At 31.2% G+C, this 60,948-nt stretch overlaps 1 protein-coding gene across 1 annotated transcript; it reads left to right on the plus strand.

The window, feature by feature from the left end:
• Positions 1-7,865: 7,865 nt before the first annotated feature.
• On the plus strand, positions 7,866-55,272 carry LOC132733699 (transient receptor potential cation channel subfamily A member 1-like). The gene is made up of 30 exons (XM_060720366.1): positions 7,866-8,332; positions 15,448-15,604; positions 16,097-16,272; positions 20,808-20,915; positions 21,409-21,517; positions 21,939-21,956; positions 23,009-23,112; positions 23,471-23,518; positions 25,830-25,954; positions 26,811-26,859; positions 27,067-27,261; positions 28,425-28,508; positions 28,774-28,856; positions 29,431-29,592; positions 30,042-30,153; positions 30,458-30,627; positions 31,101-31,185; positions 32,897-32,956; positions 33,898-33,975; positions 34,778-34,848; positions 35,296-35,485; positions 35,770-35,886; positions 41,930-42,096; positions 44,535-44,595; positions 45,424-45,492; positions 46,087-46,260; positions 51,007-51,075; positions 53,370-53,483; positions 54,442-54,560; positions 54,892-55,272. The coding sequence occupies exons 1-30, from the start codon at positions 7,904-7,906 to the stop codon at positions 55,043-55,045; spliced, it is 3,657 nt and encodes a 1,218-aa protein (XP_060576349.1). The 5' UTR covers positions 7,866-7,903; the 3' UTR covers positions 55,046-55,272.
• Positions 55,273-60,948: the final 5,676 nt, after the last annotated feature.

Consider the following 60,948-nt stretch of genomic DNA (forward strand, 5'->3'; position numbering starts at 1 on the left):
ACAAAAGAAAACCCCATAATGTAGCTCTGGTAAGAATGTCCGTCCGTCCGTTCTCTTTTGTGTCGCACATAACTCAAAAAGTATTTGACCTAGAGTCATGAAACTTTACAGGAATGTTGATCAGCATGTGTAGTTGTGCACCTGGGTATTTTTGTCTGGATATTTTTAGTATTTTTAGAGTTATTGCCCTTGACTTAGTATAATTTTGCAATTTTCAACTTGTGTGGCATGTAACTCAAAAAGGATTTGACATAGAGTCATTAAACCTTATGGGAAGGTTGCTCAGCATATTTAGTTTTGCACCTGGGGTTTTGCTTGTGGATTTATTCAGTATTTGTAGAGTTATTTCCCTTGAGTTAGTAAAAACAGTTTCATTATGTTGTTATTTGTTCCTTGAGTGCTTGAGTTAGAAATAATGATCAACATCACTAAATTACATGAAAAATGATTCACATCACTGTGAAGCTATGAACCTGGGACTTTGCATGTGGATTTTTTTCAGTTTTGTTAGAGTTATTGCCCTTGACTTACAGTAGTATTAATTTACAATTTTCAACTTGTTCATGCATAGCTCAAAAAGTATTTCACTTGTTTACAAGAATGTTGGTCAGCATGTGTACTTCTGCACCTTGGGGTTTGCTTGTGGATTTATTCAGTATTTGTAAAGTTCTTGCCCTTTACTTAGTAAAAGATTTTTAGTTTTCAAAAAATATTTGACCTAGAGTCATAACATTGACAGAACAGTGGCGTGGTGGGGGCACCCATGTCCTATGGACACATTTCTAGTTTATTAATATTTTTCCTCTATTAGTACTATTTTGTGTAACAATCTTTTGTCAATATTAAATGTGTAAGGAAATCATATAATCAAGTGTAATTCCTGTTATGGCAAGAAAGTTTCAAGTTAAAATAAATAGGCTCCCAAGAAATGTACAGAGATCGGGAGTAACTTATGTTTGTAATCAGGGTACACATTGAATTGTATAGGCTTACCAGAGAGGGGGAAAGTGATTTTGTTTATATACTGTGACTTTGTCCTATATTTTAACCATCATGCTATAATGATGATGTCTGCCTCTACTTTATAATCTCAAATAAAGGTGCTGCTAAAATCTATATAGAATATTATCATAATATTGACATGATGTTTCAATAGTTTAATGGTTCTATTGTTGCTGAGAGCTGTTTAAATAATCATTAAAAGAATTTCTAATTTGTCAAACATATTAAGTACAAAGCATGTTGCCTAAGAATGGGTCCGACACTAAACAGTACGTGAAATATTAAATTTGTCCGCATGATTTTCTAATGTTTAATCTGTCATTCCTAATTGGTGTAAATGTAGAATGTTTTAGTCATTGATAACTGGTGATAGAATGGGTTTGATGTCAATAGACAATAACATTTACTGCTGCCATCATATACTGAATAGGAATAAGTTTTGTTTTATAGGTTTGTTATTTTATTTCTTTAAATTTAAATTCTGTGCAACTTTATTTTCTACATCTTTTAAAACAAATATTATCATAACAATGTATATAAGAAACAGTAATTGTAGAGGATAATTATAATTTCCAGACTGAAACTTTAATTAATTAGATTTCTTTATTGTAATGGGCCAACATTGTTCAGAAATGTTACTATTTTCATTTCTCTAACAAATTTAATTTAAGTGTCCTGATAATATACATTGTACTTGTCTACTATACAGATAAATAATCTTTAACTTATTTTGCTTTATACAGTTATAGTGATTTCATAATTTGTAATTTTGTATGGAAGTCAAAATTTATTTACATTATTCTTCTGTTATTAATTCTCATTAGGCTCTATACATACCTATAGTGATAAGCACCTAATATGCTTTAAACCCATTACAAAAACATTATTAGACACATGTTTGTACTTTCCTAATCAACAAAAAAAAATATTTCAAAGGCATCATGTGCCTTTAACATTCCGATTCGAAAATCATTGTATTAAAAATTGACAGTTTTATTTTAAATCAAAAGCAGGCCATATAACGGGTTCACAGTTTAGCATGGAACATTAGTTGTGTTGTTTTAGTTTTTTTCGACATACTTTGCCTGAAATTATTAGTGATCAAAAACTTGATATAGCATCCTTAACAAACTATTTGTTAATTGTTAATAAATTCATTTCTTTGAAAATACAGTGTCTCCATTCATATTGAATACTAATATATAGACACAAAGAGAATAACAAAACCGGTAAAGCAACTTCTCCTTTCATTATCATATGTTAAATGTGTGATAAAATTAAATTAATTGCATGGGTCATTTTACTAGTTTTTGAAAAGTTCTAGGTACATAAATAATCATAGTAAAAAAAAAAAAACAACACATGTCACAAACACTTCCAGTGCATTCAAATACTTTTGGTCCTTTAATGCCATGATGGGTCATTATTGCTGCACACCTTTGTTCACTACTATCCTCAGGTCTTGTGATGGAAATATTTAATAGTTTTGTTACTCCCAAAATATATCTCCCATATAGAACTAATAAGTTAAATATTTGAGATTTTTTATTTATTTTGTTTGTTTGTTGTTGGTTATTTATTCATGCTGCCTGTTCGTTCTTTCTAATGCATTGTTTCTCATTTATAATGTACCAGATATATGAAATATTGATGAGAAAATTATTGTTTAAATGACATAAGAAGAAGAAGAAACTTTTATTTAATTTATACATTTACATGTATCTCGTTATACATCAACTAGTAATACATATAAAACATTTTGTCACGGTTGGTATTCAAATGAAAGAGAATAATTAATGTTTCAGTTTATACAATATGGAGAATAAGCTCTAATACGTATGAATAAGATATTGAATAACAGCAATTTTTCACTAATAAAGTGTCTAACAGTGAATATAATGGTGTTTTGACAGAACAAAGGATTCTTATAATTATCGGTTAAAAAGTTATGAAATCATAACTTACCAGAGATAGAATTTGTTCCCAAGTAAAAATATTTTCCAAATAAAATTCTTATTTCATAATCCTTAAACACAAAATATTAATCAAGTTTTAACTGTGATAAATTTTTAGACTGACTTTGGCTGCTGATAAGCCTTGCACTGATGAGTAAGCTCGCTGGTCAAGCTATGCGATCTCTGTGGGTCCACAAAAGGGGCTATGTGGTTGATAAAATGAACATTTTTATAGTCTTAAAAGTCTAGGATATGCATTCAATAAATCATTTCTTTTCATATTGGCTAAATTAATAAATTTGCTAAGATTGTTTGGAACTGATTTATTGTTTGACCTAAGCATTTCTATGAATTTGTACATACCCAGTACTGAGTCAATGATAAAAATAACATTTAATTAATTGAATTCTTAAATCATGGTAAACACTGTATATAAGAATAAAATGATACTCGTCTTCAATCTCAGAACATTGACACAATTGGCATAATCTTTCCTGTCTATCTATTCTATTCCTACCATATCTACCTGTTTGAATTCTAAAATTATGCGAAGAAATTCTTGAATGCGTAATACTACTCCTTAAATATTTAGATTTGATAGTATTTGAATAATTTTCAAAGTTTAAATCTGTTTTTAGATGAATATAAAGAGTGTTTAAAACATTATTATTGTTTAAATCTGCTTGCCATTTTTGTTTAAAGCAATCCAAAACACTTTATTTAAAATGTACCAAAAATGCATTGATATTATATTTTATGCCATTAGGTTTCAAAAATACATCTGCAAAACCATAATTTTCTAATTATATTTAAACATGGTATGTCCAATTTTTGACACCATTTAAACATTGTTTTAATGAGTTATTATATATTGTATTTAAAATAATATTATTTGTATTTGAAATTTTCAGCCAATGTTTTATCATTTGAACATATCTGTTAAAAAAATAAAGGGTATCTTCCTAATTCTCCGTATACAGCGCTATTGCTGGAACTTTTCTTAACGCCTAAGATATATTTGCAAAATTTGAGATGTACACTTTCTATATCTTTTGACTTAGAAAATCCCCATACAGGACATGCATAATTCAGAATAGAGCCAGCATAAGCATCAAATAATTGTAAAGAAATATGAATTATGGTGATAATTCTACCTTATTGATATAAATACTTTGTAGAAGTCATTACATGCTTTTAAGGCTTTTCCAATAATATATTGATTATGCAAAACAAATGAGCCCGTATAATTTAAAACTACTTCTTAATAGTTGAAATCATTAACTATCTCTAATTGTTCATTATTTTAAAAAAGTTTTTTTGTCTGTCTCCTGTCTCATGGGGCCCCTTTTTCTAAATATAACAACTTTTGTTTTTGAAGTATTAACTTGTAAACCCCAGTATGTAAAATATTCATATTATAAGTTAAGATTGGATTGTAAATCTTCTATAGAATGTCCTACTAACGCCATATCATCAGCAAAGAGTAGAATAATGATACAAAGTTCAACAATTGACAAACCACAATTTATTCTGTTCTAAGTCCTCTAAAAAAAGTGCAAACATAACCGGAGAATTATTTAGGCCTTGACGAAGACCAATTGAAATTTCAAAAAAATGTTTGCAATACTTAATACATAATTTAACAACAGTATATTACATAGCCTGGAACATTTTTAAATTTTTTCCCTAGATTCAGACGATTTATTATTATTATATGCCAGAAAAAATTTCGGGCAAATTATGTTATACCCCCTTGGGTCCGTCCATGCTTCTGTCTGTCCGTCCATCCGTTAGCAATTTGGTTTCCGGAGCATAACTTAAGTTCCATTTGGCCCACAATATTCAAACTTCATAGGATGATTGTCCATATTGGGTAAAAGACCCCTATTGATTTTGGGGTTGCAAGGTCAAAGGTCAAGGTCACTATCACCTTAAAACTGAAAACAGTTTCCGAAGCATAACTTAAGTTCCGTTTTGCCCACAGTGTTCAAGCATCATAGGATGATTGTCCATATAAGATAGAAGACCCCAATTGATTTTGGGGTCAGAAGGTCAAAGGTCAAGGTCATTATTACTTTAAAACTGAAAACAGTTTCCGGAGCATAACTTAAGTTCCATGTGGCCCACAATATTCAAACTTCATAGGATGATTGTCCATATTGGGAAGAAAACCCCTTTTTGATTTTGGGGTCACAAGGTCAAAGGTCAAGGTCACTATCACCTTAAAACTGAAAACAGTTTCCAGAACATAACTGAAGTTCCATTTGGCCCGCAGTGTTCAAACTTCATAAAATGATTGTCCATATTGGGTAGAAGACCCCTTTTTGATTTTGGGGTCACAAGGTCAAAGTTCAAGGTCAATATTACTTTAAAACTGAAAACAGTTTCCGGAGCATAACTTAAGTTCCATTTGTCCTACAATATTCAAACTTCATAGGATGATTGTCCATATTGGGTAGAAGACCCCTATTGATTTTGGGGTCACATGGTCAAAGGTCAAGGTCACTAACATTTAAAACTGAAAACAGTTTCTGGAGCATAACTTCAGTTCCATGTGGCCCACAATATTCAAACTTCATAGGATGATTGTCCATATTAGGTAGAAAACCCATAATGATTTTGGGGTCACAAGGTCAAAGGTCAAGGTCAATATTACTTTAAAACTGAAAACAGTTTCTGGAGCATAACTTCAGTTCCATGTGGCCCACAATATTCAAACTTCATATAATGATTGTCCATATTGGGTAGAAAACCCATATTGATTTTGGGGTCACAAGGTCAAAGGTCAAGGTCACTATTATTTCAAAACTGAAAACAGTTTCCAGGACATAACTTAATTTCTAGTTGGCCCATTGTGTTCAAACTTTATAGGAGGATTGCTATTTGAAGGAGGTAATACTTTATTTAATTTATGTATTAATGTCTTACAAATGCTTCATCCTTACTAAAAAAAAAAACACTTTCGGGCATATAATGCTGCGCCTAGCGGTGTTCTTGTTAAATATAGCTTATGCATCTTTATAGATATGTTTTGCCTGCCAGCGCACTCAGAATCAAACCATTTGACACGTTTGACAATTATTGAAAATGTAATTGAAATTATTTAAGATTAAACTGACCTTCTGTTAATTAGATTGACCCCTTTAACTATTATATTTACTCATTAATTATTGAACACATTACAACTGAGAATAATTATATAGAACTGATATGCTACTCCCATGTGAATTGATTCACTAGAAATTTTCATTATTGTACTAAGAGGCAAATTAAGGACAGATAACTGGGATCAGGTAAATGTTTAAAGTATTTAAACATTGATATAGATCAATGAAGGGAGTCAGTCTCTGCATCATTAACATCATTATATTGCCGTGCTTGAATTATAAACCACACAAAACGTTGTCTGTCGTCACAAAGCTTCTGGAAATAGTCGAGTACTATAAAGATGTTTAATGAATTTACAATGATATGGCTATATAAGGTATGTTATTTTCTGGTTTTTATTTTTACCTGGAAAAGTTAAATAAAGAGATAATCTAGATTTTTAAACAATGACATGAATATGAAATTTTTCTTATGCAATTTCTGTTCTGTTAAAGAATTGTAAGTACATTATTTTTTTTTTTTTAAGTACATTAATAGAATTTATAATGGACAGATGGTAATTGGCTATCATATACTGATCTATGAATAAATAGAAAATATTATTATCTGTATATAATAGATGTAGATCAATTTTAGAAATTCTCTTGTGAACAGATATTTAACTCTTTTATATAAACAATTATTGCACCAAACCTTAAAAACAGAAAATTTAGATTTATGCTAATGGAAGTTGATTGATTATTAATATTGTAGTAAACAGAACAAAATAGACCAGTTCTTTTAAGAAATATTATTTTTAACATAGGGCCATGGCCCAGGCCCTATAATATACAACAAAAGAATATAGAGCCATGGCCTTCTGTACAACAAAAAGATTATGGGGCCACAGCCCCCTGTACAACAAAAAATATTGGGCTTTGGCCCTCTATAAAAATATGTGACAATGACTCTCTATGCAGAAAAAAAAATGTGGTCACTGCCCTTTGTGCAACAATAGATTTCCCTCTAGACAAGAAACAGAATATGTGAACACTGCCTCTTAACAACAACAAAATAATTATGAGACTTATGTGAACAATCCAGCTAAACACAATTGATTTAATTTGACTTCTTACTTTTAAATATACATGTATTCACTAAACACATGAAGGTCAGAAAGATTATGATAATTTGACAGGTTTATTATATAATAATAAATGAAATATTAAAAAATATGATGAAATAAAATGCGCATTTTCATTTTCTGTTAAAATTTATTTTTCACTGCGAGAAACATATTTTCCATATTTTCACAGGTGTCTTGCTGGACTACTTTCTGCTTAAAATTCAGTCAATACACAAAAATAAAGTAGAAGTCTAAATAATGTAAGGTCAAAAAAAAGAGAAACAGTATATAATAAACAGAAAATTCAAGTTTTTTTTCTAAAAATACAGGATTTGTTTTTATCTTGTGATATGAAAATTATCATATTTTACTTGTGGCTCCCGCCACTTGTGAATTTTTTTTTTTCATACCACTCAATTAAATAATTCCTGTATTTATAGAAAAAACTTGAAAATCCTCTATTTATTAATTTCAACATGCTTGTTTATAATTGAGATATTCTGAGTTCATGTTAAAGAGGATAATTTTAACAAATGAAAGTACTGAAAGAAAGCTGCTAAAATCATACAGACTGGTCAATCTTCAAACTACTGGTCAAACTACCTCATAGAAAGTTAAAAGACATCGAGTACTGTGGCCTGTATCATACTTGTAAATCTATTTACCTCAAATATAAAAACCCAGTATATACACAATGTATTTTTTTTCTATTTACAGATTGTAGTCGTATGGGATGTCCTTTTATAACAAAGTTTCACCAGTCAATGAACACAGTATCATGGACGATAATGAACATTATGTGACACAGTCAACATCAAACCAAAGTGTTGTACATGATTCTTTAAGAACACAGTCTGTTCCAAGCAATGATAGTGTTGAATTGTTAGATACACAATATGTAAAGATTGCAGATACTACTGGCAGAGAACAAAGTGGTAAAGACAATTTTGATTATGAGCATGAACATTATGGTGGCAGAAAATTGTCAGTACATTTTAATGGTGTTAAAAGTCAAACTAGCTGTGTTGATAGTGTATCAGTAACTTTTACAAAGGGGATTTCTAGGAACCACAATGATGATACAAGTAGTCCATCTATGTTATATCGTGATATCAGTAGTCCATCTATGTTATATCGTGATATCAGTGTGGACCTCTGGCTTGTAAGTTTTATATTGTATTTATAATGTTCGTATTTTTATCAGGTTTTCCAACTGAAAAATCTGGTTATATATTGAACTAGTAAATGTTTATGGGTGATTTAATGAACATGAAAATTGTAGGAGATCAATCTAATATATCTTGCCAAATTGTCTTAATCTTTGTAATATTGACAAAAAATTATTTGTTATTTGAGTTGCTATTCAGTCTTTGGTATGTATATTTAAATGTTATATGCAAACTAAATAATGTAATATGTAATGATCTACAATTAAGATTATATTATGTACATCATCATTATAGAGAAATAATCTCTGGGGACGTCTGGTTGATTGTAACAATAAACTAAAGTCTATCTAACTGCAGTGATAATGCATGTAAATTAGTTGAATTATAGAGTCTGTATACAGCCTATAGGGAAAGTATGAAATAGACTATAATATATGCTGCAGTTTTAACATAATGTAATGATTCTATGAAGAAAGTGATAATGACCAAACATTTTTAATACCTACAGGTCATTTATTTATTTATTTGTAGCTCCAGTATAATGAAACATGATACATTTAAAGGGTATAATTATTTTCAAGACATGAATGATGATCTCTACTCCAGACTTACATTTAAAGACACTCAAGGGCAATTATTAATTCAAAACAATTTATATTCAGACAAGAATGACAATGCAAAACATTGACTTTTTGAGAATCAGTACATGTACCACATAGCAGCAGATGGGTAAAGATATTGGTACTTGTTATTCATGTTACATGATTTTATAATGAGTTGATATATGAAGGTCATGAGATGTTGCCTGACAAGTCTATTGTTTTCTTGGAAAGAAGTAACATATCTGTCATATCTTATCAACTTGTTTACATAGAGGAACACTGTCTCACATAAGACTGCTTCTTTTATGAGAAGTTACCATAAAAAGTATAGTGAATGCTCTTGTTATTCAATTTAACCTACATGTTTGTCTTTAAGATGGGATGATGTGCCAGCAAGACACAGTCCTATGCTGGGATGCTGTATTAGCATTATGCTGTCAAATTAACCTATGTCTAAATTGTAAAATGCTGTCAAATAAACCCATGTCCAAATTGCAAAATGCTGTCAGATTGACCTATGTCTAAATTGCAAAAAATGCTGTCAAATTAACTTATGTCTAAATTGCAAAATGCTGCCAGATTAACCTATGTCTAAATTGTAAAATGGTACCAGATAAACCCATGTCCAAATTGCAAAATGCTGTCAGATTGACCTATGTCTAAATTGCAAAAATGCTGTAAGATTAACCTATGTCTAAATTGTAAAATGCTGTCAAATTAACCTATGTCTAAATTGCAAAACACTATCAGATTAACCTATGTCTAAATTGTAAAATACTGTCAGATAAACCCATGTCTAAATTGCAAAAATACTGTCAGATTAACCTATGTCTAAATTGCAAAAATGCTGTCTAAATTGTAATGCTCAATATACACTATGCTGTCAAGTGAACCTATGTTTAGATTTGGATGTTGTCTTAGCTCTAGCACTTTTTTAAGAATAGTAGGGCTGTCCTTAACCCCCACAGCCTTGGCATAACACTATGGTTAAAGTTGTATGCCTAAATTCTTGTACCAACCTCTAAAGTTTGTATCTTCACATGCCATTATTGTAGGTCACTTTCAGAGGCCCATATATCTGGTGGGGAATCTGGCACAGTTATGGTCTCTTGAGTTAAATTGGTTAAATGTTTTGTATGAACATTGATATTTGAAGCAATTGGAAATATCTACTTTAAACTTCAAAGATGTCATCAGGATTATTATTTGAAGGTCACTTTCCAAGACCCAATTAACACATGCAAGGACATTAACTAAAAATGACTTTTTGTAAACTTGGAAATAACTTAGTCACTATCCAAAACTATTTTGTGTATTTTGAATAAAATATTCTCCTTTGTTAATTCCTGCATTATAACTGCTCTTGTTTTACAAATATTTGAGTTTGCAGTCCTAAAGAGTCAGATGTACTTTCTGTTGATGACAATTCTAATGGCTTCTCCATCAAACAATATTATTTCCGAGAAGCCCAACACTCTTTTATTATGGAATATTTCATCTTTATCAATCATCATAATATTGGTAATTCAAACTGAGCATCAAACTTTGTTAAAAACACCACATCTTATAAAAAATATGACATCTTATACAAATTGTCAACCTGGCATCACATAAATGTATCATATCATTAATATTATGCCAGTTATGACAGTTTGTCTTTCAAAGAATAGCAGTTGTTTGATCATATAGCAGTTATCACCATCAGTCTCATAGGTGAAATATTGTTACAATTTGGGTGCTATATATCAGAGGCGTTATTCGTTCTTTTTATAAAAAAAGTTGCAACAAATATTTGTTTGGTTTACGGCAAGGATTAAAGCACAGAACAAGTCACTGTAGCAACAACATGTATGATTTCACCATATTCATGCTTCATATCAGTTGAAAAACAAACATTGAACAATCCATATTTTCTCCAATAGTTTAAATGAATGTGAAGTTGTATAAATACATGTTTGTAATGATTATCAATCAACTATCTTAGGATAAAATATTGACCAAATTGTTTTTGTTTTACTGCCGTGAAACCATTAGCACTGTGTTTGATAGACTCTAGAATCTAATCAGTTATTTCTCCAGTTGCTTTGTGTGACAACATTGAGCTACAATAAGTAGTTTATTGTTGGTGCATAGTGATTTCTTATTTCTTTAAATATTACAAATAAACACCAATTTTAACATATTCACAAATGTTTTATATCAGATTCGTAGTTATCATACAAGTTATGTTAACATTTTTGTTATACAGACATAGCTTAAGAAATTAATATTAAACAAGTTAATTCAGTGATGGAAGTTGTCATTTTGTGTACATAGTATCTGTCATAAAGATTAATAAACAGCATATGTCCCTGAACAGTTTTAATGAAACTGCTACTGAAACATTTTACAGGGTGAACTTTTTTATGTTTCATTTTTATTTACTTTTTATCTCACCAGAAACGAAGGTTCAGGGTGAGCTATTAGTATCAAAGGATGATGCTCTGGTGTCCGTCATCTGTCGTCATGTGTCAACATTCATCTTCTTCTCTGAAACCGCTGGACAGATTTACTTCAAATTTGGTCTGTAGCATTCTTGTGACAGTCACTGTTAATTTGCTCATATTATTTCAATTGTCCCTTTTAGGGGTCAACAGAGCTTAAAATAGATAAAAAAAACTTAAAAAATCCTCTGCGACGGTACTAATTGATGGATGATCACCAAACTTTATCAAGTTAGCTCATATTAATTTTAGTGGCCTCTAGAGCAAAAATTAGAAAAACCTTTAAAGGTCATCTCCTACTGAAATAATTGATGGATGATCACCAACCTTTGTCTGTAGCATTCTTAGGTAGTCTTAGGTAATCAAATTTGCTCATATTTGAAGTTTAGCTGGTTTTGCCTTTCCGCAAGTTCTTTTGAAAAATTATTTTTAACACTGAAAACAGTTTTTTTTCTGGTGAGCAATTCAGGGCCATCATGGCCCTCTTGTTTTGTTTAAAACTTGATGTCTTTAAGCCTTCAGTTTTACATGAAACATATCCAAGACTGTTTATTTTTGACCAGATACTAATATGGTGATTTTAATCATGAGAAATTTATGTTTGTTTTCATTCTCAAAGAAGCAGGATTGTTAAACATAGATATACTTGCAGACACCATGATATATACAGCTTAATATGATTTTAGAGATATGCTTCTTTAGATAATATCATGTAATGCAACAATACAAACCATAGCTTCAAAGACATACACTTCATGCTTTTACATGTTGGCAATTGCATAACTAGATAATAGTGAATAGGTAAAGATTTCAACATAAGATTAGATATAAAACACATATGTTGTGTTATAACAATTACAACACAATACTCCCAGACAAATATACATGTATATGTTTATATTACATGTTGTATAAATTTATAATTCCCAACAATTTTCCTCTGTCAGATGTATGTTTGTAAAAGGACTTTTCATCAGTTTTGTTTGGGTATATTTTATATATTTGTTTATCAGTGTCACAACATGGTTTATTCCACATTTGTATCTATGAAGAAGGCAAGTAGTTTAATTTGACCATTACATCTTGGTGATGGTATACCATTGGATAGCTTTAATGGATCTGAAAATAAAAGGGCATTTTACAGAAGAAATAAGGTTTCTTCTTACTCGGATAAACAACAGCATCATAGAAATCTTCTATTCTGTGATACGAAGCACTTAACTTTAGTTGTTAATTTTGTCTACATGTGATTTTTATGCATTTATTTAATCAAGTGTTTAATGCTGAATAAACTCGGTAATTATTGGTATAGACAGAATGTTTTGGCCAGTGGCATGAAACACATCACTTCATGTCTAGTTATTAATTCATTTAATTATCTAATTGATTATGATGTTACTTGATGTATGTATGTAAGGCAGTCAGGTAAATATTTGTGACTAACCCTCACTGGGAATTGAAGAGAAGTGTAGCTTTGGGGATTTACAAAGTTGCGTGACAATACAAATGGATTTATCTATTACTGACCACTTAAATCAATGCAAATTTTAAACAATTTGATGGTAATTGACTGCAAATTGAATTGTTTTCATCCATGATGATAAATATATAAAAGGAAACATGTCTTTGATTTTAACATGTTTTTTATAATTAACTAGAGAAGGCTTTAGTAGAAAAAAACACTTCATGCAAAATAGGCGCATAATAAGACAAGCGTAAATATTCAATAAGTTAAAGAAGGAAAATGATTGGAAAGGTAAGATACATTTATGTGTAATTAATTTTATTTTGAAAAATTCTAAATGTGCAGATTACCATTTTTATATTTTTCTATACAATTTTAATATGTGGCATCATAAGTCATATTCAACCATAAAATTATTCATTTTAGCAATAATTCAGTTTAGAAAAAGAAAGTGGACACATTTCATTTCAAAGAAACAAGTATTTCAATGTTCGCGAATTTTAAAACTTAAGATAATTTTTTTAAAGAGAGGAAAAGATAAATATATAATTATACAATTGTATAAATGTATTAAATATATACTTTTGCCATCATTAAAATTGGACTTTTTAATTGTCAGCAATAATCTTGATAATTTTATTATTTACTAAAAAAAGTTGCCCGTACATATAGATCCATTGGGGTACTTTTTAGGGAGATAATTATTCCATATAAAAACTAAAAACTTTTGTAGCAAAAATAAGAATTGTAAACTAATAGAAGTCTGAGTTAGAAAATAATGAAAATAGTGAACATTTTTATTCTGTTTAACCCATACAATAACAGCCAAATTTTTAAAGAGTAAAATGAATTCCTAAATTAACACAAATTAAGAATTTTGAAGAGGAAAATTAGTATCATTTTAGCTACAAGATTATTTGTGTAGAAATAAAAGGAAAAAGAAAAAAATTAATGCATGTTACAAGGGGATGTACAGTTGTACCATATAACAGTCACCCCCTCACCCCTCATATCATTCACCCTTCTAGAACTCAATTATGAATTCACTTTACTTTGCAATGCTTTATATATATAAATGCTACAGATTAAGTATCACTTCAAACAGCAAAGTTAACAAAAATGATTGACTAAATAATATCTTGTGAATAGCTGTATTTTACATTAAAAAGATTTTTATTAAACTTTATTAATTAACTAGCTATTCCAAGTTTTTACAAAAGTTATAACTTAAAACCCTGTTGGAGAGAATTTTTGTGAGAATTTTCTAATTTAACATATTTTTTTTTAAATGAGTAATTTTAAAAAGAATAATTTTTTGGAGATGACAATGTTGACAGTTTAATGCCATAAAAGTTTTCTTACATGAAAAATACAAGTATGTTATAAGATACATTTGTAAAATGCTCAGGTTTATGCTGAATTCAAGTTTTGTTTTCTAAATGAAACATCTTGGTTATTTGATGTCCTATCTCCCCCAGTATGTAAATCAGTCACAGATACATATATGATAAATCAGTCACAGATACATATATGATAAATCAGTCACAGATACATATATGATAAATCAGTCACAGATACATATATGATAAATCAGTCACAGATACATATATGATAAATCAGTCACAGATACATATATGATAAATCAGTCACAGATACATATATGATAAATCAGTCACAGATACATATATGATAAATCAGTCACAGATACATATATGATAAATCAGTCACAGATACATATATGATAAATCAGTCACAGATACATATATGATAAATCAGTCACAGATACATATATGATAAATCAGTCACAGATACATATATGATAAATCAGTCACAGATACATATATGATAAATCAGTCACAGATACATATATGATAAATCAGTCACAGATACATATATGATTTACTATGAAATATTAGCGTGGTGACAGATTGTATGACGGATATTCCCTGGGTAATGGTGTTGTCTATTCCTGTTACTGTATCTTTTTTTCCAGGATTATCAAAGTAATCTTTATATAGACGCTACAAATGTTTGAGAAAAATGTCTTTATTTGGTACTTTATGTAAGGTTCTTTCAAAAGCTCAGCTTGATTTAAATATCATTTACTTTCAGTTTTTAGTAATAATTGTAGAAATTGTGCATGATTTTACACTAACACTTGTTAAAAAATACACTGACTTTTGTAAAACAACAACTCTTAAAAGTTGTATGAAATAAAAAGATTTGAACAGCATTGATAAATGACCCTATAGTATAAGTCCAGTCAGATTTGAGTTAGAATCTTGGAGATGTCTCAAACTAAACTGCTTGGAATGGTATTAGTTTAAGTAATCTTTTAGTGTTTACCAATGCTTTGATGCCATAAATAAATGATTTTCTTTTCCCTAGTCTCAGCATATATTTTGACCATAGATAATAGCTGGCAAATCATATGCTGAATGATACTTGACAGTTAAAGACAAATCTTAGTGGTTCTTGTAATTTAATTGTCAATTAAAATGTTTCATATCAAATGTTTCATCATTAACAATGTTATTAAAAAGTAATACCTATTCCAGATTATACGAGATGATCTAGTAGCTGACCTTGAGTACCAGCTCAAGTTGACCCCTGAACGTATCAGTGTCAAAGACAATGCTGGTAATACACCAGTACATGTTGCTGCCAAGTACAACAGAGTTAGGTCCCTTGCAGTCCTGCTCGAGTTTAAAGCCCGTGAGTTACTATGGTTTGTTATCTATAATATTATGAGAGTCAAAGGTAACTGATATAATGATGGAACTATGCGACCTGTATTTAGCCATTCTAGCCTGTACATCCATACAGTCTGACCTGACTGCAAACTTTAGTAATTTAATAACAAATTATTTTAAGCTTCAAAAATTTAACAACATAGTTTTAGAAGTTTATATGAAAGGCTAATGTAAATGTCTTTATACAAGGAGTTTTAACAACAGTATACCGTGTTCTGAAGATTTTAATTATATTGGCTGGTAAATGTAATATACTAACTACTGGAACAAGTTAATGGTTGAATCTTAAAATTTTAGATGAAACCTTTTATCTATGCTACTGTTGAGTATTGAATTTGCGTAATGAAAAAAAGTGTATTCTGCTTTATTCTTTGATGATTTAATATGAATATTTGAAATCTTTAAAACTTTGTATACAATGTTTGTAATTATGATAAAATTTGATTTGTGTTAGATCCAAATGCAGCAGGTCCCTATGATATGTACCCACTACACCTAGCAGCGAAATATAATTCAATAGAAGCTGCAAAATACCTGCTCGATCATGGAGCCAATATCATGTGTCGAGACTGTAAACAAAAAACACCTTTACATCACGCCGCCAGGAAAGGTCATCTCGGCATGGTTGAGGTAATTATACTGAAATTTTAATTTCTTCATAAAGTTCATTTTAATTCATTCATTAGCTTTAAGCAGTTAGAAATCCTATTGGATTACCACATGAAATACATTAACTGATAAATACTGTCAAATAGGGATTCTGTAGAAAATGGTTAAACATTAATATCTGCAAAGTACATTACAAATTTGCAAAATATTATTTAATATGAAGCACACTTTTATCAAAGATAGTTTTGCCATTTATGTTTTTCACCCACCAGTTATAGAATAAGTTTATTGTGTTCTATTTGTGTAGATGTTGTTATTTACTGAGGGATGTCTTGTATTTGTATAGATGTTGTTATTTACTGAGGGATGTGTTTATATTTGTAAAGATGTTGTTATTTACTGAGGGATATGTTTATATTTGTATAGATGTTGTTATTTACTGAGGGATATGTTTATATTTGTATAGATATTGTTATTAGTCCCCTACCGGTTTACCGGAGGGGACTTTAGGTTTACCCTCCGTCCGTCTGTCCGTCCATCCGTCCGTCTGTCAGTCCGTCAGTCCGTCCGTCCACAAAACTGGATCCCGCGATAACTTGAAAAGTACTGAAAATATTTTTATGAAACTTGGTATATGGATAGATGGCAGTATGGAGATTATGCACATCTTTTTCTGTTCTTCCTATGTTGAAAATTCTGGTTACTATGGCAACAAATAGGCTGAAAATATGGCAAATTTTACACATAAACTTGGATCCAGTGATAACGCAAAAAGTACTGGAAATATTTTTATGAAACTTGACATATGGGTAGATGGCAGTCTTGAGATAATGCACGTCTTTTTCTTTTCTTCCTATGTTGAAAATTCTGATTGCTATGGCAACAAATATGCTGAAAATATGGCAAATTTTACACATAAACTGGATCCAGTGATAATGCAAAAAGTGCTGGAAATATTTTTATGAAACTTGACATATGGGTAGATGGCAGTCTTGAGATTATGCACGTCTTTTTCTTTTCTTCCTATGTTGAAAATTCTGGTTGCTTTGGCAACACATAGACTGAAAATTTGGCAAATTTTACACATAAACTGAATCCAGTGGTTACTCAAAAAGTACTGGAAATATTTTTATGAAACTTGACATATGGGTAGATAGCAGTCTTGAGATTATGCATGTCTTATCTGTTCTTCCTATTTTGATAAAATATCAGTTGCCTTGGCAACAAATAGGCTTAAAACATGGCAGATATAACAATATTTGTGATTAGTCAAAAAGAGCTGAAAATTTTTATGAAATTGCATCTTTAATTCAAGAGTTATCTCCTCTTTAAGAATTTTGCTTTTAAAATGTTATATTTTGGTAACAGGGATGTTTCAAATATTAACTTTAGAGTGACCTCAGTCCGTCTGTCTGTCTGTTCCAAAAAACTGTTTCCTGTGATCACTTTTAAAGAACTTTTCCAACAAATTTACTTAAAATAGAGAAAAATTGAAACATTAGTGAATGGCCAATGGCCCTTCAGAATGCTGATGGGGTTCTAACAGGTAGGGGACTTATGGATTGCTTGCAATACTATGATAATTGCTTGTTTACTATGGGATGTGTTTATATTTGTATAGATGTTGTTATTTACTGAGGGATATGTTTATATTTGTATAGATGTTGTTATTTACTGAGGGATATGTTTATATTTGTATAGATGTTGTTATTTACTGAGGGATATGTTTATATTTGTATAGATGTTGTTATTTACTGAGGGATATGTTTATATTTGTATAGATGTTGTTATTTACTGAGGGATGTGTTTATATTTGTATAGATGTTGTTATTTACTGAGGGATATGTTTGTATTTGTATAGATGTTGTTATTTACTGAGGGATATGTTTATATTTGTATAGATATTGTTATTTACTGAGGGATATGTTTATATTTGTATAGATGTTGTTATTTACTGAGGGATATGTTTATATTTGTATAGATGTTGTTATTTACTGAGGGATATGTTTATATTTGTATAGATGTTGTTATTTACTGAGGGATATGTTTATATGTGTATAGATGTTGTTATTTACTGAGGGATGTGTTTATATTTGTATAGATATTGTTATTTACTATGGGATGTGTTTATATTTGTATAGATGTTGTTATTTACTGAGGGATATGTTTATATTTGTATAGATGTTGTTATTTACTGAGGGATGTGTTTATATTTGTATAGATGTTGTTATTTACTGAGGGATATGTTTATATTTGTATAGATGTTGTTATTTACTGAGGGATGTGTTTATATTTGTATAGATGTTGTTATTTACTGAGGGATATGTTTATATTTGTATAGATGTTGTTATTTACTGAGGGATATGTTTATATTTGTATAGATGTTGTTATTTACTGAGGGATATGTTTATATTTGTATAGATGTTGTTTTTAGCTCACCTGTCACAAAGTGACAGGGTGAGCTTTTTTGATCGCTTTTCGTCCGGCGTCCGTCCGTTGTCCGTCCGTCCGTCGTCCGTCCGTCCGTAAACTTTTACTGTAAATGACATCTCCTCATAAGGAAGCCAATTTCATCCAAACTTCACAGGAATGTTCCTTTGGTGGTCACCTTTAAACATTTTTCAAAGAATTTAATTCCATGCAGAACTCTGGTTGCCATGGCAACTGAAAGAAAAAACTTTAAATATCTTCTTTTAAAAAACCATAAGAGCTAGAGCTTAGATATTTGGCATGAAACATCTTCTAGTGAGTGTCTACCAAGTTTGTTCAAATAAAAGCCCTGGGGTCAAAATTGGCCCCGCCCCGGGGGATCATTGATTTTCCCTATATGCATATAGTAAAAACTTAAAAAATCTTCTTTTAAAGAACCCAAAGAGCTAGAGCTAAGATATTTAGCATGAAACATGTTCTAATGGGTGTCTACCAAGTTTGTTCAAATAAAAGCCCTGGGGTCAAAATTGGCCCCACCCCTGGGGATCATTGATTTTCCCTATATGCATATAGTAAAAACTTAAAATATCTTCTTTTAAAGAACTCAAAGAGCTATGGCTAAGATATTGAGCATCAAACATGTTCTAATAGGTGTCTACCAAGTTTGTTCAAATAAAAGCCCTGGGGTCAAAATTGGCCCCGCCCCAGGGGGTCATTGATTTTCCCTATATGCATATAGTAAAAACTTAAAAAATCTTCTTTTAAAGAACCAAAAGAGTTAGAGCTAAGATATTTAGCATGAAACATGTTCTAATAAGTGTCTACCAAGTTTGTTCAAATAAAAGCCCTGGGGTCAAAATTGGCCCCGCCCCGGGGGGTCATTGATTTTCCCTATATGCATATAGTAAAAACTTAAAAAATCTTCTTTTAAAGAACTCAAAGAGCTATAGCTAAGATATTTAGCATCAAACATGTTCTAATAGGTGTCTACCAAGTTTGTTCAAATAAAAGCCCTGGGGTCAAAATTGGCACCGCCCCGGGGGTCATTGATTTTCCTTATATGTGTATAGCAAAAACTTAAAAAATCTTCTTTGAAAAAAAAAACAAATAGCTAGAGTTAAGATATTAAGCATGAAACATCTTTTAGTGAGTGTCTACAAAGTTTGTTCAAATAAAAGACCTGGGGTCAAAATTGGCCCCGCCCCAGGGGGTCATTGATTTTCTTTATATGCATATAGCAAAAACTTAAAATCTTCTTTGAAAAAACCCAAATAGCTAGAGTTTAGATATTAAGCACGAAACATCTTCTAGTAAGTGTCTACAAAGTTTGTGCAAATAAAAGCCCTGGGGTCAAAACTGGCCCGGCCCCAGGGGTTTCATTGTTTTTAACTATATGTGTATAGTAAAATCTTAGAAAAAATCTTCATTTAAAAAGCCCAATGAGCTAGAGCTTAGATGTTTAGCATGAAACATCTTCTTATGGGTGTCTACCAAGTTTGTGCAAATAAAAGCCCTTGGGTTAAATTGGCCCTGCAACGTTGGGGGGGGGGGGGGGTTGGGGGGGCCTATATACAGGTGAGCGACCTCAGGGCCATCATGGCCCTCTTGTTTACTGAGGGATATGTTTGTATTTGTATAGATGTTGTTATTTACTGAGGGATTATGTTTGTATTTGTATAGATGTTGTTATTTACTGAGGGATATGTTTATATTTGTATTTGTATAGATGTTGTTATTTACTGAAGGATATGTTTATATTTGTATAGATGTTGTTATTTACTGAGGGATATGTTTATATTTGTATAGATGTTGTTATTTACTGAGGGATATGTTTATATTTGTATAGATGTTGTTATTTACTGAGGGACATGTTTATATTTGTATAGATATTGTTATTTACTGAGGGATATGTTTATATTTGTATAGATGTTGTTATTTACTGAGGGATGTGTTTATATTTGTATAGATGTTGTTATTTACTGAGGGATGTGTTTATATTTGTATAGATGTTGTTATTTACTGAGGGATGTCTTCTAGTTTGTGTAACATGTTGTTATTTACTGAGGGATGTCTTGTATATGTTTATATGTTTGTTATTAACTGAGGGATGTCTTCTATTTGTATAGATGTTGTTATTTACCGAGGGATGTACCATAGACTGTAGAGATGAGGACAGACTTACACCACTACATGAAGCTTGCCAACTTAAACAGTCACATGTTGCTAAATATCTGGTGAGTGTCTAACTTTGTTGCTCTTCTTACCATGAAATAAGCTTGTGTGTCTATATAAAATAAATAAAAAGATTTTAAATTCTTAGATGTAATGTCAGGATCATTCATACATGAAGTCCTCTACATTTGTGAAGTTAGAAAAAAAAATCATAATTATATAGTGAAACATACAAAAATACAAGAAAAAGTAGAACTGGTTATACTCGGGGCAAATAGGAACTTCGAAATTGTATTTAAAAATATCTTTTTTGGTGTTTTTTTTTTTTCACAACAAGTTGATTACATAACAATCTAAGCATCTTGACCATTGAAATGAACAACTTTTGAAATTGATTGTTCAATTCAAATATCTTAATGATTGAACAAATTATTTGCGTTGCAGAGGAGCTGGCCTATAGCTCTATATGTTAATATTGCAATTGTGGATTTTGAAAATCATCTTTATTGCCACTGTTTTATTATCAACACATATTAATGTTGTTACATTATATAGATTGATCATGGAGCTGACACAGATGCACGAGATATCTCAGACAGTACACCATTACTATTTGCTGCTGCTGAAGGACTTACTGATATCATACATGTCATTTTAGATAAAGGTATGACCTTTGATATCATGTTAGATAAAGGTACTCCTTTTGATATCATTTTAAATGAAGGTATTCCTTTTGATATTGTTTTATTAAATAAAGGTACTCCTTTTGATATCATTTTTAGACAAAGGGACTTGTTTTTATATCATTTTAGATAAAGGTACTTATTTTGATATCATTTTAGATAAAAGCACTGATTTTTATATCATTTTAGATTTAAAAAAGATACTCCTTATGATATCAAACTCTATTATGATATCATTTTAGAAAAGAATTTTCTTTGTTTAAGGAACAATATCATTGTAGCATAAATGTAACTTATTGATATCATTGCAGAGAATCAAAATTTTTTGACATCATTTATGCTGTTTTTTAATGATTTTAGATAAAGGAACTCTTTCTGATACTTGATAGGAACTATTTTCAGATATTTTTTCAGACAAAGGTATTCTCTATTCAATGTTTTATTACTGCCCTGGTATGTTTTCTGTCTTGCTTATTTGTGTGTGTTTTTTTCCAAGCCTAGAATAAACTGTCAAAAAAATTTGATTGACAATATGTAGCATTCATATTTCATAAGATATTTAAATACTATTTCACTTAGAAAATGATAGTAAGGCTGTTCCAAATAAAGGCTCTTGTTCACAATGGCTACACACAAGTTTGATTATTTTTGTTTTGAATTTAATTTTAAAGCTCTTGTGTCAATTTTAACAATATATAGAGATGCATTTTTTCAGCATTTTATAGACATTTTTGGCTGGCTTTATTGTTAGGAAGGTTTAAAAGGATATGGTTGCATTTTTTTTGCTCGCTTGATTGCCAGATATTATTTTGGTGTGGACTAATATAATAATTAATGTCTCAAGGTTTGACTTTAAAACCACTGGAGTGTCCAGCAATAGGGGAACTTAGTTGAAAGTGCCCTGCATGGATGAAGCAATGTTAACTCATGATGATAGCATTATCAGAATATATTGTTAATGTGTATATCATTTGCGGTTATGTCTATATACATCAGTCCAAACATTGCAGTGTTGACCAGTTGTCTTATATATATTATAAGCAAATGAAAATTCAAGTAATGGTTACTAGAAAACATGTAATAAGAATTATGAATTTTGATACAATATAAAATGAAGTTGTTCCTACAATATAGGCCCACAATGGAAATAAGGAATTTAAAGTTTCTTCTTTGTGTGATTATTGGTATTGAGTTGCTTGATATGGGGCAATACTCATGTCTGTAGTCGGCTTTATCTATTTCATCATACAAACTATTGTACTATAAAATCACAATGATACCAAAATTATTCACATATTAGTGTCAGAAATATTAAAAGAGTTTTATTAGCACATTTTGTTCTTTAATAAAGTAAACTAATTTATTCTACTTTACTATGAACAACCCAGTCTTTATATAATTTTTTCAACACATACCTTTAAATGATAATAATGTAACTTTATAACTAATCATTTTATTTTTGAATATTTCAGCACAAAAATGGAAGGGTAATGCAGGTAAAGATGCAATGATGAATCATGTTGATAATGAGGGAACAAGCGCTCTGCATCTTGCTGTACAAAACTATCAAATGGAGGTAAAAATATTAAATAGGGAACTAGTGCTGATGAAATGCAATGGGGGGGGGGTTAGAGTTATGTGTACCTCCAACCATGGTTTGCAATACTCCATGTTAGAGTTATGTGTACCTCCAACCATAGTTAGCAATACTTCATGTTAGGGTTATGTGTACCTTCAGCCATGGTTTGCAATAAGAACAAGATTTTCATCCTGTTATGAAAAAAGATTTATGATCAAATAAGGTTTTCTCTGTCTAAAAATTCCATAAACAGTGATTTTTATCTTATCATGTATTTTAAATTAATCGATTTTAATATAAAAATGTAAAAATACATTTTAATTGTTAAATGTTTTTTGTTGTTTTTTAATAACAGGTCATAGATCTGTTGATTGAAAATGGAGCAGAGATCAACATGCAGAATGTAAGTCTAGAATAGGTTGTCTTCAATATATATATAAATAATGTGATGTGAGAAAGTAAATATTTATTATTGAAATGTATGTCATATGTTACTGATGCGTTCTTATAATAATAAACAGTCTTACTTGTATCAACCAAGGAATACAAGTATTTTCAGCCATATTTTGATAAAAAAAATATTAGTTCATTATAAATGCATCTTCTAAGGAAATAGAAATAAAGGATAATGTCTTAAAAATATACCAGAAACCCACAATTATTTCATTTAAATTGACAAGTTAAATTTATTTAAACTGACAAGTAAAAATTTATGCCAGTTGTTATTCAATGATGCTGTTGAACTGAGGCTGCTATTCTTAAATCTTCTCACCTTGTTTAAATTGGCAAACTTGCCAAGTGTTTTAAATAGATGTATTTTATTGTTTCTGTAGGTAATTGGTTTATAAACTGTTAGGTTAATGTTTATTTACATTTATCTTCACTTTGTGCTATCTTGACTGTTTTATCCATTTAATCTATTGATTTATTTCTCTTATTATTGATACAAATTGAATACTGATTATAAACATGTTAAAGAGGAAGGGGTGTGTTACAACACCTGTGAAATAAATGATTATCACTTTAAGAACAGGTGATTTAGAAACAAAGTATTAGAACTCTTTGTTATTGTACATAATATTGTCTGTGTTTAGTTCACTTTAAATAATTCAGGTATTTTTTCAGCTTCTCACAATATTTCAGAGTCAACAATTTGAGATATGTTTCCTTTTGAACAATAATAGTTAATTTGGAATCTGTAAAGATCACTTAGAATCAGGAATCTAATACAATGTACTGTATTTCAGTAAGCTCAGAACTACAGTTCATTTATTTGCTTTACTTAAAAACGGTCATGAATCATGATTTTCATAAATTGCCTAGTTATTTCAGCACTTAACCCTAGCTGGTGTTTATATAATTTTGTATTACAAGAAAGTCAGCATTTTAAGATAGAGATATATTTTCCTTCAGCGTGCAATGCGGGTATAGTATACATGTGTACTATTTTGCAGGTGATGGATTTCATTAAAGAATAATATTTTTGTTGAAAAAACTTTAAATACATGTACTTAACACACATTACAATTTCTTTATCTACAAGTACTTACAAAAGTTTGATATCATATATACTGGCAGGGTACTTAAAAATGTTTGATATCATATATACTGGTTGGGGGGAATGAAAGGTGTACGTATGCAAACACAGATTGTCATCTAATCACTCTAAGTCATGTTGTAATCACTAACTAATTCATTAATCAAAAATTTGTATATATTCTACATAATTGATTGGAGAAGAAAATTTTTACAGCATGTTACATTCCATTACATCTGATTAATAGTTGATATGTAATTAATTATCATACATGTATATAATTGGTTATCACCGGTACATGCAATATTCGCTAATTACTTAAATAACATGAACATTTCATTTTCTTGATAAACATTGGCAGTGACCTTATAATATATCATATTTACAATATATTGGGAGAAATTGACAATATATATACATGTAAACCAATATTTTTGTATTCAAAATATAAATGATAGAAGAGAAATATCAATTATACTAATTTTATGTCCCATAAACATGTGATTTTGGTGTATCTCATAATATACAAGTTTTGTTAACTATTGTACAATCTTGTACTGTACCCTTTTATTGACTTTTTTGACAGAAATTTGGTTCAATTCAATGAAAATTGTCTTTATGTTTGTTGTAACCTTCATCTCAATTAAGAATGATCTATTCCCAAGAAAATTTCTTCAAAGTTGAAAATTCTGTCCAAGATGAAGTATACATAATTCTGTACATAATAAAATTCCAGCAGGAATTGTTCTAGTTTTCCGCCTAGAAAAGTAAACAAATTGTTTTCCATGCAAGAAAAATGGTCACATTTGCATTTTCATTCATGGTCGGCCCAGAAATCATTGATTCCGTGAAATTCTGTCCCATTTCCACCAAAATTTTGTAAAGGTAATCAGAATTGTAGGAGACCTTACACAATCTTGGTTGATTTTATTTTTTTTTTCAGATGTTGTTTCATTAAAAATGTACAAATAAATGTACAAAATAATCAGATTCTATATTTCACTATGTTTTATTAAAAATACAGTTATTTCAATGAAAAGGATGATATTTCAGAATAATTAGGTTTAATGTTTTTTTCATGAACAACAAAATGTTATGAAATAGATCTTAAGAATATTTAAGGGTTATTTTCAATGCTGTTAATTTATTTATGTAAGTTGGGATTTTGTTCTTGTAGAACACAAACTACACCCCGCTACATATGGCTGTAATAGGAGGTCAGATAAACATTGTAAACCAGTTGTTGGACAAGGGAGCTGATATAGAAGCTAGAGATGGTGATCACATGACTCCAGTTCATAGGTAAATTCTTGTTGTATCTAAATATTCAGATTCTATATTTTTAAAAATATTTTATTAAAAAAAAATCATCAATCTTAATTTTCTATGCCTTTAATTTAGATGTATATGATACAGTGCTTACTTAGTTTTCTAACATCAAAACTATGGCCAGTATATAATTAAAGAATATTAGTTAAACTTCTAGTAATATAAATTTGTAATATAAACATTCTCTCTTATCACCTAACAAACAAGTGTAGATCATCTTTAATTGTATAATTACACAGTTTAAGCGTCTGTCATATATACATTCTCTGCAGATCTAAACCATAGTTCATTTCTGGAATATGCACTTCCATATTTGTATTTTCCATTATTGTAATACTTTAAGTGTATTCAGAATTCATGTCCCATTTAATCATGACTTTCTGCCATTTTTTCATCTTCATTGGCTAACATGCTTTCATATTGCATTGAGCATCCCATCCTTTCTTTACCTGTGTCACCAAAAATGTATATTATTTCAGTTTCTAAAACATATCCAAATAGGGAGCGAATTGGATTTTAAATCCAAATGCTGCTAGTTCTATCTTTAGGCAAGGCATAATTTTTCTTTGAAATATGATCTTGGGCATCAAGTATAATGTTCATTTGTCTCTCACTGGTAATCAAGGAATCATTTGAGATTAGTAGTTATTCACTTGCAGAGAAATTGGTAATTTCTGGTCAGTTATCCAGGAAAGCTGCTTAAGTGGATTGACCACCATGATATGACCAAAATATGTGTTAAAATAGATGTTAATGTCAGGATAAAAAGAACAGACAAAAAATAAGACATATATAATTTGTTAAGTAAATAAGTTTCATTTACTTTCAGGTGTGCTATGTATGGGAAGAAAGATGTATTAGAAGTTCTCCTACAGAAGGTAAAACATAAAAGCACCATTTTTTTTTATCAAGTATCAATTCAATATACATTGTTATGGTTATAAATATTGTTTTTATAATTTATCAGAATATAATTATATTGTGTGTTCATTTACTTTTTGTACACATGTATTACAAAAATTGAAATTGTTCACAAAGCTTTTTATATGTGATTTAAGAGAAATTTTACAATTGTATTTGAGCAGGGAGCAAACTGCAATGCTCGCACAAGTGAGCAGATGACCCCACTGTTGGTGGCATCATGGAAAGGTCATGCCGCAGTGGTAGAATATCTTCTTTTACACAAAGCCAAGGTCACTGCCACAGATAGCTGTATGAGGACAGCTTTACATTGGACAGTTGATCAAGGTCACTATAATATACTACAGTTACTGATGAAGGTTAGTTCACCATTGACAAGACAATTATTATTGTACTTGGATACTGATATACTAAAAACCAAACACAGAACACATGATTTACAAAAGCCTGAACAGGTTCTACATTATATGTATCATACCCAAAAAAATTAATGAAGATTTTCTTGAAAAGAAAACGTCATGAAGAATTTCACTCGAAGTTGTATAAATGTCATGTTAAGATATTTTGTCTACCAAACATCCTTAAACTTTTTAAATTCTGACTTTTAACTTTTTTAAGAATATAATTTTTTATTGCAAGGGTACATTTCAAACTTTTAGTTATGTCAGTTAGTACCGTATAAGTACTTTTTTCTGCGGGAACTTTATTTCTGCTATTTCTGCGGTTCATAACGACACCGCAGATTTAAAAACCGCAAAAAATTAAGCCTTTCGTTTTGTATTTATCGAAATATTTAAACTACCGGGATAGTTTCAATACAATACCATGTGCAGTTATCCGCTTTTGTAGATGGGATGTTTTTTATGTATTCATCATGAACAAAATATAAGAAAAAAAATCTTACTTTGCTTGTTCTTTTCGTTGAAATAAATAATTATTATGTTTGTATGATTTTTCACTCACCCCAAGCTTGATGCGTCTTTGGTGAATAGTTTTAAAAAAAACAGCTATAATTATAGTTTGACTGGTGATGCAAAAATGACCCTTGTTTGTTATTTTCATTAAAACCTGCTATAAACACTTCTTTTATGTATCTGTACAATATATTAAGACGATGTGCGATTTTGCCATTGTTTATTTTCACACTTCGTATTTATACAATTACAGTATTAAAATTTGTCATTGCAGGTTATTTTCCTGTTTGTTTTTAACGTGCATATACCAATACATATTGATTACAACGAAACTTATTATCAGTTGTGGAAGTAATGTAACATCAACAAATCTTGAAATGTTGTCTTTTTTATCGGTTAATTTTGTACAAATATCTTAGTTAAAACACAGTAATAAAACTTATCAATGCGATAATGATGACACCGCAGAAATAAAATATGCAGAAATTAAACCCCTTATTTTAACAAAAATCGCAGAATATTAAGCCCGCAGAAATAAGTACTTAATATACGGTATATTTTCAATAAGATCACTCTTGAAATTTGATATAAAATACTTATTGTCCCAGAATGGTGGAGAAGAATTACTAAGTGCCATGGATCACAGAGACCAGACTGTGGCTCACTATGCTGCTAGAACTGGTAACACTATGGTACGACTTTACTCATCTTTGCCCATAATACACTGATTTAACTTAATGAACGAATTATTCTTTGACTTATATAGTATAGCAATAACTGAATTGATAAAAACTAATGGTATAAATTATTTGAGAATGTTGCAAATACATGTGAAATAACTATAAATTATTCGTGAGAAGATGCATGTAGCTGATATAATTAAAGGATAAATGGAAAGTAGTATTGATGTAAATAACAAGACTAGTATAAACTACATGTATGTAGAATATATTTCAGATGATGAAATTATTGATAGATTTTGGTGTGAAACTGTCAACAAGAGATCAAGATGGGAAAACCCCTCTTCATATAGCAGCCGAGTATGGGCATATTCTTACTTACATATCTTTATACCTTACTCTTCTAAATTTGTACAAATCTACTAAATGTGTATCATGATCTGACTCTGCTAAATGTGTGTTATGATCTGACTCTGCTAAATGTGTATCATGATCTCACTCTGCTAAATGTGTGTCATGATCTGGATCTGCTAATTTTACTCTGCTTAATTTGTATACTGGTGTCAATTGCTCATTTAAGGGATTTCAAAAGAGCAAAAATTATGTAGTAAACCATAAGATATGGGTCCAGTATAAAGGGATATAATGGCCAGCCAAGCTGTTAACTAATGACATACATGTTTGTATGCCAGTATTCTAAATGAAAAATACTGATGATTTATGATTGAAAACATGATGTGGTTGTCATTAAAAAGAAGTATGCTTATTTCATGTGTTGTTATTACTTATTTCATTTAATAAAGTGTAATTAATAAACATATGCATTCTTGAAATGTAGTTGTCTACTGATACATTATTTGAATCTACACAATAGTAGTATTGACACATACATGATATTCTAAGTGTTATTATTAATCATGCATTCATATTTCAGATGTGGTAATTACACTAGTGTTGAGATGCAGATAGATACAAGTAAGTCAGAGTTAAATGATGGAGACAGTGATGGTCGTACACCTCTAATGTTGGCTTGTCTTAGTGGACATTTCAAGGCTGCAAGGTCACTTCTTGCACTAGGGGCAGACAACTCTATTAGGTATATATTCCAATGCCTGTAAATAGTTAAAACACCTTCTTTTTTTTGTAATGATACTATATACAGAGAAGCTGTCATTAGAATTGCTATATTTTTTCTACATTTTATAGATATTTTGTCATATTCATTGAGGATAGTCTTTGTTGGTACTGCTGTATTTTTTTCCGCAGCAAATTGTAATAACAAAATTACTTTACTTTGAATTTATCATACTGTGATTGACTATTGCATCTTGCCACTAATTGACAAATGGTCATTAGTGTTTACGTCAGTTACTTTTTACAATAACATCCAAGATGTCTTGGTCAATGTGCAATGTTTCTAGGTAGTGCTACATTTGCAAATTAGATCATGTTGGGATAACTGCGGTATCATTGTTGAAGGGATATGATAGTAGCTGTGCATACTTTATAATTAAAGCTATATGTTTTAATTTTGTTACCATAAAGGGATGAGAATTACTGTACAGCTATGATTTTGGCAGCATCTAAAGGTCATGTGAAGGTCATGCAGCTATTAATAGACAACCTTACAGAGGTCAATGTGTGTGATAAATTAAAGGTTTGTATTATATAATGACAATTCCTGAAAATAAATATTTGTATGCAATACCCCGGTACTTAATGCGAAAAAGGATAACATTAAATATTTTAATACATTTTTGTTATGTGAAAAAAAGATTTATTCCATTTTTATTCAGTGATATGTATTTTTGTAATATTTTCATATTTATTTGCTGATACATTTGCAATGTTTTGGTGTTACAGTAATATCTTGATTTTACCTGGAAATAAAAGCTATATAAAAGATTTATATAGTTGGTTACTGAGTTACATAATGTTTGGTATGATTTTATACTATACAGAATACAGCCTTACATATGAGTGCAGCGGGTGGTCATGTTGATGCGGTACGACTGTTGTTAAACAAGAATGCCTCCCCTATTATGTTAAACAGTTACAAGAAGTCTGCCCTGGATATGGCACTGGATTATGAACAAGTTGATGCTGCTGTTACTATGATGAAACATAAGAAGTATGAACATTTATCAAGATATGTTAAACCCCTCCTGTTTATAAATACGACCCAGAAACATTTGAAATTTCATCTTTAAGTTTTTTTCTATTTCTTTTTATAATTACTTTCGTTTTTGCAAAAAAATCTATATTTTTTAAAAATTTGATTGGATAACACAGGTCAGGTTTATTATACTAATTCTACTCTTTCAAGCTAAATCTAAACACAAACACATGCAAATTTTAATTTGAACTGTAAATAATTTTGGCCATATATGGAGTGAAACAATGATTTGTACTTTGAAATAGAAAGATTTTTTATTTGATGACCATTACAACATTACTTCTTGATATAACATGCATATATATATATTGGTGACCTAGAAAATGATTTTATCATTTAAAATATTCACATGACTTTCTTCAAAATGAAGTTACATAAAGAGATTTGTTGTAATATATAAGATATACTAACTATTTATAATGTTTAAGGTGGAAGGAGATAATGTCACTAAGAGATAGTCAGGGATATACACCCATGAAGAAACTTATTAGGAAAGCTCCAGAGGCAGCAATGGTATGTCATTTATTTTACTGTAGTTAGAATGTACATGAATATTTATAGGACATAATCCAGGCATCTTTCCGTTTGATATTTTGTGAATGCCAAATATAGTATCTAGTTATGTACTTAAACAAGAAAAGAGACAAAAATATTACATTATTTTATAAACAGTGTTTGGACAATTCACAACTCATTAATTTTGAATTTCCCCTCAAGAGTATTTTCTAGTGCGGATGATTTCTGCTGATACTTATTCTAAATGATTTATTACTTTGTTTTGTTTAACTTTATGAAGACATGAAAAAACACTTGAAGGGATTTCTGCAATAAAATTGAATATGGTAGAATAAACTGTAAACACAAATATAAATTTATTTATGTAAAATTTATTGAAAATTAGTTTCTTCAATTGTTTTCAGTTTAAATTACTTTCAATTTTTACTGTAAGAACTATTTGTGTATTAGTTACTTAAAATTCATGTTGAATGTAAGGGAACTTAACTTTGTCCATCCAAGGAGAGTTGTCTGGGGTAGGAAAATACCATGAGGGGAATGGCCTTGGGGTAACAAAATTCAGCCATAATAGATAAGTAAGACATTGTCACATAGGAATATTGTGGTTGGAATTGTTGAGATTTCTAAATAAACTAACCAGCTGTATTCAAGTACATATGAAGTGTTTTTGTCACTTTGACCATGTGTAATTATCTTGTGATATCACAGTCTGAATAAAATCCAGAAATTGTAAGTTTGATCCTTTTTCCCCAGCACAAATAACAGTCATTTGGATATTTTGACTTAAAGACGTTTTCGGGAGTTTTCAGATAGACATATAGACAAAACTAAAACTGTTCAATAGAATTTCTTTAAACTTGTCATGTTGTTAGAATATGATAACAGAAACATTTTAAGTGAAAAAAAAATTGTGGTCACCGTTCTCATTTATGAGTTATCTGCCCTTGAATTGGACTTTTTTGTTAAATTCAAGGGCAGATAATTTACAATGAATTCATGGAAACAATACATTTTTTTTCTTCTTATTTTTATGAAGCTTACCTTCGTTTTAGTTGATATTCAAAATTTCAAGAAATTTTAACCTGTGCATTTTTTCTTAAAAAATGGCCTATTTTTTAAGAATTTAAAGTACCTTTATTTTCATTGAAAAAAAATTAACAGAAACGATGTAAGGAAGTGCATGTTATTATGAATTGTAATCAACAATGAAAAGAAAAACATAATCCAGAAGTTAAAACAAGAATTCATTTTAGTATGTATAAGTTATCTGCCCTTGAAATGACCTTAAATAAGTAGAAAAGTCCAATTCAAGGGCAGATAACTCAAAAATGAGAACGGTGACCACAATTTTTTTTTCGCTTAAAATGTTTCTGTTATCATATTCTAACAACATGACAAGTTTAAAGAAATTCTATTGAACAGTTTTAGTTTTGCCTATATGTCTATATGAAAACTCCCGAAAACGCCCTTAAAATCCATGGTCCTGTGTAAACATGGTTTGAAACTTGCATGTCAAAGAACTAGTTAATTTCATCTGGAATGTAGAAGTCTTTTTATCACTTGCACTATCCTGCATAAACTTGCTAAATGTCTTTGGGATTGAGTTGCTCATGTAGAAGATAATGTAATGGCTACTTTAAATAAACGTTTTATTAAATCATTTACTTACAGCTTTAGATAAACATTTTATTAAATCATTTACTTACAGGTAGTAATGGATAGTTGTGTTGTGGAATCTGATGATAGGAAAGATGACATGGATTATTCAGTAAGTCATATAGATATTTATAGCTTGTTCTTGACATCGATTAATGTATAATGCATATTTAGGGAAATTGTAATACTACCTTCAATATTATGTAATTATAGTCAAAAACCTGCCACATGTCCTCAATAAATTTTCACCACATCAGCGCTTGCTTAAGTTACTTTTGAATTAGGAATACCGTAGCCTTGAGTTCAAATTTTTGAATTAGATGAATTTTTGTTTCTCTTTGAAAAACTGTTGGCCAGGAGACATTTCTAGCATGCCTAAGCACAAAAATTTGAAGTAAACTTTTGGGATGGCAAGTTGTCAGTTTTAAAACCATTATCCACAAATTCCTTAAATAACATGGTGGATTTTGACCAAACTTCACAGGAATGTTTGTTAGTTCGCCCTCTACAAAAGTTGAGAAATGGTGTTGGCCTTTTGCAAAAGTAGATCACAGAAGATTAAATAAAACTTAAAAAATGAAATCTATAAAAATCTCAGAACTTCATTGCCCTAGCTTAAATATACACATGTATATAAAACACATTTTGCATCTAACATTGCCTAGTATCACTATATAAAAGTTAAATAAATCATAAATCATACCCTTTAGGTCATAAATAGCCCATACCTGAAACACTTAAATAAATCCTCTCCTTCGTAACTACGATGCCCAGAACATAGATGTATGGCATGTCTAGCATCACCTTGTGGTTCTCTACCCAAGTTATATAAATCATGCCCCTTGGGTCAAAATAAGAAAATAAATTTAAGTCTTCTTGTTTAATAGTTAACCTTTGTATCAGTTATGTTGAATAGTAATTGTATTTCTCTATATTACACCAGTACTGGTTAGTTCCAGAACCAATTTCAAGGCTTCCAATTTGATCAACATTAAGGTCAAATAGATGTATTTAATATATGCAGACATATTATAAGAGACGTGTTATAATTAGTTGCAGTATGACTTCACATACATTGATCCTGGTCCAGATGATCCTTGCTGTGAAAATAGAAGATATTTTGCCCTGGATGTAAGTATTTACAGCTCAAAATAAATCATTATTAATCTGTATATACTATAACAAAGCTTTTTTTCTTTTCTTTTTTTTTCACTTGAAAAATTTAATTAATTATCCTATATGAGTTTTAGGATTTTTTTTAAATTGGCTCAAATGTTCAACTCATCAAGACAACATGCAGAACCCATCCATCCTTGTTTTATTTTCCTTTAGTTGAAAAATGTTGATTTGCAGTGGGTGGGGTTGGGGCTCTATACTAGAATCACTATCTTGCTGTTGTCAGTCAGTTTGTTGGTCTGTCATCACCATGTCTGCTTTTTAAAAAGTGGTATGCAGAAATTTATGCCACCGTAGTGCCGACACAAAGTCAAGGTCCCCGTTGAGGGTTAAATGTCAGACAACCAATTGTGTCCACATTATAAACCTTAAATAATACCCTTTAAAAAGGATATACTTTGAACTTAATATGCCAGCTTCAAGAGATGGTCAAAGATGATGTTTTAATGACAGAATGTCAAATATTGCACAGTTTTGTTTTTGCTCCATTGATTCAAATTTGTTATGATATATCTTCTAAATTTTTAGCTTTAATTTTTACTAATGAAGGAGGATCAGTGGGGGTATTCTTCATTCCTATGATAAAAGGTTTAGTTAATATACAAACTACAATGTGAAAAGTATGATATTTTGTCAATTAATGATTAATTAGACCTATATAACTTTGAGTTTCATTGTTTAAGTAGTTCTAGACAGTTTTTATTTTGAATTGCTATTCTTTGCAGAGTTGTATCAAAACTGTTCTTTGAAATTTCAGACAATGATAGAGTTCAATAGAGAAGATTTATTATCCCACCCTCTGACACAGAGTATGCTTATCATGAAATGGTAGGCATTTTATAATACCATTATCATAATTTCTATAACTGAACTTTGTCAGGTTGTTATGATATAGGCGATAAGACATTAATTATTTAATATGTGGTTAGAAAATATGAACTTTGATTGGTAATTGGATCATATTGTGAAATTACACTCATTGGTAAGATATGACCAGGATATACATGATGTTATTGTAGTCCAGTCTAGCATGAAGGTTGATGGTTCTGAAACATTGGACAAAGTTTTACAATTAAAACCTAAAAGTTGTTTTATAATCTTAATAATCGTTATCATAATGGTATGACAGTCAACAAGGAGAAAGGCTACAAAAGCTGTATAACAGATAAATCTTAGATTTAACAGAATTCTCAATCAGCCTTGAAAAGTGGTCTAAGACTACACAGGACTAGTTGATCAATACAGTATGTAAATGATATGTATATAATATTCCAGGAGAAAGTTTGGGCGTTACATCTTGTACAGTAATCTATTTATATACATTGTTTATGTGGCAACATTAAATGTATACATGACGTTGGTACCAGCAATGGCGTCACCAATCTTAGACAACCTACGACACTGTCCTATATACCTGAATGACACAGAATCTGCCAACGAGACTTTAGTCAACATAAAGAAAGAGGTACAAACATAATTTACTGTATAATTCATTTAATCAGTGAAAAAATAATGTCATTAAAATGTAAAAAACAGTGGTCAGAATTTTTTTCCATATTTGTAGCAATACATTTATAACTGAAGTGGATGCACAAGCAAAATGATTGTTAAGAATTGACAAATATATAAAATCTATACAGTAACCATCAATGATTTAAATAATAAATCAACAAGAGGACAGAAGTATATTTTAAATTATTTTCAGGTGAGTTGTCAATAAACCTATGAATACTAACATTTTTATTTTAGGAAAGTCATTTATCTACCCTAGATATAAGACACCCAGCATTGTTTTCCATGCAAGTTATACTTGAAGTGTTCATTCTCTTATTGATGGGCAAGGAACTATTCATGCTATGGGGACAGGTAATATTCTACATGTTCCACGGAGTTGTGAGAAGTGCTCTTCCCTAGGCAAATATTTCACTATTGGTATCTGTTTACTCTGCCCCCTGTATATGTTTGTCTGGTATATGTCTTAATGTAACAATACTCGCATATTGCATTCATGTCTTTACATTATGATATCATCTGCCCCCTGCCAGTTTAAACATCTCAAGTTAATGCCATTTGGATCTGTCAGTCTGTCACACCTCTTACATTACCTGATTCTTCATAAGACCTATCTACGTCATCTTTCTAGCTTGTATCAAATGAACCTGTCATAGTCACCTCTCAAACAAATACAACAAGGATCTGTCAATTATACCTCTCATATTAGTGCTACTTGCATTTGTCTGCTTCATTTCTTAAGCTGGAGTTATCTGAATTTGACCAGTTAACTGATCTTTCATTCTTGCAGCTTAAACAGTTGTTACCTAGCATCTGCTAGAACCATCAAACAATGTCTGTAACACCCCTCAGATTAATCCGGCCTGGACATTTCTGTCTAAATGTCCCCCCCTCTCAAAATGAGTGCAATCTGGATCTACCATGCCTGACCTTGTCTATAGCTGACACCAGTTAAGTGTCTGCCTTCTAATCTTTCAAACTTAATCTGCTTTCAATAATGTCTTAGATTAGTGACATCTATGTCTGCTACATATTTCAAGTTTGCATCATCTGGACCTGTCTATTTTGCCTGTCATGCAAGTGCCTTGTGAATCTAAAAACAAATATTTCTTGAATTTTACACACACACCTTTCTGCATCAAATCTTCAGCTAGCATCACCTGGATCCATCTCTTTCATCTCTCAAACCAGCTTCACATAGATCATTTGGTCATGCCTCTCAAATATATGTCTCTTTGACCATTTTGTCATGCCTCTCAAATTAATTTCATTGAATCATTTTGTCATGCCTCTCAAAGAAGTTTAACTTGGATCATTCAGTCATATCTCTAAATTAGTATCTTGTGAATCATTCTGCCATGCCTCTCAAATTAGTGTCATTTAAATGATTTTGTCATGCTTCAGAAATAAGTGTCACTGGATCAGATTGTCAACCCTCTCAAATGAGTATCACTGGATCATTAATTTTGGTCATGCCTCTCAAATTACTGTTATTTGAAACTTTCAGTCACAAGCATGCATCTTGAATAAGTGTCACCTGGATCAATTTGACATGCCTGTCAAATAAGTGTCGTCACAATCATGCTTTTGAATAAGTATCACCTGGATCATTCAGTTATACCTCCCAATTTTTATCATCTGGATCATTCAGTCATTCTTCTCAAACGAGTGTCGCTTGGATCTTTCGAACATGCCTCTGAAATAAGTGTTACCTGGATTTTTCAATCATGTCTCTCAAATCAGTTCTATTTTCCTCTGCTAGTTATATCTCTCCTCTAATAATAGTATCAAACTGACATACCCCTTTCCCTAAAATAAACTAGTTCTTTCTTTCATGTGTCTCCAGCTAATGTCAAGTGGTGTTGGGGTCATTCCTCTCAAATAGGAGTCACCTGACTATCATGCCCTGTCAGCTGTGACAAAAATGTAGGAAATCTGTTTCTGTTATCAAAGAGCACAAAGGATTAGAATACATATATATTGGTTCATGTTTTATTCTTAGGCTTCAACCTTATCTAGCAAGATTTTTCCTGAACCAATCCTTTTTTACCTGCAATGTATACTAGAGGGGTTCATTTTACTTCTTATGGCAAAAGAATTATTCCTATGCTGGGGACAGGTATGTAAATATATTTACAGGGAGTTTAGTTTACTTTAAGATATTAATAATTGATTAAGAGTAACCTTATTTGCACTTTTGCATTATGATATTTTGTTGTAATTTTACTAACAAACTACAGACATGGTGATAGAGATTCATCAGCTTTGATTAAAAATACTGTTTAACTATGTAAGATTTTTGATAAGTGATATTTTCAATTATCAATATTCTTGCATGTCTTTTGTCAGAAATACTACCCCATTTTGTTTTCAAAACAATATTAAAGATTACAGTATTTGCTTCAGTTGCACTAATCACTTATGGTTATTTTAAAATAGTAGCCCATTCTTCTCACAATTTGTTACTGAAAAAGTATTTAAGATATCAACTTGCATAAGTGTATAGATCCCATAGAGGATGCACAAGATTAACAACTGTTCACTACATTAATTTCAAGTTATTGCCCTTTGTTTCTTTTCTTGTTATTTTTTGTAAGGACCATAACTAAACTCCAAATATTAATTAAAAAAACTTCAGGGAGGAAAAGCTGGGGAATGCATTTGACAAGAATGAAAAACTCTTCATTTCGTTTTTAAAGTTATTCCCCCTTTGATTTTTATTTTAATTTGAAAGGGATCTAAAACTCATCGAGATACCACTTGTAATTAATATGTGGAAAGATTTCATAGAGGAGGAAGAGTGCAGACCTAAAGTGTTCACTTCATATACATTTTGTATCTTTTTTAATTATTTCCCTTAATTTCTTTTTCATATTATTGCCCTTTGTTATTCTAATGCTTATTTTTTTCTCAAGGTAATACATTTTCCTCTTAACTGTTAAAAATATCAGCTTAAAACTTCATTGGTGAATAACGTCTAATATCCCAGCTGAGTACTGGATTATTGCCATTTAATTATTTAATTAAGGTCAGTGTGTGTAAATGGACAGTTACAACTCTTTTTATTACTTTTCTTCTTTTTGGCAATGGATTTGGTAGTCATGACTGCTTTTTGTTCTGAATTGTTGTGGAGACTTGCCAATTTTTGTGTCGCCTTGAAAAGGTGACATATAGGGGTTACTTTTGTCGGCGGTGTCGGCGGCGGCGTCTGTGTCGTTGTCGTTGTCGGCGTCGCCGTTGTAGGCGTCGGCGTCCCCTAAAGCTTGTCCGGAGCATAACTCAGTCACTATAAGTCTGATTGACTTCAAACTTGGTATGCATGCTTCTTTCAATAACCCGAAGTGCAGTGCACAAGGACCGGTACTCTGCAGTTCTTATTTTTTGAGTTATTGCCCTTTGTTAATTTTCATACTTTAATTTTGTCCGGGCCATTTCTCTTGAACTAAAAAAGCTATGGACTTGAAACTTCATAGGATGATAGATCTTATTATTAAGAAGTGCAGTGCACAAGAACCAGTACTCTGCACTTCCTAATTTTTGAGTTATTGCCCTTTGTTAATTTTCATACTTTATTTTTGTTCCGGCCATTTCTCCTAATGTATAAAAGCCATGGACTTGAAACTTCATAGGATGATAGGTCTCATTATTAAGAAGTGCAGTGCACAAGAACTGGTACTCTGCATTTCTTATTTTTTGAGTTATTGCCCTTTGTTTATTTTCATACTTTAATTTTGTCCAGGCCATTTCTCCTTAAGTATAAAAGCTATGGAGTTGAAACTTCATAGGATGATAGATCTCATTATTAAGAAGTGCAGTGCACAAGAATCGGTACTCTGCATTTCTTAATTTCTGAGTTATGGCCCTTTGTTAATTTTCATACTTAATTTTTGTCCAGGCCATTTCTCCGAAAGTATAAAAGTTATGGACTTGAAACTTCATAGGATGATAGATCTCATTAAAAAGAAGTGCAGTGCATAAGAACTGATACTCTGCATTTCTTATTTTTGAGTTATTGCCCTTTGTTGATTTTCTTACTTTATTTTTGTCCTGGTCATTTCTCCTCAAGTATGAAAGCTATGGACTTGAAACATCATAGAATGATAGATCTTATTGATAAGAAGTGCAGTGTACAGAAACTGCTGCTCTGCACTTATTATTTTTTTAGTTATTGCCCTTTGTTATTTTTCATATTTAATTTTTGTCCTGGCCATTTTCCCTAAACTACATTGTTCACAAGGCGACACATCCGACTCGCGGAGTTCTAGTTAGTTTGTAACATTTTATTTAATTTAAGTGCCTCACATGTTAATATTTCTTAAATATAATCATGGTATAAATTAATATATCTTACTATTGTACATGTATATACCAGTATAACTGTAATAATATTTTGGGTAAATAGTTTTAAGAGACATCTTTTTTCTAGGTTTTGGTTACTACCCCCTTTTCTGTTAACCATTATATAGAGGTACTATTGTTGTAGCATTTAAATAATTTTCTTTATATTATTAAAGTTTTCAACCAAGAAGGTAATTATTTCATCTTCTAGGTTGTTGCTAGGTATAATATCAGGGATTTTCAGCAAACAGGGGAGATAATTATATTTTTTAGCGCTAGCACTAGTCTGGTCTTTCAAGGTTCTAAAATATTGGCTTCTTTATCATAGTGTGGTGAAATATATGATATATAAATACCTTGAATTAACAATAGACTGTTCCTAATTTAAAGTAAGATAAGTCCATTTTAAAAAGTCAGGTGAGGTAGGATATATACAAACTAAGGGTAGACAATTTCAGCATGACTGTATCAATAAATTACCATTGTTAGATGTTGTATCAAGAATGAAGTAGTATCAAAAACTTGTCTGTGATGCTAAATGTATTGTCAAATCATAACACTTGATGACATAGTCTTCTTTTTTCACAAAATAGTCAAAATAATCTTATACTGTTTGAGTCTAACTTGTGAATGTTAATACAATGTATTGCTGTTTTTTTTTCAATGATCAAAACCTAAAGCGAATTTGTCTTCACAAAATATGGTTGGATGCAATTTATATATAATTAAAATGATAGTTGAAACAGAAAAAAAGTGTACTATATAAAAGTTTTGTTTATATTGAGAAACAACTTTGTAAATCTAGTAAACAAAGTTCAGTGTACAATATGTGATATCTTTACACGGTGTTTTCTGAACATGTCCCATATATTATGCTTAGCAGCATCACCAGCATGCTAGTGTACTAACTGTAATTATGTTGTCTCAAAGTCCAACTCAGCATCAGTTTCTAAAGTTTTATTTTATATGCATGGTATGCATGCTTTGACAGTGAATGTTTTCATCTCACACACCCAACATTTATCATGAAGTTTTTTCACTATAATGTTTCTGTAATCATCAAGAATGCATCATCAATATTGAGTTGTATTTAATTTTTTCTGATACCTGATAGTTTGTGTTTCCGCTGTATTAACTTTGATTATTTATCAGAATTATGTGTGCATTTTGTCATCTGTTTAGATTTATTAAAGGCCAATAAGTAATGCTATTCTGTTCTCTTTAGTTCTGTCAAACAGAATCTGGTGATTAATCTCATATACAGATTCGAAACACTGCTAAAAATATTTCATCCATCATTTCCGCATCAGCTTTACATATTACTTGAGCTTTACATATTACTTGTATATAAGTACTGTTGGAACAAGGAACACATTATTGAATTTGATCTTTTTGCCTGCATATATAATAGAATCCTTTTTAGCTCATATACAGATTTACTTCCCTTGAATTTGTTCTTGCCCCCATATAAAAATATTACCCTTAGTTACAATAAGTTTGTTTCTATTATAACATGGACACTGTTTGTTTGTTAATGTCACCTTCAAACAAAGTACATGACTGTATCACATACTTGACAAAAGACTATACCATTACTTTCACTTCGTTTAACTCCAATATCATACAGTCATATAAAATATAACATGCACAATGATTATTCCCTTCTTGATGTGTGTACACATTTGTGTAAGTTAAATCTGACAGTCCTGTTTTGTTATGTTTGTTACTGTCAAGTTTATTTCTGTATGATCCAATAATGTTTCTATTTATCTGGTAAATGTACAGTCTATAATTATATTTTAAAGTTTTATTTAATATATTTCAAAATGTCAGGTATGAAAAATGACAGTTGTATATATACTACAGTAATCTAATGTGGCTAATTTCAGCATACATTTTATTACACTCACTGGAATGAACACTGTTTTTAACTTTTTAACTTTGTCTTCATTTAAATTTTTTTATAAGAAACATATTTTTGAGAATATATTGAATTGGGAACAAATTCAAAACAAGAACCTATTTATTTATTTTCAATAAACATGTTATATGTTTTCAGAAATGGCGCTATTTTATAAATCCTTACACGTACTGTAACTGGATCATGATGGCATCTACTCTTGTCTTCATTAATCCACCAAACTTATATCCTTGTGAGACAAACTGGAGAGGTGCCTGGATATCCTCACTCTGTGCCTGGACTTTACTTATCTCTTATCTACAAAGGTAATACTACATACTTCACATGTACAAATGTAAATAATTATATTGATATATCAGGTTAGATGTAATTGGTATACATCATTTGATATTTTGCATGTATATATCATTTGATATTGTAGGCTAGATGTAATTGGTATATACATGTATCATTTGATATTGCAGGTTATATGTAATTCAGGTATATATCATTTGATATTGCAGGTTAGATGTAATTCAGGTATATATCATTTGATATTGCAGGTTAGATGTAATTGGTATATATCATTTGATATTGCAGGTTAGATGTAATTGGTATATATCATTTGATATTGCAGGTTAGATGTAATTGGTATCTATCATTTGATATTGCAGGTTAGATGTAATTGGTTTATATCATTTGATATTGCAGGTTAGATGTAATTGGTTTATATAATTTGATATTGCAGGTTAGATGTAATTGGTTTATATAATTTGATAGTGCAGGTTAGATGTAATTGGTATACATGTATATCATTTGATATTGCAGGTTAGATGTAATTGGTTTCTATAATTTGATAGTGCAGGTTAGATGTAATTGGTATACATGTTTATCATTTGATATTGCAGGTTAGATGTAATTGGTATATATCAGTTGATATTGCAGGTTAGATGTAATTGGTATCTATCATTTGATATTGCAGGCTAGATGTAATTGGTATATATCATTTGATATTGTAGGCTAGATGTAATTGGTTTATATCATTTGATATTTAAGACATAACATCGGCCTGAGAGGTGTATGATCGGCTATTTAACAACGGTTTGGAGTTTTTGATGCGTAGGAATTGACCACGAAGGCAGTAGGCCTGAGTGGTTAATTTTGTCGCATCAAAACGACAAAACCGGTGTTAAATAGCCGATATACACCTCTCAGGCTGATGTTATTTCGATTCTAACACGATAAAATAAGGAAAATCACTAGTGTTATTTTTCAAGTGGAAAAAACTTTGGGTGCAGATTTTCGTATAACGCTGTTCAATTTTCGCACCCTACTGTTGCGAAGATATAGAAATTATTAAACAAAAGAAATAATAAGAAAAAAAAAACGTTATTTTATCAAGTTTTCAACAATAAAAACTTACGTCGTATTGTGTTTACATCAGTGCCCCATTTATCATTCTTGTATGTATGAAATAACGTCAGCTTGTTTACTTAGGATGACGTCATTACGCTGCTTACGGATTGGCGCCGTTTTGTCAAAATATTTATTAACTGATATGGATCTAATAGGTGGCGTTAGTGTATGTGAGATATTATTTCGGTATTGTATGAAAAGAAAACATTATACGAACTGAAAATATAAATAAAAATGCTTTTTATTGTTGCTTTAAAATGCTTTGTAAACTATACAATCGAGGGTGAAAACATAACAGCGCATATACAAGTAGTCCCTAACCGGTGTTTATTGGCAGTTTAACACCAGTTTTTTTCCTTCTTTGTCTATAGTGACAAAATCACGTGAGTGTTAGAATGCAGGTTAGATGTAATTGGTATCTATCATTTTTTTCTATCATTTGATATTGCAGGTTAGCTGTAATTGGTATACATGTTTATCATTTGATATTGCAGGTTAGATGTAATTGGTATCTATCATTTTTTTCTATCATTTGATATTGCAGGTTAGCTGTAATTGGTATCTATCATTTGATATTGCAGGTTAGATGTAATTGGTTTATATCATTTGATATTGCAGGTTAGATGTAATTGGTATATATCATTTGATATTGCAGTTTGATGTAATTGGTATCTATCATTTGATATTGCAGGCTAGATGTAATTGGTATCTATCATTTGATATTGCAGGCTAGATGTAATTGGTATCTATCATTTGATTATATGTATTAATATTGCAGGTTAGATGTAATTGGTATATATCATTTGATATTGCAGGCTAGATGTAATTGGTATCTATCATTTGATATTGCAGGCTAGATGTAATTGGTATCTATCATTTGATATTGCAGATTAGATGTTATTGGTATATATCATTTGATTATATGTATTAATATTGCAGGTTAGATGTAATTGGTATATATCATTTGATATTGCAGGCTAGATGTAATTGGTATATATCATTTGATATTGCAGATTAGATGTTATTGGTATATATCATTTGATTATATGTATTAATATTGCAGGTTAGATGTAATTGGTATATATCATTTGATATTGCAGGTTAGATGTAATTGGTATATATCATTTGATATTGCAGGCTAGATGTAATTGGTATATATCATTTGATATTGCAGATTAGATGTTATTGGTATATATCATTTGATTATATGTATTAATATTGCAGGTTAGATGTAATTGGTATATATCATTTGATATTGCAGGTTAGATGTAATTGGTATATATTGTTTGATATTGCAGATTAGATGTTATTGGTATATATCATTTGATTATATGTATTAATATTGCAGGTTAGATGTAATTGGTATATATTTTGTGATGTTCAATGAGGTTATGATGAGTTTAGCCAAGGTAAGCACATTTTTTACGGTACTTCTTAATATTTACTTTGGAAAATGCTTAGATAATAGGAGGACATTTGAAAAGAAATATTATTGTAACAGATCATCCAGTTCTATGTTTATGAAATTTGTTATTAATATCAAATGTGCTTGTTAACTGCATATTGAGTTTTTTATTAATCTAACATAAATAGCTGAATAATATAATCTGTAATAGCAAAAGTTAAGAGGATAAGCCTGCTGACCATCAAACACTTGCTCCTTGTTGGTGCTAATCTTTGTTGTTGTCAGTGTTTTTTACTGTTTGGTTATATGTCCCAGCAACACAGTACATGTACAGGCCATATGGCAACTTTCCATCTTTATTGGTAAAGAAAGACCTCAGGTGCTCTTCCAAGCATCATTTCACGCACAAACAGGCATCTGATTAGAACCACAGACATTCAGTTAGCTAGCTGGATAGCTTCCTCACATGAAAGAATCCCAATCCCAGTTGGAATTTGAGCTCTGCACAGAGTTGAGGGGCAAGTAGTTCAAAGTCATTGACCATAACCACTTGGCAATGGATGCCCCTTGTTAAAAATGTTTATATTTCTTTAACTTCAGGAAGCTTTCCGGTTGGTTGTTCTATATCAGGTGCCTGCTGAGGCTTTCCTGTAATAATAATATATATGTATGGTCATCTAGTATTTTCTCTCACTAGCATTACTAGAAGTGTGACTGGCTTAAAACCCAAACATTGAATATCTATAAGAGATTTCAGATTTGATGTTCAACTGAGATTTAACACTATTTTGTAGGTCATGTTGAACTTAAGATATAACATTATATTTTGTAGGTGATGTTGGTACTTATATTATTCATCATGGCATTTGCCCAGGCTCTTGGTGCTGTTATAGCTCAAGTGGTAAATTTTTTTACTTGTTTTTTCTCAATATTTATTTCTTTGATGTTATTTATTTTGCATTTTTTCTTTTGAAAGCACCAAATCTCATATCATTGGCCTATTCTGAACCTATTTGTAATAGCTTTGGTGTCATGTAACTTAATTATATTGTATAATACAACATTGGTTATTTTTCCATTTATTTCTTACCATGTTTGCTTTCACTAAACTATTATACTTATAGATTCAATATTGTCATTGTAATGGTCTGTATATAACAGATATTCATTTCAATTAGTTAAATATCCCCTACTTTTATAATTTCTATGGATATCATGATGTTTGGCTTAAGAGATTAGTATAATGTCTGTTTGCCACCTGGAGGCAAAGCAAAACGTTCTGCTTGATCATTTGATTAAAACATTTGTCTGATTAATATTAACTGTCTGTTGATTCTGATAGATATCCTCGTCCCAGGTGGAACCAACCATTTAAAGTAGGTGAACAGAAATTGATAAAAAATTATCAACTGCAGTGAACAAATGTGTTCTGTTTTCTGTTCAATTTATGTGTTACATTTTAACTGGTGTATAATTTTGCTGTTTCAAATTTCAGCCTGGATTTCGGGACAATGATGTATTTCCTTTGACAGTGTTAGCCATGACTCTTGGAGAGATCAACTTTGTAGATGTTTATGTGGAACAAGATAACTCCCCTTTCACTGTAGATGCTTACATTATTGTTACACTGTTCATGATCATTATGCCTATAGCTCTCATGAACTTATTGGTAAGATATCTACAAGTTAAACAGTTTTTTGTGGGGAGAAATTTTTTGAACTTTAAGGATAACATATTCTTATTGGAATTTATAGCAGTCAGCTTTTCATCACTTTTTATTCTTTTCTAGGAATTGTTGAATTATTATGTAATGTTTTTATTAGTGTTTCATTGAAAATTATTTCTGAGAAAATCAACCAGTCTCTTATAATAAAAGACTGATAAACTAATCAAATACAGCTTACAGAAAATGTGCCACACCTTATACCAAAAACGAGTCATGTGACCCTCAATGCCTAAAATTCAATTGTGTTTTAATACCCTGTGGGCTCCATAATAAATGTGGTAACCTGGTACATCACAGCATTGATGATTTTTGGGGTTCAGATTTTATTATATGGCTCTTTTGTTTTGGGTTCAGAATAGATTGTGGCTCTATTGTTTTGGGTTCATATTAAAATACATGTATGTACTATAATCAAGCAGCTAGGGGATATGATAATAGGGGATTTTTTTATGCTTAATTTTTGTATAGACCTACCTACCGGACCTAATCCTGTTTTCCCCTAGTGGGGCAAAGGGCATCCACAACAGCTCTCCATCTGGGTCGGTTCATTGGTGCTCTTTTTGCTTCTGCCCAGGTGATTTTTGTATAGAGATTACTTTAAATGCGTTTAATTTTAAGATATAAACTTGAAACTTCATAGGTGAATAGATTTCATTTGGGACAAGTGCATTGCACAAGAGTGAGAATTCTATCCTCCATAAAGTTATGAGCATTTGTATTTTTCATGGTCAACATTAACTTAATAGGTGAATATATCTTATTAAGGAAGATAGCAGTGCACAATAATGACAGTTAACTCTCCTCTTCATAAGTTTTGACCTATTTTGTCCAGAACATAATTCAGTAAGTTTTTGGAATATCAATTAAAACTTTATAGGTGGATATATGTCATGGAGGAAGTAGGCATTGTTCAAGTATAATAAACTTGTATCCCATTCTTTTTAAGTTATTGCCTTTGAAAATTCACTATATTCTTCATATAAATTTTTTCCTGTTTAGTAAGGATTTTGCAGTGGTAATTGTTTGATTTTGGCAATCAGCTATTAGTATATGTCTGCTAAACATAGTAGATTTTAACCATCCTGCACAGGAATGATCCATAGATTACCATTTACAAATATAAATACATGGCAAAGCTTAGATATTTGGTATGTATCATTTTCTTGTAACACTCAATAAGTTATCTTATAAACCCCAATGACTGTCTTCTGCTTTCAAAATTATGGCCCTTTCCTTGCAGTGGATCTCTTGAAATAATGTTGACAGGGACATCTAAGACTGTATCTTCTTTAATGCTGAAAATTTGTTGTGTAACCTTTATATGTTCAAATGACTAAAAACTAGAACTGTGTCCAAAGAACACGGATGCCCCCACTGACAACATATATATGGTATATAAGGCTCCCACGTTTACAATTTTTTGTAAACATTTACACGATTGCTAAGAACCGAAATGATACCGTTTAAACGGTGGTACCTCTATGTACTATACACACCATGTATTTGAGTCGCCAAATGATGTCTTTCTTTCTTTTTTTAATACATGTACAAATAAAGAATGTGCAAGGCTCATCACGATTGAGTCAGCACACATTTTTTGCATTGTAACCAATTTTTTACCAAAAATGTATTATGTCACGAGCAATTTTGTACGGTAATGCTGTGTGGAGGGTTGTAAAAACCCATTTTCCGTTTGTTTACTTTGGAATAAACCACTAGAATTTATAAAATCCATGATTACAGGCATTGATTAAGAAATTTTGTAAGACAATATGGTCATTTCGATTAAACGGTAAATAATATCGTAAACGTTTATGAATGAAAATCGAAACAAATCCGTTTAAACGTGTAATCGTGGGGCCTTAATGGTATATCCTTTCGACGGCCATCCGCTATACCCGTAGGACGGCCAAAGCGTAAGAAAACGTATCGAATTTTCACATTTCTGAAAGCCAGTCTTATTTTACAACAGACGTCTATAGGGTAGTTAAACGTAACAAAAATATACCTTTCTAGAAACCGTAGCGTAAATCAGCGTTAAACTTGAATTTTGTGTCATGCAAACCCGTAAAAACCTCGTTTTCGTACATTCTGGTTTTTTAATGTGTTTATGAAAAATCAAAATATTACGCTATGGCTGTTCAACTGCATACGATAAACAACAAAGCCATACCGTATAACACTGTTCAACTGCAATAAACAGACTCCCAATCCTTGTTTTTTAAAACAAGTTCTGAACGTTTTAAAACGGTAAATTTTACGTTCTTTACCATTATAGCCCATTAGAATACCGTGTTGAGTAAAACGTCCACAACGTTTTAAAACGTAATTATTGAAAATCAATGAAAATCAATTTTTCTCAGGAAGGGTGATTGATATTATGCTTTGCAACGTGAATTTTGTAAGTTCAACTCATTTTTGTTTCAAATAAGAGAACTGCTTACAGAAACTCTGTTTTGATGTATCAATAAATGCATTTTAAAAAATACTATACAATTTAGAAGATTTCTTCAATTAATTTGGATATCTATTTGATTACCACATTAAGTAAAAAGTGTACTGTAGTATATAGACTAAACATTTACAGTATATCTGTCAAATAAAGGGCACTATACAAAATTAACATATTTGGTGTTTTTATTTGAACAACATTTAACAGAATGTAAATAAATGAAAGGTAAACTTCAAGAATTTAGTCATTTAAAACTAAATTTTGGTGGCCTTCCTACGACAAAACAGTATAGTGGCTTTGCAGGAAGCCAAAATTTTATACTGGTTTATTATCGTTATAGCCTTCTTATGACTATAGCGCCGGCTTTTGAGAAGTCGATTTTTCGGTACGTTTATAACGCTATGGCCGTCGAAAGGGATATAGTGAAAAAATCAAACCAAAGTGCCATAAATTCTGTTAAAATTTTTTGGTCGCAGCAAAAATTCCTTCCTTTACTTCCATCTACACATTAAGGTTGTTCATCCCCGGAAGTTTAAGCAAAATCTACCATCCGGTTTAAGAGGAGTTGCGTTCACAAGATTTCGAGACGTACGGACAGACGGACGGAAGGACGTACGGACGGACAGACAAGTGCAACGCTATATGCACCCCACTTTGTGGAGGCATAAAACAAGATTGTCTCTTTCTTTACAAGAAATGTTATATTATGATATCTTTAATGCTTAAATTCTGAGCAGAATTTCTCCAGATTATTGTAGTAAGGCCATTTTTTTTTATATATTTTGGTTTACTGATTTTTTTCCAAAAAAAGGTAGGGTCGGCGGCGGCAAAAAAAAAAAAAAAATTTTCATAACTATAAATGGGTGCACATACATATACACAGTACTTACTACGAGACAATGAAATTTAATACATCGCCGATTGTCTATTCCCAAAGATTGTTTAAATACAAAAAAAAAAACTTTGCCCATAGTTTGCCATTGTTTTAAAAACACACATGATAATCTACACAAATGACTTTTGACAAGTGGCAAGCGAGACTCTTCAAAAGAATACTTGTCATTCTTTGATGTTTACATCACACTGCTGTGTAATCTGAATCATGCAAGGGTGCCGAAAATCACTTGAACTTGCACCTCATTTCTTTAATAGATCAGATGCTTAAAAAAAGTTGTCACAAGAAAAAGATTACAAACCAACAAGTCATGTCCAATTTTCGCCCATTGTGGAAAAATATTTTTATCGGATAAAAAGCAGGTCAATTTTTTTGACATAAAAATCTATTAAAAGAAGTGCTGGGCAATTTTTTTATTTTGTTTGTTTGAAAACCTGTATTCAATCTGTTTTAAAGAACTAATTTTTTTTTTGTTAAATCTGAAATATGATCTTTTCAATTGCAGCAGATTTCTTCTCGCTCTGCCTTGAATGTAATTGCTTACGTAATTTGGCGTGTTTTTTTTTTTTGTTGGGTTTTTTTTTTTTTTACATTTTTACGCATTTCGACCTTCAATCATTGATGAAATATGATCAAAAGCCTAATTATAATTCTGTGAGAATGCTTGACCCCATTTAAAACAGACATTCTTTCATAATAAACACCAATAAACATTTCCCCAACTAGCAGACGACAGGCTATTCTCGAGTAAAGATAACCGGTTGCGTATCTCACTGTATAAATCGTATGTAAAATAGTCTGGCATATGGTAGGTTTAACAGTTAATTAAAATACTTACCACGACATTTCTTTGACAAGTCGTTATTAGCAGCGTATTTCAAGACAACACAGAATTTTTTTGGGGGCAGATTTTTTTTTTTCATTTTCCCAAAATACAGAGTCGGCGGGTCAGTAAACCGAAATATCAAAAAATAATGGCCTAATTGTTAAAAAAATTAAATTCTGATGAGTAAAGTTTTAATCAAGTGTACAAATAAAGTCATATGACCATCACTGTGACACTTCTGCTGCTGTTTTCAGAAATGATCTTTAATTTGTTAAAGTATTCAGAAATTTATCTGACTCTGGTGGTAACAGGGTTGAACTGCGAGTAAATTTTGCCATATTTTGCATACTAAAACGTTTCTCCTGAATTGTGAATACTCATACATCTTTTAATCAATCAAAATAATTTTCTTGTGTTTAGATTTTTCAAGATTTATCATAATCATCTGGAGGTGTTTCATTTTGATATATCTGTTTTTCTGAAGTTATAAAATTTGACATTTATGATATATTGTAGATTGGTGTGGCAGTTGGTGACATTGATAAGATACAGAAACAGGCATACATCAAACGTATAGGCTTACAGGTCCTTATTATACTTTATATTTCAATGTAAAATAATAACAGGTCTTTACCATGCCTTATATTTCACTGATAAATAATAACAGGTTTTTACCATGCCTTATATTTCACTGATAAATAATAACAAGTATTTACTATGCCTTATATTTCACTGATAAATAATAACAGGTCTTTATCATGCCTTATATTTCACTGTAATAAAGTAAATAAAAGAGTAAAATATAAATTAGCTACAGTGACAGCAAATGTAGTGTGAGAATAAGTGTCCTATGGACACATTTCTAGTTTTTTTTTTAAGTAACCTCTTTTATGTCCTATATTTATGTTCTAATACAATATGATTTTATAATGCATCAGTTTGACTTTTAGTCTGTTCAAGTTTACACTTTTGTTATTTCTCTACATTCTCTCAAATCATATCATATTTTGACCCATTTTCAATATCATCACCTTAATTAAGGTACAGACAAAAACACTCAAGAAAGACAATACTCATTGTTGAGGATCCGTTATACAATATACTCATTGTTGAGGATCTGTTCTACAATACTCATTGTGAGGATCCGTTATACAATACTCATTGTTGAGGATCCGTTATAACAATACTCATTGTTGAGGATCTGTTATACAATACTCATTGTTTGAGGATCCGTTATACAATACTCATTGTTGAGGATCCGTTATACAACTCATTGTTGAGGATCCGTTATAAACAATACTCATTGTTGAGGATCCGTTATACAATACTCATTGTTGAGGTTCCGTTATACAATACTTCATTGTTGAGGATCCATTATACAATACTCATTGTTGAGGATCAGTTATACAATACTCATCGTTGAGGATCAGTTATACAATAATCATTGTTGAGGATCTGTTATACAATACTCATTGTTGAGGATCCGTTATACAATACTCATTGTTGAGGATCTGTTATACAATACTCATTGTTGAGGATCCGTTATACAATACTCATTGTTGAGGATCTGTTATACAATACTCATTGTTGAGGAGATCCGTTATACAAAAACTCATTGTTGAGGATCTGTTATGCAATACTCATTGTTGAGGATCCGTTCTACAATACTCATTGTTGAGGATCCGTTATACAATACTCATTGTTGAGGATCTGTTCTACAATACTCATTGTTGAGCATCCGTTATACAATACTCATTGTTGAGGATCCGTTATACAATACTCATTGTTGAGGATCCGTTATACAATACTCATTGTTGAGGATCCGTTATACAATACTCATTGTTGAGGATCCGTTATGCAATACTCATTGTTGAGGATCCGTTCTACAATACTCATTGTTGAGCATCCGTTATACAATACTCATTGTTGAGGATCCGCTATACAATACTCATTGTTGAGGATCCGTTATACAATACTCATTGTTTGAGGATCTGTTATGCAATACTCATTGTTGAGGATCCGTTATACAATACTCATTGTTGAGGATCCGTTATGCAATACTCATTGTGAGGATCTGTTATGCAATACTCATTGTTGAGGATCCGCTATACAATACTCATTGTTGAGGATCCGTTTATACAACTCTCATTGTTGAGGATCTGTTATGCAATACTCATTGTTGAGGATCCGCTATACAATACTCATTGGTTGAGGATCCGCTATACAATACTCATTGTTGAGGATCCGTTATACAATACTCATTGTTGAGGATCCGTTATGCAATACTCATTGTTGAGTCGATCCGTCTACAATACTCATTGTTGAGCATACCGTTATACAATACTCATTGTTGAGGATCCGCTATACAATACTCATTGTTGAGGAATCGTTATACAATACTCATTGTTGAGGATCTGTTATGCAATACTCATTGTTGAGGATCCGCTATACAATACTCATTGTTGAGGATCCGCTATACAATACTCATTGTTGAGGATCCGTTATACAATACTCATTGTTGAGGATCTGTTATGCAATACTCATTGTTGAGGATCCGTTATACAATACTCATTGTTGAGGATCCGTTATGCAATACTCATTGTTGAGGATCTGTTCTACAATACTCATTGTTGAGGATCCGTTCTACAATACTCATTGTTGAGGATCCGTTATACAAAACTCATTGTTGAGGATTCGTTATACAATCAGATTGCTTAAATTCATATTGATAGAACACTCTTCCTTCTGTAATTTATATAATTTTGTTTGAAGCAAATGAAATATTTGTAGAATTGCAATCAATGTGAAAATAATAAGTTTGATATTTTAGTTATCATTGTATTTTCTAGTCTGATCATGGTTATTATCGTATTTTCTAGTCTGATCAAGTTAATGACAGTGAGAATAGGTTTCCAAAGTCATTACAGCGTCGAGTATATCAGAAGTTCTTTACCATCAAACCCAATGAAGAAAAAAATACTAAATGGGCAAGGGTATGAACTGTTTTTTATTCCTAGGATTTTTATCATTAAGAAGTACACTATTTTGCTAACTTAGAGCTCAGTGAGTGTGTTAGTAATTTAGCTAGCATACAAATTACTTATGACAACTTGTGCAGTCACACAAGCCTGAAATAATGATAGGCCTATTCTTTAAATGTTTGAATGCAAACAGATCATTTACTGTGAAATTATTGTTTTAGTGAAAAACCTAAAAACTGTATTACTTTAAAATTTAGATTAATTGTTATAAGCTTAAATAATATGTGAAAATAACATAGTGATACAGACTTGTTTTGGTTTTGAATAACAAATAGCTTTCTATTACATGTTTGCAATGGAACATTCATAATTTCATTGAAAATATTCAATGTTTGGAATGGAACATTTTTTATTTCTGTTCAAGTATTACATGTTTGCAATGGAACATTCATAATTTCATTGAAAATATTCAATGTTTGGAATGGAACATTTTTTATTTCTGTTCAAGTATTACATGCTTGGAATGGAGCATTTATAATTTCATTGAAAATATTCAATGTTTGGAATAGAACATTTTTTATTTCAGTTCAAGTATTACATGCTTGGAATGGAGCATTTATTATTTCATTTCAAGTATTATGTGTTTGGAATGAAGCATTTATTATTTCAGTTCAAGTTGTGCATGTTTGGAATGGAACATTTATTATTTCAGTTCAATTATTACATGTTTGAAATGGAGCATTTATTTCAGTTCAAGTATTACTTGTTTAGAATAAACATTTATTATTTCAGTTCAAATTGTACATGTTAGTAATGGAACATTTATTATTTCAGTTCAGTTCAAGTATAACATGTCAGTAATGGAACATTTATTTTTTCAGTTCAATTCAAGTATTACATGTTAGGAATGGAACATTTATTATTTCAGTTCAAGTATTACTTGTTTAGAATGGAACATTTATTATTTCAGTTCAAGTATTACATGTTTGGAATCACAACATCTGTAGAGTTTATAGCTCAGTCAGAGAAAGACTTTACAGTAGAAACACTGCAAGAAATACAGAGAAATGTCTACAAAAATAAAACACAGTATGTATAACATGAACTTCTCATTTTATATCTAAAATGTTGTAGAATCATTGTAAATGAGTGTTATTATAGCCATAATACATTTTTTTATAAAAAAAGTTTCATATTAAAACGTTCATGCAGATAGATCAACATCAAAACTTGGTCTTCTTCAAATAGCACCCAAGTCTGATTAGACAAATAATTGTGTCCTTTTATTATCTGTAACTTTAAATTAAATTTTCGTCTAAAATCAGGCAAAAGGGTGAACTTGTGAATAATCCTTTACATTTTAAAGCTCGAGAGTTGACATATATTGTCTCCATTAACTTACATGTTATTGTATTTGTAGGTTGAGTGAGATGCAGCATAACATGAGGTTACAACAAGATTTATTGAGGAATCTATGTGACCATTTCCATATTGAGATAAAAAATGACCAGTATGATAATTTGTCACTGGTCAGTGATAGAACTGAATTCCCAAACAGATTTGACTTTGTGTAGCCTCTAGTGTAACTTGGAGGTGTCATCACTGTTGTTATATATAAAGTAATGAATGGTAAAGCTTATACAGTTATAATGATGACTTTTGCAGAATGTCAAAGGAAAAACAATAAGAAACAAAAACAATAAGAATTATCTGTGAAGAAACTGTTTTGTGTCAAGTGCAATAAACATGTGTAAATACAAACAGTTATAGACATATAATGATATACTCATTTATAAAAATCTATATACAGTAGAACTTCTATGAGTCGAACTTCGATTAGTCGATTTTCTCGATGTGTCGAAGAACAAGAGGGCCATGATGGCCCTGAGGTCGCTCACCTGTATATAGCCCCCCCCCCCCCCCGGCCCAATTTTTACCCAAGGGCTTTTATTTGTTTATTTGAACAGACTTGGTAGACACCCATAAGAAAATGTTTTCATGCAAAAACATCTCAGTTCTAGCTCATTGGGTTTTTTAAAAGAAGATTTTTTTAAGTTTTTACACATATAGTTAAAAACAATGACACACCCCTCGGGCAGGGCCAGTTTGACCCCTGGGCTTTTATTTGAACAAACTTTGTAGATATTTACTTAAAGATGTTTCATGCTTAATATCTAAACTCTAGTTATTTGGGTTTTTTCAAAGAAGATTTTTAAGTTTTTGCTATGTATATAAGGAAAATCAATGACCCCCGGGGCGGGGCTAGTTTTGACCCCAGGGCTTTTATTTGAACATACTTGGTAGACACTTATTAGAACATGTCTCATGCTAAATATCTTAGCTCTAGCTCTTTGGGTTCTTTAAAAGAAGATTTTATATGTTTTTACTATATGCATATAAGGAAAATCAATGACCCCCTGGGGAGGGGCCAATTTTGACCCCAGGGCTTTTATTTGAACAAACTTGGTAGACATTCACTAGAAGATGTTTCATGCCAAATATCTAAGCTCTAGCTCTTACGATTCTTTAAAAGAAGATTTTTTAAGTTTTTACTATATGCATATAGGGAAAATCAATGACCCCAGGGGCGGGGCCAATTTTGACCCCAGGGCTTTTTATTTGAACAAACTTGGTAGACATTCACTAGAAGATGTTTTCATGCCAAATATCTTAGCTCTAGCTCTTTGGGTTCTTTAAAAGAAGATTTGTTAAGTTTTTTACTTTATGCATATAGGGAAAATCAATGACCCCCTGGGGCGGGGCCAATTTGGACCCCAGGGCTTTTATTTGAACAAACTTGGTAGACATTCACTAGAAGATGTTTCATGCCAAATATCTAAGCTCTAGCTCTTTGGGTTCTTTAAAAGAAGATTTTTTAAGTTTTTACTATATGCATATAGGGAAAAATCAATGACCCCCCGGGCGGGGCCAATTTTGACCCCAGGGCTTTTATTTGAACAAACTTGGTAGACATTCACTAGAAGATGTTTCATGCCAAATATCTAAGCTCTAGCTCTTACAGTTCTTTAAAAGAAGATTTTTTAAGTTTTTACTATATGCATATAGGGAAAATCAATGACCCCCCCGGGCGGGGCCAATTTTGACCCCAGGGCTTTTATTTGAACAAACTTGGTAGACACTCACTAGAAGATGTTTCATGCCAAATATCTTAGCTCTAGCTCTTTGGGTTCTTTAAAAGAAGATTTTTTAAGTTTTTACTATATGCATATAGGGAAAATCAATGACCCCCCCGGGCGGGGCCAATTTTGACCCCAGGGCTTTTATTTGAACAAACTTGGTAAGACATTCACTAGAAGATGTTTCATGCCAAATATCTTAGCTCTAGCTCTTTGGGTTCTTTAAAAGAAGATTTTTTTAAGTTTTTACTTTATGCATATAGGGAAAATCAATGACCCCCTGGGGCGGGGCCAATTTGGACCCCAGGGCTTTTATTTGAACAAACTTGGTAGACATTCACTAGAAGATGTTTCATGCCAAATATCTAAGCTCTAGCTCTTACAGTTCTTTAAAAGAAGATTTTTAAGTTTTTACTATATGCATATAGGGAAAATCAATGACCCCCTGGGGCGGGGCCAATTTTGACCCCAGGGCTTTTATTTGAACAAACTTGGTAGACATTTACTAGAAGATGTTTTATGCCAAATATCTTAGCTCTAGCTCTTACGGTTCTTTAAAAGAAGGTTTTTTAAGTTTTTACTATATGCATATAGGGGAAAATCAATTACCCCCCAGGGCGGGGCCAATTTTGACCCCAGGGCTTTTATTTGAACAAACTTGGTAGACATTCACTAGAAATGTTTCATGCCAAATATCTAAGCTCTAGCTCTTTGGGTTCTTTAAAAGAAGATTTTTTAAGTTTTACTATATGCATATAGGAAAATCAATGACCCCCCGGGGCGGGGCCAATTTTGACCCCAGGGCTTTTATTTGAACAAACTTGGTAGGACATTCACTAGAAGATGTTTCATGCCAAATATCTAAGCTCTAGCTCTTACAGTTCTTTAAAAGAAGATTTTTTAAGTTTTTACTATATGCATATAGGAAAAATCAATGACCCCCCGGGGCGGGGCCAATTTTGACCCCAGGGCTTTTATTTGAACAAACTTGGTAGACATTCACTAGAAGATGTTCCATGCCAAATATCTTAGCTCTAGCTCTTACAGTTCTTTAAAAGAAGATTTTTTAAGTTTTTACTATATGCATATAGGGAAAATCAATGACCCCCCGGGGCGGGCCAATTTTGACCCCAGGGCTTTTATTTGAACAAACTTGGTAGACACTCATTAGAAGATGTTTCATGCCAAATATCTAAGCTCTAGCTCTTAGGGTTGTTTTAAAAGAAGATATTTTAAAGATTTTTTCTTTCGGTTGCCATGGCAACCAGAGTTCTGCATGGAATTAAATTCTTTGAACAATTTTTAAAGGTGACCACCAAAGGAACATTCCTGTGAAGTTTGGATGAAATTGGCTCAGTGGTTTATGAGGAGATGTCATTTAAAGCAAAAGTTTACGGACGGACGACGGACGCCGGACGGACGCCGGACGGACGGACGGACGGACGCCGGACGAAAAGCGATCACAAAAGCTCACCCTGTCACTTTGTGACAGGTGAGCTAAAAATGAAAGTCCCGATTTTTTCCCCTATATATACTTTATAGAAACCTATTTATGAGTCGAGATTTTATGTGTCGAATTTTTCGATGTGTCGAAGTTTTTTCGTTGTCCATATAAAGTAAATCTAGTGCAATTTACCACAAATAAGTCGAAGTCGTTCGATAATTTTGACACCTTCGATCTCGAGATATTTTTCGCACCTTAGCTGGCTGCGAAGACGATTTCCAATCAACTTGTGTGACAGGTGTTAATTACACAGCCGTGTGTTCAAACAGCCTTTGTTTGCGATAAAATGTGTGATAAAATGCTTTGATCGTTTCTATTTTAATTGCCGTAGTGGTAATTGACAGTAAACGGTAAGAACTACTTTCATTTGAAAACGGTCAAAACATCGGTGACCCGGTGTCGCGTGAGAATTACACGCGAAATATTTATTATAAGCTGATTTAGTTATCGCCCTTTCGTATTGTTACGCCTTTTGTAACTCTATTGTATACGTTAACGGGTAGTCTAAATAATTAGCCGTAAAAAAAAGTTATTTAACATTCTATATTTATCATTGTACAATGTAAAATATCAGATTAATGATGGAAAAACATGAAATAGGTTTCGTTCTAGATATTATAATTAGAAGTAGTCACGGGTCGAAATTTTGTCATGGAATTGAGAGAAATTCATGAGTCGAAGTCCCGATGTGTCGAAGTTTTTACGCAAGTCCCTTCAACTTCGACTTACCGAAGTTCTACTGTATTTGGAACAGTAGATAACCATTCTTTACCAATTAAATTTTAAATTAATTTTTTAAAATATAAGTGATAAATGAGTGTCCTTTACTTATTTCTATGTTTATGTTTCTTTGCTTGTTATATTTGGTTAAATCCCAAGTCAGAAATGGTTAGAAATCATTGGTGACAGTTTACCATACAAGTTTTCCATAATTCAGTGCCAGTACTAGTCTGTGATTCTATTAGTGACTGCCTTCTTTACCAATTATTCATTTTGAAACAGAGGTGAAGAGTAAATGGAATTATTCATATACAAAACATACAGTTGCCAGGGTCTGATATCCATAAACCTAACATTCTTCTTGAATGACAGCCAAACATTTTTTCCTTCAAATTAAAGTAGATATTGAATATATTGTAATATAAGGACATTTCTTTTATGTACATAATATGTATAAGCTGTTTGTGTAACAAAACTAATAAATATATTTATACTTATACCGGTACCTTTCTAAATTCTTGTAATTCTGTTTGTTTGATTGGGTTTAATGTGACTACCGTCACAGTATAGGTCATTTGGCGACGTTCCAGCTTTACTGGTGGAGGAAGACCTCAGGTGCTCTTCCGTGCATCATTGCCGGCAGGAACGGGCACCTGAGTAGAACCACCAACGTTCCGTAAGCTCAGTAAGCTGGATACCTTCTTCACATGAAAGAATCTCAAGTCCCTGTCCGGTTTCGAACCCACAGCGGTGAGGGGCAAGTGGTTTGAAGTCAACGACCTTAACCACTCGGCCACCCCACTTGTAATTCTGTGAAATAAGTGTAAAAAAACTCAAGACACATGGAAGAATCAGGACATCCAGTAGTAATCAATAATTTTTGGACCTACAGGGTAAATCAAAAGAAAATTTGAGTGATGGATAAATAAAATCCCCTCAGCAGACTTTTAAAGTGACATTATGTGCTACAGTGCATTTGTCAAGTTGAGCCGAGTTTACTTAATATTTCAAAAAACTGTTATAATGATGATTGACGAAAAATTGTATTGGAAAATGTTTAGGATAAATTACAAATCTGCTTTAAAAATACAAAAAGACTGTCATACTCTTTTTTATAATTGAATGTTACACATAAATTCGGTTAGATATTTACAAAAATTTCCAAAGGCCAAATGAATCATTTATCGTTCATGCAAAGTAAATTATAAAATTAGTTTAAACAAATTTATTTAAGCTTGATTGTGAAACAAGTTCTTGCAACTTATAATAATCACTTTCGAGTCCACTTCCTGGATCCAACCAGTACTGGTGTCATATAAAGAAACATGGTCCTGACCCAAGTAGGGTTTGACCCATGATCTCTAGGTCAAGAGGCAAACACCTTTACCATCAAGCCACCACTCCCCTTAGGCTACCACTCCCCTTGTATGAATTACAAATAAATTATAATATTGAAATGCCAGGTGATATGAAAACTTGTTACAACTTTCACCTGTTCATTAGATGGGCATAATGTCATTTAAATGAACTGACCAATCAGAAGCCTCTTTGAAAATGGCCAAAAAATCAAAGTATCTTTTAAATGAATAATAATAATGCTTTTAATATCAAGTAAAGGTATTTCATACATTGACATTTTTTCTTTGAAGGTCAGATAACACCCCAAAGGAAACTGCTGTTGGTCATGAGGATTTTGGGGCTGTTAACTGATGCACATTTCTTTAATTGAACTTTGAAACATCTGAGAGGCTTGTCAACTGGCTTTTGGTCAGTTTCTATTAAAATCTTTGTTTATGTGAGAAAGCTATCCAGCTAGCTTAGAGATGATTTGTGGTTCAACTTCAATGCCAGCTTGTGATTGAAATAATGAAGTCAAAGAGTCACCACCTGAAGTCTTCATTCACCAGTAAAGTATGAATTTCCCAGGAAGGATGTTAACAATCACTCAACTGAAATTTTATACATGTTATATTGTATAAATCTATATCAGTTTCTTTCCAAAACAATTTTTAAACATCCAAAAATTTTTTACTACAAATTTATTATACATTATAAATAAGTTTTTACTAAAAATTCGGCCAAGACATTATCAAAAATATACATGTATTTCTAATAA

This window comes from Ruditapes philippinarum, unplaced genomic scaffold (assembly GCF_026571515.1).
Source record: "Ruditapes philippinarum isolate M1 unplaced genomic scaffold, ASM2657151v2 ctg802_1_1_1_1, whole genome shotgun sequence".
NCBI lineage: Eukaryota > Metazoa > Mollusca > Bivalvia > Venerida > Veneridae > Ruditapes > Ruditapes philippinarum.

Excerpts from the sequence above, each read along its gene's own strand:
- LOC132733699 (XM_060720366.1), top strand. The coding sequence starts at position 7,904 with ATGTCCTTTTATAACAAAGTTTCACCAGTCAATGAACACAGTATCATG. Across the intron at positions 28,509-28,773 it reads CTAGAACTGGTAACACTATG|ATGATGAAATTATTGATAGA; the intron begins GTACGACTTTAC and ends AATATATTTCAG. Across the intron at positions 51,076-53,369 it reads TCAAACGTATAGGCTTACAG|TCTGATCAAGTTAATGACAG; the intron begins GTCCTTATTATA and ends CGTATTTTCTAG.